This window comes from Microcaecilia unicolor, chromosome 3, assembly GCF_901765095.1.
Source record: "Microcaecilia unicolor chromosome 3, aMicUni1.1, whole genome shotgun sequence".
In the NCBI taxonomy this organism is placed as follows: Eukaryota; Metazoa; Chordata; class Amphibia; order Gymnophiona; family Siphonopidae; genus Microcaecilia; species Microcaecilia unicolor.
This window is the reverse complement of record NC_044033.1, coordinates 332,355,871-332,427,959: the sequence shown is the minus strand read 5'-3', so window position 1 is coordinate 332,427,959 and position 72,089 is coordinate 332,355,871. Positions and strand designations below refer to the sequence as shown.

Sequence of the window (72,089 nt, the reverse complement as noted above, 5' to 3'; positions counted from 1 at the left end):
TCTTTTTACTTTACAGCTGCCTATCAGATCGTCCTCTTCTTCTCTCACCCACTACCTCTCCCATTACCCAACTCACTCCTTCTCCAGCCATTCCCTTTCATCTTTAATCTACTCCCCATTACTATATTTCCATCCTCTGTAATCACTATCCTCTCATCCATTTTCTTGCCACCCTCTTCCACATGGTTCCACCATTCCCAGCATCTTCCTCCATCCACCCTTCTAGCTCAGTATCTACTCCCTCTTTCTTCCCTCCCTGCTCTCATAGCCCAACATCTCCCTGTCCTTTCTCTTCTCTCCTCCCCTGTCCCCCATGGTCCAGCATTTCTCCCTCTCTCTTCCTTCACTCCCATTGTCTGGCATCTCTCCCTCATTCTCATTTGCTCCTGGATCCAATATCTCCCTCTCTCCCCTCTCCTATGTATCTCCCCTGCCTCTCATCCAACCCCATGTCCTACATCTCCTCCATTGTCCACATCCTTCTTTCCCCTTCCCTTGTACCCCAGATCCAATATCTGTCTTCCCCCTCCATCCCATGCAGCATTCTCTTCCTTCCTCCACCATGTCCAACATTTCTGCCTCTCTCCCACTGTCCACCATCTTTATCTCCCCCCTCCCTTGTGCCCCAGAGGTCAATATCTCTTTCTCCTCCTCCCATACAGCATCTCTCCCTTCCTCCCATCCACTGTCATGCCCATCATTACTCCCTCTCTTCTCTGGGCACCATCTCTCCCTCCCCTCTACCCCCATATACAAGATTTCTCCCTTTATTGCCCCCCTCTACCCCTTTGTCTCTCTCTCTCTTCCTCCCCTCCACCCTCATGCACCATCTATCCCTCCCCTTCACCTCTGTGTCCAACATTTCTCCCTGTGTTCTCCCTCCCCCTCCGTGCAACATTTCTCCTTCTCCATCCACCCCATGATCTCTTGTCCCTATCCCCCTCTCCCTCCAGGCAGCATTTCTCCCTCTCCTCCACTATATACAACTGATTTCTCCCTCTGCTCCGCTGCCTGCCCGGTACCTTGGCTGAGCCCAAACTTTTAGCTATGCGCACTTCTTCCCGGGCTCCGCTTCGCTGCACGATCATCGCTCCCTGCATTCTTCTTCTCGCAAGTCACGCTGCACGCAGCGCTGCCATTCACACAGGCAGCTGCGCTCTCCTTTGCCGCATCCATCCGGTCCTCTGATGCACTTCCTGTTAGGACCGGATAGACGTGGTAGGGGGGAGCGCAGCTGCCTGTGTGAATGGCAGCTCTGCGTGCAGCTTGACAGGCGAGAAGAAGAATGCAGAGCGATGCAGCGAAGCAGAGCTGGGGAGAATTGGCAGCCAGCGAAGAAGAAGGTGGATGGGCGGGCCTGGAGGCAAAGTGGGTGGGCCTGGGCCCATCCAGGCCCACCCATGGCTAAGCCCCTGGTGCCATTGTACCAATGCGATGCAAAGAATCGAAAATACAGAGAAGGGCGCTTAAATACTCTCCCAGGGACGCCCATGTAAGAACGCGATGGGCGTCCCTGGGATGGACGTCCTAATTTCAAAATTCCTAAATGGCCCCAGCTGCTCTGGCGATTTGGGCGTCCTCATTTTGATTCTGGGTGATAATGATAAACGTCCCCAGCTGCTATTCTCATTTGGAAGCTTGCATTCCCTTTATTGGCGCCTCTTTAAAACGACTTTCTCTGTGCTCGCACTTTAGAGGTTTTTCTTTAGATTGTGGGGTGGTATTTCTAAGCGTTTTAGCTTCAGTTATAGTAAACCTTGTTTTTGCCACTGTATTCTTTTGTACACCTGTTTGTTTTTTGTGTTATTTTTTTGGGGGGGGGGGGCTTTTTTGCCAATTCTTGAAAGATAACTGGTGTGTGGGCTTTGTACCTTTTCTTTCCAAAAGTTTCAGACTGGGTGTTAGCTGGTTAGCATATACTCTCCATTCTCTACCCTCCAGGAGCTGTTCCCTCACTGCCCCCCATTCTCTCTCTCCTTTGTTGAAGCAGGCAGCCTCTGGTCCCTTGGAGCCAACAGATTCTTGCACCACAAGTTCAAGGTAAGCTCATACCTCTCAGCCACCTCTTCCCTTTCTGCTATGTAGGTGCTAAACAAACACTTCTTGCATCTTGCAGGACAGCTGGTCAAGAGGATTGCAAGAGACAGCAGTGGACTGTAATACACTGCACTCTGAGAGCCATGATTGTTTCTACCCAATTCATTGTACAGATGTCTTGTTCTCTATTGGACACACTTAGTTGTGGCTGCCTGTGGGGTGGAGGAGGGGGAGGGGGGAAGAGGCCCTGAGAATGGATGTGTGCATCCCTCATGGTCAAGGGCTCCCCATTCTCTGTATGTTCTCTGCATTCAAATCTTACCTCTATTTTCACCAGGTTCACGGGTATCCACAGCTGGTAGTTTTTCTCCCGCTTTGCACCTCATGTGTCTCCCCACTAGGTTCCATCCTTCTTTATGTGGTGAACCCCAATCCCCTTTTATGAAGTGCCCACCCATTCTCAAGGTTGCTGGGGGGGGGGGGGGAGCATATATGCACTGAATTTGTTTTCCACATTATTCAACATAGTCCTCCAATCCTCCATAGTTCTGGAAAAACAACAGTTCTAAATTCTATCCTCCAAACTATTTTCAAGGTGGCCACAAGTGCATGCCTACCACAGCCTTGAGCCCTTAAGTCATGGTGAGGGAGAGGGGTTCTGGTTACAGTTCCTATTCTAAATTACCTGCAGGTGGCTACAGCCCGGTGCCTATATAATTCCCCTAGCCTGTGCCTTTCTGTACCTGATGTATTATATTGCAATTGTGATGAAGTAAACATCCATCTAATGCTTTTACCGTTGTTTTCCTTTTTCTAATCAGCACTATATACCATTGGTGATACACTGAATGTGAAAAGATGACCCAGATGTTTGTAGCTCCTTCCTTGTCCTCACCAATGTGGTTTGGTTGTGGGTAAGGGTGTCTGGTGATCAGAGAGCAAACATCATCTATGCGCTATCTATGGTTATCTGCAAGTTTCTACTTGGCAGATCACTAGTGCTAGACAACATACCTATTATTTACACAACTCTGTGTTGTGGGGCTCTGTGGTAAGGGGGGGAGAGGCTGGATGGGCAAAATGCCCACCCAGCCTCCCCCCCCCCCCCCCTTACCATACAGCCATGCAGTTTGGAACAGGTGGCCTTCTGTATGGCCACACATATGACACGTATGTACCAAAGTTTCTCTGTCATGCAACCCAGATTGCTGCCTCCTCTCACATCAACCCCAGCATTTGATAATACCACATATGTAGTGCACAAAGTAGAGACGCAGACCCTGGTTGGTGAAAAAGTTTAACATTGTAATATAATATTAAAAAATAAACTATTTACAATACATTTTTTGGGTCTCATCAATGAGGCCTCTCCTGTCCCTCCACGACCCTTCTTAAAATGTCTATTATCAGCAGCAGGAGACATCTGTGTGTTTCCTGCCGCTGCTGTACAGAGTGCCGCAGTGCTGCAACCTCCAGCAGCAACTGGTTTACTACAGCAACCAGTTGCTGCAGGAGTTGCAGCGTTGTGGCACTGTTGTCCAGTGGTGCTGCTGGGGCTGGTGGTGGTAGTGTTGCTAGGGCTGGGGCTGGTGGTGTTGCTGGGGCTGGTGGGTGCTCCTCCTCCTGCTCCTCCCCCTTCAGAGGAGGCATATTTGCCCATTCACCACCCACAACCACCATTTGCTGTTCTTCCTCCTCCTCCTCTCGGCCACTGGTGATGGCGCCGCCTCCTCCTCCTCCTCCAGCTGCTCCTGCTGCTGCCCTGTGTATGTAAAAGGATTGTCCTTGAGATCAGCACATCCAACATGGCTTGCATAGTGCAGGAGCTGGCTGGTCTGAGGTGGGGGATGGGGAAAGGTGTGGTGAGCCCTGGGCTATACCCATGGGGTGTGAGATGCATGAGATGACATAACAAGGAACCCTGGAAGCTGGTCTGACTCAGAGTACACAGGATATGTTGGCAAACCACACTCATTGGTCAGCAGCATGTTTGCATTATGATTTGTGACTATGGTTGGCTGACCAGTTTTGTTTTTTTTGGGGGGGGGGGGGGGCTAGTAAGATGGACATCCTTCAGCAGTGCTGCAAGAAACATGTCTTTGTTATTGTATTTTGCAAATTAATATTCTTCATATTTCCTGTACCTGGATGTCCACAACTACATGCACTGTACTTGCGGAACAACCAGATACATCAGAGAAGTCTATAGTAATAAGGACGTCTTTCTCGTAAAACCGCCGAAGAACCATATGACAAATGTTGGCAAGAGTGAATGTTGGGGGCGTCCTTTGGCGGTTCTGGAAGATGGGCGTCCTTTTTTACTATACTTTGGGCGTCCCTGATTTTCGCACTGCGATAATGGAATGTCTAAGGATGTCCATACTATTTTTCGATTATACCTACCTGATTTTGGCCGACTTCACGAGGGTGTCCTAATTCATACTTGGACAACCTTTCGAAAATGCCCCTCTATGGGACTTTCATGATTAAAAATGCATATATCACTGTTCTTCAAAAACAAAGATGCTCTAAAAATATATCTTTCAAATAACAAAGTCCCTGATCATCTCACTATATTTATTTAGTAATTCTTCCAGATTGGTTTCAACTGATCTCAGACCAGTAGAATCCATCTAATTGTAAATGCACAGATGACGAGTGGGAGTTTAGAACTAGAATGCAATATTATCATCTTTTTTACTCATCTCCTGTTGGAGCCACGATTATCTCAGTTGGCAAGACATTCTTTGACTGAATGATTCCGTCCTCTGAGACAATTAAAATGTATTTTCCCTTAGCCTCTGGAGATACCCCCTTGTTTGATTTCTTGTGCATACAATGCATGTAATCTTATTATATCCTGTACCACACATTATTACTAGACCAGGGGCGGACAACATTTTTACACAGAGGGCCGCATGAACATCAACACTATCCCTAGGGGCCACACACATAAAACTTCCTCCCCCACCCACAAAAATCACTCCCACATAAAATTTCCTCTCCCCCCACAAAATAATTCTATCCTTCCATATAAATTCCCAACCTCCACCCACATAAAATCCTTTTCCCCACATATGGTCTTCTTTCTTTCTCTTCTTCCCTATCTCCCTTCCCTACCCCCATGATCCCCAAAATCTCCCTCCTTCCTTCCCTCCCAATGGTCTCATAGTAGCATAGCAGTAACATAGTAAATGACGGCAGATAAAGACCTGTACGGTCCATCCAGTCTGCTCAACAAGATAAACTCATTTACACGGTATGTATTACTTTATATGTATACCCGAGTTTGATTTGTCCTTGCCTTTCTCAAGGCACAGACCATAGAAGTCTACCCAGCACTGTTCTTGTACTAAGTTCTGGAGCTAACGTCGAAGCCCCTTATAATTTACATTCCAGCCCATCCCTATCTATTCAGTCACAGTCAGGGCACAGACCGTAGAAGTCTACCCAGCTCCCATTTTGTTTCCCAATTACCGGCGTCGCCACCCAATCTCCGCTAAGATTCCGCAGAACTATTCCTTCTAAACAGGATTCCTTTGTGTTTATCCCACACACGCTTGAATTCCATTACTGTTTTCATCTCCACCACCTCCCACAGGAGGGCATTCCACATATCCACCACCTTCTCTGTGAAAAAATACTTCCTGACATTAGTCCTGAGTCTGCCCCCCTTCAACCTCAATTCATGTCCTCTAGTTCTACTGCCTTCCCATCTCTGGAAAAGGTTCATTTGCGGATTAATACCTTTCAAATATTTGAACGTCTGTATCATGTCACCTGTTTCTCATTTCCTCTAAGGTATACATGTTCAGGTCAGCAAGTCTCTCCTTGTACGGTTTGCAACGCAAATCCCATACCATTTTTGTAGCTTTTCTTTGCACCGTTTCCAGTCTTTTTACATCTTTAGCAAGATACAGCCTCAAAAACTGAACACAATACTCCAAGTGGGGCCTCACCAACGACTTGTAGAGGGGCATCAACACCTCCTTTCTTCTGCTGGGTATGCCCCTCTCTACACAGCATAGCATCCTTCTGGCCATGGCCGTCGCCTTGTCGCAATTGTTTCTTCACCTTTAGATCCTCAGATACCAACACCCCAAGGTCTCTCTCCTGAGTTGAGCTTACTAATCTCTCCCCTCCTATTCGGTATCTCTTTTTCGGGTTTCTGCACCCCAAGTGCCTCACTCTACACTTATTGGCATTAAATTTTAACTCCACATTATATATAGAAACCGTTGTACTCTGGCTTAAACTAGATATTTTTGAACATTTTTTTATATGCTGTGAAACGTAAAATCAAAAACCCTTGTGTTATAATTTATAAAGTGCTCAGTGAAACACATATTACTCTGGCACGTCTACTGGTCAGTAATATGCCAGTACGTCTGAAATCTAGTACTTTGAGTTTTGTGCATCCACACTCCGCCTTTGCCCTTATTTCAAACCATACGGTGTGATGATCATTATTACATAGGTAGGCACCCACCCGGATATTGGAAACACTACCCCCATTCGTGAGCACTAGATCCAGCATCGACCATTCCCTCATGGGTTCTGTCACCATTTGTTTGAGCAAGGCACTTTGACAGGCATCCACAATCTCTCTACATCTTTCCAATTCCGCAGACGGGACGTTCCAATCCATGTCAGACAAATTGAAATCTCCCAACAGTAGCACCTCCCCTTTCATATCAATCTTTTGACTATCTTCTATCAGATCCTTGTCTAACTTCTCCATTTGTGCAGGAGGTCTGTAGATAACCCCCATGTGGATACAGGTTCCGTCTTCTCTTTCCAGGATGATCCATAAAACTTCTTCCTTTCCCCAGGTTCCCCACATTTCAGCCGCTCTAATATAGCCTCTCACATATAGAGCCACTCCTCCACCTCTTCGGCCCTCTCTATCCTTCCTAAAAAGATTATAGGCCGGTACGGTCACATCCCATTCATGGGAATCATTGAACCACGTCTCTGTAATAGCAACAATATCCAAGTTTTCTTCAAACATCAGGGCTTGCAAGTCTTGAACCTTTTTACTTAGACTACGAGCATTTGTGCACATCGCTTTCCATGTGCTTAGTGAGTTTAGGTGGTTTAATATATTTATATGACCTTTCCCTCTGCCATCATGTTTATTCTGGGGGTGACTTTCTGAAATCCCTTGTTTCCTTTGGTCACCCCCACCCTCTAGTTTAAATGTCTAGAAACATATTGTCTGAATTTCTCCCCAAGTTTCCTTTTTCCCATCATAGAAAGATGTAGCCCATCATTACAGTACAGCCTGTTATTTTCCCACGTATTACCCCATGCTCCTATGTATCTAAACCTTCTTGTTTACACCAAGACTCAAGCCACTTATTGAATTCCTCTGTTTTGCATAGTCTTTCCTCTCCACTTCCTCACGTAGGAATTACTTCAGAAAAGCCACAGTCCGAACCAAAGATTTCAGTCCCACCCCAAGCTTCTGGAATGCTCTCTGTGCTGTGAACTTGCTATTGTTGGCCAGGTCATTTGTCCCCAGGTGAATTACAACATCAGCATTTGAAGCCTCGCTCTCTTCTCGTACCACTTTCAGTATTTGGTCTGTACATCTTGTAGCTGAAGATCCTGGAAGGCATTTCACTAGGTTGGAACCCCTGAACTGTGTTCCTAAATTAATGCCTCTGATAATGTAGACTCCAAACAGTAAAAAGTTTCTGCTTTTCACCATTCTGTCATTATTTGGGGGATGTTTCTTGGATTGTGCTACTTTCATTGCCTCTGGTTCCTCCATAGTACTTCTTTTTTCACCATCGTAATGATGCAACGCTGCAAAAGAATTTGACAGGGGCAAGGCTTGGGACGGCAAGTGTTTCTGTGTCATAGATCTTAGTCTACCAGAGCCTACTGTGACCCATCTGTTCCTCTGATGTTTCATTCTCTGAGGCAGTGGTGGTGGTGGTAAATTAGCTGGGAAATGAGTAAACCTGGATGCTTCTTTAATTGTAGCTAATTCCTTCTTGAGTTTGTTGATCTCTTCTTTCAAGGCTGACATATAGAGACAGATAGGACAAGCTCTAAGGTTCCAGATAGTTTGCCTTAGGATTAAAGCAGAAAATGTATTGCACTGAATGAAGGTCATAATGATGTGATTCACAAGTGAGAATAATGATGTGATTCACAAGTGAGAAAAGGTGAAGTATGACAGGGAGTAACAAGAATTCGGATTTACCAACTAAGTGTAATGAAGATACTTGTCCCTTGATTGCTGTATATAAAGGGACTTTACCTAAGGGTGGGACACAGTTAACCTCAGTTACCAATCGAACCAAGTCTGAAAATGCCCAGCATAGCTCACAAGGTAAACTTAAGTTCTGTTTTTTTTCTTTTACCAATACAGATCTATACAAACTGCCCCTCCTCCAGAGCTATGAGTCACCAGATGCTATGTAACCAAATTGATTGAATTAAGTCTCTGGCAATGTAGATTCAATGCACAATTCTAAAGAATGCAACTTTAAAACAGACACATAGGTAGTCGGTGACCCAACTGTTTGGGGAGGCTAAAGGGGGTGGGGTTAGGGATGGGGCCAGGGGCGTAGCGTACATCCATCACCCACTTCCCCGTGTGGGGTTCACTCTTACAGCAATTCCCCTTTTCTTTCTCGGTCGGTACTCACATGAGGTCGGGGCAGTGGCAGTGCAGCAGGGCGCAGAAGGCCAGCCCGTCGCAGAAGGAGGCACTCAAGTTGCGGATCTGGACGCCGGGTGCGAGCCGGTTGTTCTTGAGGGCGCCCCGAGCACCTGAAGAAGGCAACCACCCGGTCCCTGGTTGTCCAGTAAATTATTCGGGGCAGGCAGGAAAGATTCCCAGTCTTGCCTGCTCGCTGCCAGCACTGATCCTCCCCCACTGAGCAACCCTCCTCTCCTCCTACCCCCCTTCATCCACCCATGTCCAGCGACCCTCCTCTCTCCCCTGCCCCCCTCCAGCCACCCATGTCCAGTGACCCTCCTCTCCCCCTGCCCCCCTCCAGCCACCCATGTCCAGTGACTCTCTTCTCTCCCCTGACCCCCTCCATCCACTCATGCCCAACAATTCTCTTCTCTCCCCTGACCCCCCTCCATCCACCCATGCCCAGCGACTCTCTTCTCTCCCCTGACCCCCCTCCATCCACCCACCCATGCCCAGCGACTCTCCTCTCCCCTGCACCCCCTCCATCCACCCACGTCCAGTGACCCTCCTCTCTCCCCTGCGCCCTCTCCATCCACCCATGTCCAGTGACCCTCCTCTCTCCCCTGCCCCCCTCCAGCCACCCAGGTCCAGCGACTCTCCTCTCTCCCCTGCCCCCCCCTCCAGCCACCCAGGTTGTCCAGCAAATTCTTCAGGGTAGGCAGGAAAGATCCCCAGTCTTGCATGCCTGCTGCCGGCACTGACCCTCCCCCACTGCCGGATCGCTCTTCAAAATGGCCGCCAAGACTTCCAGCAGCGGCCTCACGAGACTTCTACTGAAGTCTCGGTGGCCATTTTGAAGAGCGATCTGGCAGCAGGGGAGGGTCAGCGCCGGCAGCGGGCAGGCAAGACTGGGGATATTTCCTGCCTGCCCCAAAGAATTCACTGGACAACCTGGGTGGCTGGAGGGGGGGCAGGGGAGAGGAGAGTCACTGGACATGGGTGGCTGGGGGGGGCAGGGGAGAGAGGAGAGTCGCTGGACATGAGTGGCTGGAGGGGGGCAGAGGGAAAGGAGGGTCGCTGGACATGGGTGGCTGGAGGAGGGCCAGGGGAGAGAGGAGAGTCACTGGACATGGGCGGCTGGAGGGAGGGGGCAGGGGAGAGAGGAGAGTCGCTGGACATGGATGGCTGGAAGGGGGCAGGGGAGAGAGGAGGTGTGTCTCTGAGGGGGGTTACCCAGCGGTACCAGCAGTCTTGAGGCCGGTTGTCTTTCTGCTTTGGTGAAGTTCTCTGTATGAATCTGTGTCCGGGCACACGGGTTCCGCTATTCTTTGAGTCCGTTGGTGTGCCTCGTGCTGCTATCATGTGGTTGATCAGTGCTGCATGTGACAAACCAGGAAGCACGCTAACGTCAGGACAGGAGATGGATACAGCGTTACAGGTAGCACAAACCCTACAAACCCTTCACTGCCACGGAGTCAGCTTCAGAACGTTGGAGGTGCTTTTTATTAAAGTAGATGTCCAATAAAAAAGGTATCATCTTATTTTGTTTTCCATGTTTTATTTTGTTTTATTTCTATTGATTACCTTTAAAAGTGGACTAACACGGCTACCACACCTCTCTAATGAAAACAGAAAAGCTGGCTAAGACCCAGGCCACATGAGACTGAGAGCAGTTTAAGACTTTATGTTATTATTATTTATTGCACTTGTATCCCACATTTTCCCACCTATTTGCAGGCTCAATGTGGCTTACAAAGACCATATTCCTAGATATTCCCCAAGCAATGTTAGTCAGGTTTTCAGCTTCAGCTACAACAAGAATGACTAGCACCAGCCTAACAAAACTAATTAATACCAATTTTCATAAGTGCTCCTCATAGGCGTAGCCACGGGTGGGCCTGGGTGGGCCCAGGCCCACCCACTTTCCGTCCAGGCCCGCCCGCCCACGTCGCTCGCAGAAATTCGTTCTCCTCCCCGCCAGCGCTGCATTCTTTCTTCGATCGTCGCCGGCAGCGCTGCCATTCACACAGGCAGCTCCGCCCCCCTTTGCCGCGTCCCTCTGGCCCTACGTACACAGGAAGTGCATCAGAGTGGGCCGGATGGACGCAGCAGAAGGGAGCGAAGCTGCCTGTGTGAATGGCAGCGCTGCCGGCGACGATCGAAGAAACAAAATGCAGGGACCAAAGCTGCCTTCTCTTCTGTTGCGCCGGTTCAAAGGGTTGCTGGCAGCATGTAAGAATCACTGCTGCTGGCTGAGTCTGACCTGAAATCCTTCCCTCTGCCATGTCTTCCCCCCAACTATGATGTAATTTCCTGGGAGGAACGCGCAGCAGAGGGAAGGCTTCTGGGTCATCAGCAGTAGTGCAGCAATTCTCTCTTACATGCTGCCAGCAACCCTTTGAAACGTGCTGCGGTGCCGTGATGCTCCTGATGCTGCATGGAGGGGGGGTTGGAGAGGATAAAATTGTTGGGCTGCTTGGGCAAGGGAGGGGAGGGAAAGAAAAGAGATGCTATACAGGGGGTGTAGGAGTGAGGGAAATTGTTAGGGAGGGGAGGGAGAGATGCGGGGGGGGTGTAGGAGAGGGAGACATGCATGGGAGAGTAGAAGAAAGGGGATCATTATTGGGATATGGGGGGAGAGAGAAGGATAATTGCTGGATGTAGGGTAGGGTGGGGAGGGAAGGAGGGGTGAATGACAAAGAAGGAGAAATGTTGGACCTGGGAGGGAGGGGAGGAAATGGTACTGCACAGGGGAGAGAGGGATGAAGGAGAAATGTTACATGGTGGTGGAAGAGATGCTGCAAGGGGGGAAACAGATGTTAGACTTGGGATGCAAGGGTGAGAGAGAAGAGGAAAAGAGGGAACAATGTTGAACATGAGGGCGGAGGAGGGGGAAGAAGGAGGGAGATGTAGGATCCAGGGGTAGAAGACAGTGAGGGAGAAATGCTGGAATGTGGGTGGGAGGGAAGAGGGGGAGAAATGCTAAATAGTAGTAGTAGTAGTAGTAAATGCTGGCCCCTGGGGGGAAGGGGCAAGAGGAAAGAGAGAAAGGACAGCAAGATGCTAGGAGGGGTTAGAGGGTGGAGAGAGGAGAAAGAGGGAGCAGATGCTGGGCTAGAAGGGTTGGAAGGAGGCAAACACTGGGATGGTGGAACCATGTGGAAGGCCAAGGGGGTGGTAAGGAAATGAACGAGAGGATGATAGTGATTACGGGGAGTAGATTGAAGATGGAAGGCTGGAGAAGGAGTGAGATGGGGAATAGGAGAGCTAGTGGGTGAAAGAAGGAGATGGAAATCAGATAGGTATCTGAAAAGTAAAAAGGAAAAGGATTAGAAGATGAAATTTGAGTGGACAGAGAGCAGGAAAGAAAGAAAAAAGATAGGAAAGAGCTAAAATGAAACAAACATCAATATGTCAGTGTAGTGAGGGAATGGAATGAGAGTGGAGAAAAGACAAATGAATAGAAGCTGCTTGAAGGAGAATTAACAGAAAGACAGGAAAGTGGAAAAGAGAAACTTGAACCAACATAATGAAAAAATAAAATGACCAGACAACAAAGGTAGGAAAGACATTTTATTTTGAATTTATTAACTGAAATTTGTTAGCTTGAGAAATGTGCACAGCGGATATCATTTTATTGTGTTTAGTAGAAAAAAAGAAATATATTTCTGATTTTATTTCTCCACTGTAACATGCCGAGGTTCCGAGTTCAATTTTTGTCTACATATTTTTATTTCTAATTTGTGATCCCTCGTTCTGTATTTGGTGAGAGTCTGGGCCCTAGCATGTCTAACACTAGTCCCGACCCTTGCTGTAGCTGGTGGGGATCCCCAACTTACATCAGCTGAGGACCTCCTCTAAAAGCAGCTAAAACTCCCTTCTACTAAGCTTGGCAGATGGCGGCAACATCCTTGAGTCACCGATAACTAAGCATGCATGGGGTGCCAGCATCGGTGACTCAAGGCATTGTTGCTATTGCTGCCTGCCAAGCTTGTTAAAAGGGATTTGTGGCAGTCTTCGAAGGAAGTTTTCAGCTGACAGAGCTTGGGGATCTTTATGAACTAAAGTATATTTTGAATTGGGAGGTGCCAGGGGAGATGAGGAGAGTGCGGGGAGGAAGGGGGCAGAGACAGAGAGAAAATTTTGTGCCCACCCACTTTGGGCTCAGGCCCACCCAAAATTGGCCGTCTGGCTACACCACTACCTTATAAATATCAGTCATATTGCAGTTGCAGATATCTTATTGTCTGCATTGGAAATCATCTTTGCATGCCTACTGTCAGACCTCCTGTGGTGTGATACCCGACTAACCTAACTGTGAACTTACACCTCAGCAGCACTGACTCTCATGAGACTGATCACATGATGAAATGTTGACTTGTGCTGCTCCTTGTAGTTCCTCAGAGGGCACAATATCACCGTTAGGCAGTCTGACCCAAAAGTTCCTCTTTCACACCAGTCTGAAGGAAAGCACTGTTTCATTTTCCTTACTATAATTCTCAAGTGCATAAGTACGTGCATACATATGCATCATCATACTAGGACAGACCAAAGGTCCGCCAAGCTCAATATCCTGCTTCCAACAGTGGCCAAGAACCCAAAAGAGTACAATGAATATATGCTCAGAATATATATATAGTAGGTAAACTCTGTTAGATTGAGTCTGTTGTATGGTCATTACATTACTATGAAGAGATGCAAGCAAATGCCTGATACTTAGGCTTGTACAGTTTTATTCTCTCTAGTGAGAATGAAATGATTCTTCCCAACTCTGACAATTCATGGTAGCTGGGTAATATCAAAGATACACATCACAAAGACCTCAGTAATCTCCTGTGCTAGAGCTTTTTCGAGAGTGATGTTGCAGTGATCACATCTGCTTAATTAATTATTGAATTTTCTGGGGCTGCAAGATTGAAGGTTTACCTAAAACACCCAATACTCTTGCCCCAGTCCTGGCTATCTAGAAAACATCACATAGTTCATCAAACAGCAAAAATAACTGAAGGAGGCTGGAAAAGATTAGAATAAAATACACATTTATTGGTCCCTCCCCAAATGCATACAAACATATAAAGATATCATTGTGAAAGCAATGAGGCATATAGTCCATAAAACAAAGTAATGTAATGGTTAAAAGTATCAATTGTGTTTCAAAGTATTTACATTCCTTGATCTCTGTGGTGTGCTGTCTCCTCTATTCCGGTGGAGGATCTTTGAACCCATTCCACTCCTTGGTAAGCACCTTTTAATTCTCAGGACTTTTAGCAGCCCCAATCTCCTCCTTCTAGATACTCTCAGGTGTAGTTAGTTTTTAGGGCATGGGATATATACCCTGATCTTCATTTTTTTCACTCCTTTCACACTCTTCATAGACTATTAGGTCTCTCAGTGCTTAGGAAAGTCCCTTCTCTCCTCTCAAGGACCAAATTCTCCTCAATCCTTATAACATGCTCCCCATGCTTAACCTCTCTGGAGTAAGCAAGTCGAATACGCACAGGTTTTCACATGTAGTCATATGGCTTCTGGGTTCCAATCCTTTTCCTTAATTGTACATAAGTACTGCCATACTGGGAAAAGACCAAGGGTCCATCGAGCCCAGCATCTTGTCCACGACAGCGGCCAATCCAGGCCAAGGGCACCTGGCAAGCTTCCCAAATGTACAAACATTCTATACATGTTATTCCTGGGATTTTGGATTTTTCTAAGTCTGTTTAGTAGCGGTTTATGGACTTGTCCTTTAGGAAACCGTCCAACCCCTTTTTAAACTCTGCTAAGCTAACCGCCTTCACCACATTTTCCGGCAATGAATTCCAGAGTTTAATTACACGTTGGGTAAAGAAAAATTTTCTCCGATTTGTTTTAAATTTACTACACTGTAGTTTCATCGCATGCCCCCTAGTCCTAGTATTTTTGGAAAGCGTGAACAGACGCTTCACATCCACCTGTTCCACTCCACTCATTATTTTATATACCTCTATCATGTCTCCCCTCAGCCATCTCTTCTCCAAGCTGAAAAGCCCTAGCCTCCTTAGTCTTTCTTCATAGGGAAGTCGTCCCATCCCCGCTATCATTTTAGTCGCCCTTCACTGCACCTTTTCCAATTCTACTATGTCATTCTTGAGATGCGGCGACCAGAATTGAACACAATACTCAAGGTGCGGTCTCACCATGGAGCGACACAATGGCATTATAACATCCTCACACCTGTTTTCCATACCTTTCCTAATAATACCCAACATTCTATTCGCTTTCCTAGCCGCAGCAGCACACTGAGCAGAAGGTTTCAGTGTGTTATCGACGACGACACCCAGATCCCTTTCTTGGTCCGTAACTCCTAACGTGGAACCTTGCATGACGTAGCTATAATTCGGGTTCTTTTTTCCCACATGCATCACCTTGCACTTGCTCACATTAAACGTCATCTGCCATTTAGCCGCCCAGTCTCACAGTCTCGTAAGGTCCTCTTGTAATTTTTCACAATCCTGTCGCGAGTTAACGACTTTGAATAACTTTGTGTCATCAGCAAATGTAATTACCTCGCTAGTTACTCCCATCTCTAAATCATTTATAAATATATTAAAAAGCAGCGGTCCTAGCACAGACCCCTGAGGAACCCCACTAACTACCCTTCTCCATTGTGAATACTGCCCATTTAACCCCACTCTCTGTCTCCTATCCTTCAACCAGTTTTTAATCCACAATAGGACATTTCCTCCTATCCCATGACCCTCCAATTTCCTCTGTAGCCTTTCATGAGGTACCTTGTCAAACGCCTTTTGAAAATCCAGATACACAATATCAACCGGCTCCCCTTTGTCCACATGTTTGTTTACTCCTTCAAAGAATTGATGTAAATTGGTCAGGCAAGATTTCCCCACACAAAAGCCGTGCTGACTCGGTCTCAGTAATCCATGTCCTCGGATGTGCTCTGTAATTTTGTTTTTAATAATAGCCTCTACCATTTTCCCCGGCACCGACGTCAGACTCACCGGTCTATAATTTCCCGGATCTCCCCTGGAGCCTTTTTTAAAAATGGGCGTTACATTGGCCACCCTCCAATCTTCCGGTACCACGCTCGATTTTAAGGATAAGTTGCATATCACTAGCAGTAGCTCCGCAAGCTCATTTTTCAGTTCTATCAGTACTCTAGGATGAATACCATCCAGTCCAGGAGATTTGCTACTCTTCAGTTTGCCGAACTGCCCCATTACGTCCTCCAGGTTTACCGTGAAGTCAGTAAGTTTCTCCGACTCGTCCGCTTGAAATACCATTTCCGACACCGGTATCCCACCCAAATCTTCCTCGGTGAAGACCGAACAAAGAATTCATTCAGTCTCTCCGCTACGTCTTTGTCTTCCTTGATTGCCCCTTTTACCCCTCGGTCATCCAGCGGCCCAACCGATTCTTTTGCCGGCTTCCTGCTTTTAATATACCGAAAAAAAATTTTACTATGTTTTTTTGCCTCTAATGCTATCTTTTTTTTGTAATCCCTCTTGGCCTTCTTTATCTGCGCCTTGCATTTGCTTTGACACTCCTTATGCTGCTTCTTGTTATTTTCAGACGGTTCCTTCTTCCATTTTCTGAAGGCGTTTCTTTTAGCCCTAATAGCTTCCTTCACCTCACTTTCAACCAGGCCGGCTGTCTTTTGGAGTTCCGTCTTTCTTTTCTAATTCGCGGAATATGTATGGCCTGGGCCTCCAGGATGGTATTTTTGAACAGCGTCCACGCCTGTTGTACAGTTTTTACTCTCTCAGTTGCCCCCCTAAGTTTTTTTTTACCGTTCTCATTTTATCATAGTCTCCTTTTTTAAAGTTAAACACTAACGTATTTGACTTTCTGTGTACAGTTACTTCAAGGTCGATATCAAAACTGATCATATTATGGTCACTGTTATCAAGCGGCCCCAGTACCATAACGTCCCTCACCAGATCATGCGCTCCACTAAGGACCAAGTCTAGAATTTTTCCTTCTCTCGTCGGCTCCTGCACCAGTTGCTCCATAAAGCTGTCCTTGATTTCATCAAGGAATTGTATCTCTGTAGCGTGTCCCGATGTTACATTTACCCAGTCTATATTTGGATAATTGAAGTCACCCATTATTATCACATTGCCCATTTTGTTCGCGTCTCTGATTTCTTTTATCATTTCTGTGTCTACCTGCTCATCCTGGCGAGACGGACGGTAGTACACTCCTATCACCGTTTTTTTCCCTTTTATACATGGAATTTCAACCCACAATGATTCAAAGGTGTGATTTGTGTCCTGCTGAATTTGTAATCTATCTGAGTCAAGGCTCATTGGATATGGAACGGATTGCAGTTTCTTTCTCTTTACTTCTCCCTGAGAGTAGAATGAGATTGCCCCAATTATCCTTCCTTTCACCTCCGTAAGGCACTTTGCACCCTGGGTTTCAGTCTTACAATCCCTCTCCACTCTTCACTTATGGGAACAGGCCCTATTCCTAGCTTTTCCCTTCTCCTCATTGCTCCTTTAGTTTCTTGGGGAAAAGGCTGAGTTTCTGATAGGCCACAGAGCAGGAAGCATATCACTCTGTGGACTACATCTTCCCTCTTGGGAACAAAGACAAAGCCTCCTCCCTACACTCCTGTTTTTATACCTCTTTCCAATTCTTTAGGTTCTACTGCTATGGGATCCTGATACCCTGCCACATGCAACACAGCTGTCCCCCACAATTAACGATAACTAAGAATAACTAGTAAGAATAAGTAATAAAAAGCCCACCCCACCCTCTTACACCTCCCCATCCCTCCCTTCCTCCATCCCGGATCCTAGGTTGTACCCTTCCAACTGGAGATACCTTCCTCACATTTCTTGATAATATTTCCATTTGTCAGTTTGCAAAGCAGTCAGTCTATGGCGTTCACAGAGAATACCCAATCTCTCCTTAATCCCAGTGCATATTTTCCAGCGAAAAAGGTACCGGTACTCAAATGCCAGACCACCCTTCAGGGGTGGGGTGATCACTGAGGGACCCATCCTACAATAGCCAGGCCCCCTACAACCAGTCACAGAATCTATGACAAGGCAGAATTGGTGTGTAGAGTTTGAGCTCTTTCATTAAACCTTGGGGTCCGTGGGTCAATTTTAGCAGACAATGGAAAAGGTGCCGGTACTCAGTACCCCCAAGTACCCCCTCAAAAAAAGCCCTGCTTAATCCTATCCAGAGAACGCCAGTGAGAGGCAATAAGTCTACATGCTGCAGTAAAAACTAGGCACATTATTTTATCCATGGCTCCCATTATCCCTCCCATGTTCTTATTTTAGCAAAACAGTTTCCATAGTACTTGGTACAGGTGCCTCAAATAGCTGTTGCACATACACAAATACCTCCATCCAAAATTCCTGAACCTTGGGACAGTCCCACCAAATATGGCTATGCATTCCTGGCTGCCCACACCCTCTCCAACACAGATCACCCCCTCTCCCCAGAATGGCCTGCAACCTGAGGGGGGGAATGCCATCTAACCATAGACCGTTCTAAATAATCTGAGGTGCATAAGACAGTTTATGAGTGCACAATAAGATATCAGTCCATTCCTCTTCAGAGAGCTCCCTATCTAGATCTCTCTCCCATGCCCTCCTATAACTAGTCTTACATTTATCTGGGATATTAACTACTACTACTACTACTTATCATTTCTATAGTGCTACTAGATGTACATAGCGCTGTACACTTAAACATGAAGAGCCAGTCCCTGTTCAGCAGAGCTTACAATCTAATCAGAACAAATAAACAGGACAAATAAGGGATAGGGATATTATTTAAGGTGGGAATGATAAAACAGACATGGGTACTGAACAAGTGAATAGGGGTTAGGAGTTAAAAGCTGCCTGGAAAAGGTGGGCTTTTAGCCTAGATTTGAAGATGGCCAGAGATGGAGCTTGACATACTGACTCGGGAAGTCTATTCCAGGCGTATGGTGCAGCAAGATAAAAGGAACGGAGTCTGGAGTTTGCAGTGCAGGAGAAGCGTTCAGATAAGAGAGATTTACCCAATGAACAGAGTTCCCAGGGAGAAGTGTAGGGAGAGATAAGAGTGGAGAGGTACTGAGGAGCTGCAGAGTGAATACACTTGTAAGTCAATAAGAGATATTTGACCTGTATGCGGAAATGGAGAGGGAGCCAATGAAATGACTTGAGAGAGCCAATATGAGTATAGTGACACTTGTGGAATATAAGTTGTGAGGAATATTATACATTAAAGATATGCTGCCCCTACTAACTCGCTGTCCCACTATTTATTTATTTATTTATTGCATTTGTATCCCACATTTTCCTACCTATTTGCGGGTTCAGTGTGACTAGCCTCTCAAAATCAGATTTAATGCCCCCGCCCCTGATATAAACCTTTGCACTTGAATGAAGTGTTTAACCTGAAGGTAAGGAAAATGCATCACTAGCCCCCAGCTGGTAGTGGTCGTGCAGGGTTCCAAAGTCCAAGATTTGCTCTTTCTTTATACACTGGCCAAAGCATATAAATCCCTGCCTTTTTATCTATGTGGAACAGACATTTTAAAAAGAAAAGAAATAAATAAAAGAAAAGGGATCATAAGGGTCATACATATTATTATGAAGTCAATAATTTTTCACATGAATAGGAAAAGGGGGGGGCAACCCTCCAAGTTGTGTTATTTAAAAGTAAGTTATAATTATTTTTATTCAACAGTCAATGAATCTTTCTGCTAGAAATTTCTCTGTGATCCCTAATGTGTAGTGGTTGGAAATGCAGGAGGTGTTTTTGTTTTGTTTTTGTTACTTCTTCTCTTGTCTTTGAGTTTATATCATGAGGTAAGCATATTCAGTGGGTTTCCTTCACCAAACTCCAGATATTGGTGAGGCCAGGAGAAAGACTGCATACCAGGAAAAGAGATAATGAGGGTCATGCATATTATTATGAAGCTAATGATTTGTCACATGAATAGGAATAAGGCCCAGCCCTCCAATCTGTATTATTTAAAAGTAATGTATAGTTATTTTTATTTGTTAGTCAATGAATATCTTTCTGCTGAAAATTTTAGTTCAGGATTTGGTTGAACTGAGGCTTGCGTTATTAACTCATCCTAGTTTGTCTTAGACATAGTGGTGCCTCACACTGCACGGGAGAAGGCAATGGCAAACCACGCCTGTATCATGCCAAGAAAGCCACTTGGGGTGGGGCCCTCATTGTGTGTGGTAGCCAGAAGTCAGTTCAACTTGAGGACACATCTGGATCTGGAGTTTGCCTCAGAACAGATCATTGACCAGTCTCTGAATCTTCCACATGGGGTTTTCTGTGAAATAATGCCGTTAAAGAAAAGAAGAACTATATTACTTGTATTTAGGAAGCTGAAACTGGAAGTTTAGGGCGTATACAACAGAATACAAAACAAGTGGGAAGATAAGAAACCTTGCCAGAACTGCAATTTCCTGTGAAGAGTTGAAAAACAGGAGCTTGAGCAACTATTGCAGTTCACTTAAGAGTCGGAGATAGTCGGGCATCCTAACAATTCCAGTGCAACCAACTTGCTCAGTTTCTTTCTAATATCATTCCTGATAATTCAAACTAGATCCAGACCTATCTTTTCTAAGCATATACACATGCACACACACACACACACACACACACACACACCTATTTGTCTTATCATGGCGGCATTGAGCTACTACTGAAAAAGGTGTGAGCAAAATCTACATAAAATGAAAATTTGGGAGGGAGGGGGGGCAGCAGTATCATACTGCTCCTTTGGGCTTTCAGCTCAATTGGAACTTGGGCCCGATATTCAGACCGCGGGTGTTAGCCAGGCCAATTCCCACGGTGGGCACCAAGCCTGAATATTCAATGCCGGGCCGTTTCATGTTAACTGGCCAAGCCAATATTCAGCGCTCTGGTTAAGTTGAAACTGGCCAAATATAGGCGTGCTATTTCAGTTGCTGAATTTGGTCACCAAACGTAGCTGGCAATGCGCTGAATATTAGCGGATAGCCAGCTATATCGTGCAATATAGCCAGTTATTCACTAACCTCCAGATTCTATATAGCGTGCCTAGAGATCCGCGCTGAAATCCAAGTGTATTCTGTAACAACGTGCATAACTTAATTGGCTTGACAAGTCAATCAGCATTGTTAACAGTACTTAATCAATAATAAGCACTAATTGGCATTAATTCTAATTTATGTGCACAACTCCCTCCCTAAGTGTATTCTGTAATGCACTGCACCTAAATTTAATGTGCACAGGCAAAAATGGGCATGGTTATGGGTAGGGAAATGGGAGACTCGTGGGTGTTTTAAAATTTATGTGCATTATTATAGAAGATGGCCCTCTGCACCTAAATCTACGAACTGGGATTTATGCCACAGTTTCATTGAGGAGTGGCCTAGTGGTTAGAGTGGTGGACTTTGGTCCTGGGGAACTGGGTTCGATTCCCACTGCAGGCACAGGCAGCTCCTTGTGACTCTGGGCAAGTCACGTAACCCTCCATTGCCCCAGGTACAAATAAGTACCTAAGCCGCATTGAGCCTGCCATGAGTGGGAAAGCACAGGGTACAAATTTTTAAAAAATGGATGCACGTAGTTATAGGTGCTAGGATATCAACTAAGTGTATTCTATATACCACGACTAAATCTAGGCACCGCTTATAGAATACGCTTAGGCAGAAATGTTTTCCGCATGGATTTTCTAGGCGCCATTTATAGAATCCCCCCTAAGTGCTAACTGGTAATATTCAGCAGGAGATAACCGGCGTTCTCCTGCTGAATATTGCTAGATAGCTGGTTAAGTGCCACCCTGCCAGGAGCCATTCCTGGCTGGTTAAATGGTTTTAAATATCTGGAGGAGCTTCATTCACAATGACCTGATGAGAGGGAGGGGTTCCTCTATTCTTATAATCCTTCCCTAGTCCAGCCATTGCAGTGATGACTTTTAGTTGAGAGCCAGAGACTGCATCTCCTTCAGGAACCCAGTAAACATGCACCCTACAATGGGGGTAATTATATGAGAAAGGCACCAACAATTAGGCATTAGAATGTGCGTAAATGACTAGAATATTTATTAATTTACTAGTAAAAAAGGCCCGTTTCTGAGACCAATGAAACGGGCGCTAGCAAGGTTTTCAGCGGAGTGTGTATGTTTGAGAGAGTGTGTGTGAGAGTGTCTGTGTGAGAGAGAGAGAGACGGAGTGAATGTGTGAGTGTGGGTGTGTGTGACATAGTTTGAGGCTGAGTGTGTGAGTGAGAGAGAGAGAATGAGTGTGCGGCAGGGGCCCCCCCTCCGTCAAGGTGTTTTTGAAAAGAAGCAGGAGATCCCAAGGGGTCACGTTGTGACGCGAGGGCAGGGCAGACACTCATGGAGAAAAAGCGATCTACACCATGACACATTTAGAATGTTGGGAAAATTGAGGCTTCATTAGAATGTTGGAGGTGCGTTTTATATAGAGAGATATCACATGCTTGATATACCGCATGTGCACGGGGGGGTGGGGGAATTGTATGCCCGTCCAGTTTGGGCTATAAGTGTTGGGGGGTGAGAAATGGCAGCTCAGGTTGGAGGGGGCACTGGGCATTACAGTATACCCAGCAGCAGAATGCCTGTTCACCCTGCTCACTGAATAACTCCTAGTTCTGGCTCTGTCTTCCTCTTACTTGCACACTGTGGTTTGCATTTTTTAAATCTGCAGATGGCATTACCCAAGCCTGCCAACTTGAAAAATGCAAACCGCAGAGTATCAGCCTGAACAGAGCAGATTCAGAAGAGAGGACAATCCATTACACTCCATCTCCTTCCAAGGCTCTCTAGCATTCCACCACTCTTGTACTAGATTGGAAAGTCATGATAAACTCTCATGATTTAGTAATTATATTTTAGAGAGCTACATTATGTTTATTATATCCACTATCTGATCATTAATTTACTTGATCATCTGTACATTTGATGCCCTGCTAGACCACCAGGAACCATTAAGGTGGACCCAGGGGACAGTGGGAGGCTTTTGATATTCCATTTATTAAGAACATGTACAATATATATATATACTAGCCGTTAAGCCCGTTAAAACGGGCGCGTATTGGAATGTTTTTTTTCCCAAGGCCCCCCTCCCGTTGCAGCTGCAAGGCCCCCTGCCATCCTCCTTCCCTGCCAGCTCCAAGGACCCCTCTGTCCCTCCATCCCAGCTCCAAGGCTCCAGTCCTCCCCCCTTCCCAGCTGCAAGGCCCCCTGCCCGCCCTCCCTCCCTCCCTCCCAGTTCCAAGGCCCCAGGCCCTCCCCCCCAGCTCCCAAGGCCCCCTTCCCTCCCTCCCAGTTCCAAGGCCCCCTGCTCTCCCTCACAACTGTAAGGGGCCCCATTCCCTCACAACTGTAAGGGGCCCCCTGCCTGCCTGCCTGCCCGCCCGCCCCCCCCCCCAGTTCCAAGGCCCCCCCCCCCCCCGTGCCTTCTTCCCAGCCAGCTGGAAGGCCCCCTTCAGTCCAGCCCTCCCAGCTCCAAGGCCCCTCCTCCTTCTGAGACCTCCCATGCCCCCCCCCAAGGTAGCCGCTACCGCCCCCCCACCCCGGAGTCGCCCCCGCCCCCCCTTCACCCGGCCCGGGCCCTCTCTTCGTTATTCAACTTACAGCAGCGCCAAAACAGCAGCAAGCAGCAGCTCCCGTTGGCCTTCCTTCACTGCCTGTGCCTCGCCCTCGTGTGACGACACGTCGGCGAGGGCGGGGCACAGGCAGGGAAGGAAGGCCGACGGGAGCTGAAGCTGAGCTGCTTGCTGCTGTTTTCGGCGCTGCTGTAAGTTGAATAACGAAGAGAGGGCCCGGGCCGGGTGAAGGGGGGGTGGTGGCGACTCCGGGGGGGGGTGGGGGCGGTAGCGGCTACCTTGGGGGGGGGGAGCGGTAGCGACGTCAGCGGTTCCCTCCCTCCACTTCCGCGCAGTTTCCCTCTCTGTCCCGCCCCCCTCCCCTCGTCATCATGTCTTGAAGCGGGGGCGGGACAGAGAGGGAAGTCTCTACTGCGCATTTGCAAGTGAGTACGGTCACTTGCCTTTTATATGTTTGATACTCATCTTAATATTATTTTATTTGTATTCTCATTGTTTTATTTTCACATTGATTGATATTTGATTACATAATGTTTTTATATTTTTTTATATATGTATGACACATTTATATGTCTTTTTTAGAACACTATTTGTGACCCATGAAGCAGGCATTTTATCACACCAAACACGGACCGTGTCGGGTCCTTTGTACAAGCAATCGATAAAACGTTTTTAAGCATCATCTCCCGAGTTGGCTTTCTCTGTTGGTCAGCCTCTGCTCCTGTTGGCCTCTGGGGAATGTCAGAGCTTGCAGTCTGTATCCCTCTGCTAAACCCATAGTATCCAAACCAGCATATAATACTTTAAATAATGAAAGACCGTATTTTACCACCAAGCAAAATAGCCTGTATATAATAAATGTAAATCACTTTGGTTGTATCAGAGAAAGGTGGTATATTAAATGCTTTAAATGGACTGCAACTAATGAAAACAAACTAAAAACCATGGTGCTTTTACAGTGGTTGACTTTGCACTCTGAGTGACAGCTGACATAACTCCACAGAGAAGCTAAAGAGCTCATGATCCCACATTTACAGATTTAAATTCCTGTGAAAATTTTGTATCAAAAGCATTTATTTGGAGCATTCTATGTACCATATCAACTATTGTGCAAGATCATAACTGCATTACTTGCAACTGCAGTACAAAAAAAAAAGAGTACCCCCCCCCCCCCCCAGGACTACCTTACATTCCCTGGTGGTCTAGTGGTATAGTCAGGGCAGGAGCACTGCCCCCAGTCACAGCAGGCAATAGCAGTTTGAAAGCAAAGCCAGAATGCACACTGGGTATCGCTCCTGCCCCAACTGCACCCCTAGACCACCAGAGATTATAAACTGAGCTCAGGGTGATCTATGGGTTGAGGGAGAGGCATTCGAAGGGGATCCAGGAGGGGGGACGTCCTATTCAGGAGGGAGATAAATGGAGCAAAGCACAAATTTCTGGCTTCCACTGAAAACACATGGTTATTTTCGGCCAAAACTGAAAACATGGCTGAAATTTTAAATAAACGTTCTGCCAAAACCAAAACTAGGCAGAAAATAGATTTTGGGCTGTAACCAAAACTGAAATCTGGTCATCCTCTAGAAATAAATGTATAAAGGTGTAACGCACTAGCAGTGCCAGATGCAAAGGTAAATCAGCCCCTTCTCATTATGCATCTGATATTTTTGTGACCCAGGTGTCACTGAGCTTAGTGTTAACCCCAAGTTCTGAGGGTGTTGTGTCCTGGAATTAGCATGAGACTATCTGGTAGTTTTCCACACAGCATCTAAACTCAACCCCAGAGGAGGACTGGGAGGTTGTGTGGTGAGACTACATATATTCATGTTTTGGAAGGAAAATGTAAATGTTGTTTTTCTGAGCCCTGAAAGCCAAAAGGGACCAGCTTGCCCTGGAAGTGCAAACCAAATTATCTTGTCTTGATTACTCAGGTAGCATGGCATAGAATCAGGGCCACCAAAAGAGGGGTATGGGGGGGGGGGGGCAAGATTCCTTGGTCCTGGTATCCAAGGAGGGGGTCTGATGCCTGCAAGGATTTTATCTTCCTGCCTGCCTGCCTGCTTCTAGGTTTGTCTTTCTCCTGCACCTGGGTGCCAGGACCCGGATGATTGCGTTAACTCGATAACCTGGGTCCCAGCACACAGGAGCAGAAGACGACAGATCGAGGGAGGAGCAGACACAGGAAGATAAGGGGTGGAGCAGTGGCCTGTGTGGGAAGGGGTGGCCCAGGTGGGAGGGGAGCAGTTAGGGTTACCATATGGCGCTAGAAAAAGGAGGACAGATTGAGCCAGTCTGGGTTTTACTTCCATTGCTTTCAATGGAAGCAAATCCCGGACTGGATCAATGTGTCCTCCTTTTTCTGGAGCGGTTCTGTCCTGGGCCCAGCTATGTCTCTCGGTGGCCCTGCATAGAATACAGAAACACTCTGCTCCCATAAGACAGGGGCTCTTAACCAGTGGTGCCTTAACCACCAAGGGGTGCGGGAAGAGGTCACAAAAGGTGCAGAGAAGGGTCTTCAGATCTGAGGCAATTTGTTAAAACTATCTAGACAGAGTGAAGGCAGTTATTAGCATAGTTACCGGTAGTATAACTGTATACTACTATAATTTCAGCAATATGTTAGCCATTAACGCTTTTAGTGGCTAACAGCAACATATGTAACTGTCAGTAGTTACTAGTGGACACATGGTTTAGGGAGTGAAGGTTTCACTGATCAGTAAAAGGGGTGCAGGAACCAGAAAATGTTAAGAACCCCTGTAATAAAAGAATGAAGAGCAGTGGCTGCTTACTTGTGTAAGCTGACCTGGCTGCTCTGACTTGACTTGGCTTTCACACTCAACTCAGTATTACCCCAGGTACAGCGTGGAAGCAGGCTATGTGGTTGGGTTCCTTTTGCTATAAGCCTGGTCTGAACGCTAGGACTGTCCCAAGCCAGTGGGGTCTCTGAGCTTACACAGAGTTGAAAGCAAAGGAAAAAAAACAGGAAGGGATGCCTGGAGGTCCCCATGTATCTGAACAGAGGAGTAATAGAGCCTCAGGTGGACTTAATTTTCCATGAGAAATTCCTGCTATCATAAAGGGGAAGACAATCCATTAAATGTTAACTCAGCAAGGGTCCCGGTCCCGGCAAGCCTATAAGGAGCAGGCCCGCTGAGAGGGAAGGCGGGGGGCAAGATTCTCCTGGGCCCAGCGTCATGGTCTGTCTCTCTCCAGCTCCTGACAGGACCCAGGTGATCATATCCTGACAGGAACAGGAGAGAGAAAACTCCAGCACCGGGCCCTCCTTAGAAGCTGGGGAGGAGCAGACACAGGGCTTTGGGGCCTTTGGTTTGGTTGGTGGGGTCCCAAAGCCCCAGCAGCAGAAGCCTTCTTCCTGCACTGTTCTCCACTGCATTGCCTACCCTGCAGCTGCTTTCCCCCTCACGTTGTGCATGCTCGGTTTTATTGAAATTGAGCATGCACAACGTGAGGGGAAAAGCAGCCGCAGGCCAGGTAATGTGGCGGAGAACAGCGCTGGAGGAAGGCTTCTGTTGGCGGAGCTTGGGGTTGCAGTGGGAGGCAGGGAGATGGGGCAAAATATGTCTCCCCACACACACTTTGGGCTAGGCCCCCACCAATTTTTTAAGCCTAGCTATGAGGTGGTCCTGGATGGGGGTAGCAGAGGTCCGAGGGGGACCCGGTAGCAGCAGCCACGCCCCGGGCTTAGCTCAGTCTCTGGGCGGCCCTGATGAGGAGTGAGTGGAATGCAAGGAAGCTCCAACTCTTCAGGTCAGTGGAAACAGAAGAGTAATGGCATTGTAAATAATTACAAAAAAGTGTAGACAAAAGAAAAAGTAGGGGGTAGGCCAAATGTGTATCTAAACAGTGCAGAGCTGCCAAGTTACCCATTCCAGGAGGGAGACTTTTTGGCCAGTCCTGGCTTTAAACTTACATCCCAAAGCAGTGTAGTATTTGTAGTCCATGATTCTACCCATTGAAATCAGTGCTTCAAGTCCCATAATGCACAAGGATGAGGTTGGCAGAAATCCAGGACTGGCCAAAATGTCTCCCTCCTGGCTGGAATGGGTAACTTGGCAGCTTTTACAGTGGGTTTGTTAAAAATACACAAAATCTAAAACAGACTTAACACAGTTCAGTGTTTCGTTGTCGAGTCCGTTTTAGTTTTTATAATTATTTTAATAAACCCATTGTTTGGATGCACAAGTCTACCCCCTACTTTTTCTTTTGGTTCCCAAACCTGGTCCTGGAGGCACCCCAGCCAGTCAGGCAGTGCCGTAGCAAGGGCGGCTGACAGCCGGGGCGGGTCACTGCTGCGCACCCCCCCCCCCCCGGGTGCAGCACGGAAGTAACCTGTTCCGGGGCAGAGAGAGCAGGGAACCAGCGGAGCCGACACCCCCCCAGCGGCATGCACCCGGGGCGGACCGCCCCTCCGCCCCCCCCTTCCTACGCCACTGCAGTCAGGTTTTCAAGATATCCACAATGAATATTCATGAGATAGATTTGCATGCACTGCCTCCACTGCATGCAAATCTATCTCATGAATATTCATTGTGGAAAACCTGACTGGCTGGGGTGCCTCCAGGACCAGGTTTGGGAACCACTGCTCTATAGCCAGTGAAGAAACTGTAACTATCGCAGGTGTTCGTGTGGCTGCTATTCATTTTGATCGATGTCTGTTCCTTAAGTTTGGCCCCTGTTAAGTTACTATACAATTGGAGTTTGTGTTAAAGCAGTATTCACTGGACTCCTCAAGAAATAAAATAAATTAAGGCTCTGACAGTTAAGAGGAATGGAAGTGAAAGGAAGAACTGGTGTGAAAAGGGGATTTCCACTGTCCAGTGCACTGCAGGGGACTTTTCCCCTGCCCCTGAAACATTTTTGTGTACAAATAAGGAATCCAGACATAAGTCCTTGATTTTATATTTCAGTTTTATTACTTCTATTCCATATATTGAGTTTTCCATAAACTGTTTATCCTCATTGGAAATAAGGTAATCAGCTTCAACTTCTGCTTCTGTTACAAGAAGCACCATACCAAAATTCTGTAATAAAACTAAACTAAACCTTTGACAAACACCCCCTTATTTGGGCCAGTATATTTTGTACTGATCCAGGGGAAGATGAAAAATACTGCAGCTAAGTATATTCCTTGCATAAAATAAAAATCAATTCCTTCATAGAATTTCGGAACAATTTCCTAGATCAGTACTTGTCATTTGTAGGCAGAGGTGGTCGTAGATTTCCTGGAGCAGTGTTTCTCAAGTACCCCCAAACTTCAGCGAATTTTCATAGGCACCTCCAGCAGAAGTGATGACCCAGGTGCAGTGGGCCAAGTTTCTTTTTACAATCATTTTTAAAGAGGTAAACCATGCAAGACAGAAAGAAAAAGACAGGGAGGGGGACAAGAAGAAAGGGAAGAAAAAGGGCTAGGTCACCTCCTAGAATTACAGGGGCTCAACTGTCCCAATATAATATCTGTTGCTGACTCAGGAACAATGTCAGAAAGTATTTTTCACAGGGCGTAACCAGACTTCAGCGAGAGGGGGGTCCACAGCCTGAGGTGAGGGGGACATTTTAGCCTCCAGGCACCGCCGACCCCCCGCCACTTTTGACTCCCTGTCCCTTTTGACTCTTCCTCCCGCCACCACCAACCCTCCCCAACCACCACCAGGTACTTTTGCTGGCAGGGGTTCCCAACCCCCGCCAGCCGAAGTCCTCTTCAGCACCAGTCTCCGAGTCCGGCACGTTTGCTGATCTGGATTCTGTTTCTGCGAGTCCTGATGTCCTGCACGTTCCAATGTGCAGGATGTCAGGACTCACAGAAACAGGATCCAGATCAGCAACGCGCCGGAGACTGGCGCTGAAGAGGACTTCGACTGGCAGGGGTTGGGGACCCCCACCAGCAAAGTACCTGGCGGAGGCAGGGGAGGGGGGTCGAATGTGACGGGAAGGGTCAGTGGTGGGGGGGGTGAAAGCAGGGGGGCCAGGGCTTAATCTGCAGGGGCCCATGCCCCCATGGCCCCACCTAGCTATGTCCCTGCCTCCCATGGCTGGTGGTGGAGATGAAAACTGCAATGGAATTCAAAAATGCGTGGGACAAACAGAAAGGAATCCTGTTTAGAAGGAATGGATCCAAAGAAGCTTAGCAGAGGTTAGGTAAAAAAGCCAGTGATGGGCAGACTTCTATGGTCTGTGCCTTGATTGAGGCTGAATAGATTGGATGGGCTGGAGTGGAGCTTTCAGGGGCTTTGACAACAACTTCAGAAATTTTAGAACAAGGCCAGTGCCAGGCAGACTTCTACAGTCTATGCCCTAAAAGAGGCAAGGATAAATCAAGATCACATAAACATATGATGCATAACTTGTGACATACAGAGCCTGTCAGCTCTCCTGGATAGGAAGAAAATTCAAGAGAGTGCCAGTTTAAACCTGCTGAAAAGAAAGATAAAAAGAAGGCAGGAACCCTATACATGTCCCTACTGTAATACAGACCATGGTAGTGTTTGTACATGCTGGAACAAGGGGGGAAAGACAGGAATCTTCAGCACTTACATCATAAGAAGAAGGCAGGAGAAATCCCTGCACAAGTTGAGCTGGGGGAGGGGAATTCCTTCAGGCAGGTCAGGTTTGTAATCAAGGTAGCCTGAGTGTGTGGTTTCCCCCAACAACCTGAGAGAGAGAGGGTGTGGCTAGAAAGCACACTCTGGTTAAAATGAACAATCATGCAAACAAGAGGGGTCCAGGTGAAGGAAGGGTTTAATTCCCTAAATACTAGAGAAAAGGCAGGAGCCCAGTGAAGGGCCAGTTTCCAGAGGCAAGAGAGGGTTTCCCTGGGAGGAAACCACAACCTGCTAACAGGAAAAGGGATTTCCCCTAGAGTGCTGTGAAGGTCAGGGAAGCCTGAAGGCTAGTATGAGAGCGAGAAAGGACTAGTAATCCTTGTTAGCTGGCTGGAGTGTGGACCCATAGCTTTCCCTGGGAGCCTGGTAAGACAGTGTGGAGCGGGAGCTGTGCAGCTAGCTACTGTGTGTGTGTGGGTGTAGGGTAGAGAAAGGTGGTAGCCCTTACTCAAGACAAATCAGGCAGTTGGGAATAGGGAAGGTGTTTGGGACTGAAATCTGGTTAATTGGCAGTAGGGTACCCAGCTCCTAGGTGGTAAAAGGAACTGATAGAGAGGTTTGGGGGCTAGAAAGTTAAGAGCCCTGCTTGGTAAAGTGAAGTATTTTGCACTATATGCAGAGTGGGTTGGCTGGAAGTAAAAGAACAGGGGTGAACAGTGAGGATGCCTGTCTAATTTGCTTGTCCACCTGGGAAGCCCTCAGCTGGGTGTTAGTTTGGAAGGGGGGACAGAAAAAACCCTGTGTATGGGTGTAATTGAAAATAGCGAGATAAGCCAAGGTACTGTAATAGAGGTGCTCTTATGTTAAAAGTTGTTTTCTTTCAATTTGGTCTTGTTGTGGGAAATAGAGTGTTAATTGGCTTGAAATGTGGACTGTCAGGTCTGTGGGAAACTTGAGTCTGGAATACAGAGGTTTTTAGCACCAAAGCTGTACCCCTGCCATAAATTGGGGGGGGGGGGGGGGGGGGGGGGTTGAAGTATTACTGGAGGAGCACCGTGGTCTGGAGGCTGAAAGGTTCATCACGAACTTCATACCATATGTAATTAGTTTCCTTTGTCACCCCTGGAGTGGAGGAGTGGCCTAGTGGTTAGAGCACCAGTCTTGACATCCAGAGGTGGCCAGTTCAAATCCCACGGCTGCTCCTTGTGATCTTGGGCAAGTCACTTAATTCTCCATTGCCTCAGGTACAAAATTAGATTGTGAGCCCTCCAGGGACAGAGAAATACCCAGTGTATCTGAATGTAACTCACTGTGAGTTACTATTGAAAAAAGGTGTGAGCAAAATCCAAAATAAATAAATATCTTGTTGGGCAGACTGGATGGACCATGTACAACTTTATCTGCCATCATCTACTATGTATGTTACGATATGTTGCTCCTGACAAAATAACAGGGAATCAGCAGCCCCAACATCTCCCACCTCCCTCAGTGGGCTCAGTGGTCTGACATAACATCTCCCAAACCCCATATAAACATCACCACTAGATCTTCCCCTATTTCATTCTGCAGTCCCAAGTAGCTTTACCCTTTCCTTCCTTCCTTCCTCCCTCCCCCCCTTGCCTTCCACACAGTAGCAATGTCTCACCAATTGTCATTTCCCCTACCCTCAGGCTCACCAGTGTTCCTTCACCCTTCCTTATTCAACAGCCAGCCTCCTACTTCTGTCCTCCCTGCCACTCCCTTATCCCACACTCTCAACTCTTTCTCATCACCCCCCGAGCATGACTATTCCTTCTGCCCCATTTATCCACTTTCCCTTTGCACACTGAGCCCAAAAGCTTCCTTCCCCACTCACACTGCTTACCACTCAGTCTCTTCCTCCTACCCCCATTCCTCTTATGCCCATTGTCTTCTATTCAGCACCAGTATCCTCTGCCAATCTCTCTGTTTCCTCCACACTAGCCCCTCACAGCTCATTCACACCCTCACTTCCTCCTACTTCACTTCCTTTGTATGTCACCCCTCTACCAGCTGCTGCCTAACTACACAAAAAAAAGTCTACTACCTGCCCCCTGTCTTTTTCTCTAATCCAGAGGTTCCCAACACACAGAAAAGAGTTACAGGGACTCAGTAGCCCCAATAAAAGACCACCTACTCCATTCTCCCATCACTGCACCTTCCTCTCAGCAGCCAGGTTGAATCCCTTCCTTCTTTTCCTAGGGACCCAACATCAGCCCTTGGAGAAGAGAAGAGACCTTCTCCCTGGGCCCCTGTGGAAAGAGAGACGGAATTCAGCATGCCTGGTAGGAAGAGGGGTCCCAACAGTAGCCAGATAGATGCTAGACTTCATAGAAAGACGTATAACCGGCAGAAGAAAAGAGGTGTGATATAGTGAAACATAATACATGTTCTTGCTTTTTATGTGGTGCTAACCTGTCTCCCAAAATCATTAAATTAATGCACAGTATTCAGTAATATGTGGTAAAGCTATACTGGAAATGACCTGGTAGGAGCAAGAACAAACTTCCTTTCCGGTCCAAGTGTGACTGAGATAAGAAGTATTTCTGCCTAATTCTGTATTTTTTCAATTTGAGATGGATGGAAATAAGCGAAAGTGCTGCTACTTAGTTGAGGAAAATTATTGGCTGTGGCTAGAGTACACAAAGGAGAGTCGCAAGCTAAAATTTCGAAAGAACTCAATTTCTGAATCAATGCTCAAGAGGTTGGCTTGGAAATTAAAGTAAACTATGTGACGTCATTAAAAACATTGAAACTTCACAAGGACTCGAACGAAAGTGTGGGCGTTATATGGACAAACCCAAGCTTGATATAGCATTGCGCATGTGAGTTGCACAAGAGTGAGATAAAGGAATACCTCTTAGTGGCCCTTTATTCCAAGCACAAGCTGAAAAATTTGGACATTTGATTGGGCATGAATTTTCTGTTAGTAGATGGTACATAAATACCAGCAATCCACAACGCTTCAGTCACCTCAATAAATCAAAATTGCCTGTAATTTATAAAAGCTGCAAAAATGCATCGATGACCAGTGCCTTGTTTGACGAATGGTTTCACCAGTCATTTGTTCCATCTGTTCGGAAGCACTTTCATTTAAAGAAGCTTAAGGAAAGGGCACACCTTTTGTTCAATAACTGCCCCGCACACCCTCCAGTGGAGCCTTTGATCTCTAGAGGTGGGAAAATTCGAGTTCTTTGCCTTCCTATGAACACCACATCCAAAACCCAACCACTAGACCAAGGCATAATCAATTACCTTACAGCCAAAAGGTCATTTCTGCCCTTGTTTCATTAGAAAATCCTAACATTCCTGAATTTCTGAAAAACATTGAATCTGAATGAAATTATATCTTTAAGAAGGCATAGGATGATGGAGGGTTAAGTGACTTGCCCAGAGTCACAAGGAGCTGCCTGTGCCTGAAGTGGGACTTGAACTCAGTTCCTGAGGATCAAAGTCCACCACCCTAACCACTAGGCCACTCCAGTCCTCCACTCCATATCTACAATATAGTAAAAGACTTTGATATAGAAACTTCTCCAGAAATGATTAGCGACTGCTTAGAATGGGAAGAAAATAATGATGCATTTGTTCCTAATATGGAATTTATATCGGAGGAGGACATTATACAGTTTGTTCAACCACAGCATGATATCCTCGAGAACAACACCAGTGGCAAGGATAACAGCGACGATGATGTACCAACTATGAAAATTTCACCTGTTGAAGCAATTGCTGCTCTTGATAAAGTTATCAGATTTATGGAAGAACAAGGGATAGAACCTTTAGAAATCATGCACCTAAGGTGAATGACAGATTTTGAATGACAAAAACGTATCGCTAACCTAAAACAGCGAAAGATAAACAATGGTCTACATTTAGTTTAGTTTTGAACTCAGACTTTATAATACTGTACTGTACAGTTCTTTTGTGTTTTGTTAACGATAGCTGCAGAATATTGTATATCGTCTCTGTCAATGCCGACAAAGCCTATTTAATTTGAATGGGCTTCGTTGGCATTGCAGTACGGGAACCACTAGGATAGCTTGATAAAAGAGGCCTATAGTGCAGTTTTGGTTTTGTTCCATTATGGCCAGGTGGAGCGGTATATCAAATATTAATAAACATAAACATAAAAGTTCAAGTGTTAGGCACGCTCTACTAATGCCTTTAAAATGCCCTTGACATGCTCCCTTGTGATTTGGACACACTGCAGACAAATTGCATAGATAAACATCTGCAAAATAGGTTTTGAAAATACCAATTAGGACGATTTGATAAGAAATTTGTCCAAGTGCTGCTTTATGACACTTTTTGGCCGTTATTCTCTTTCAAAACTGAGCCCCGTGGACGTGTATTTTCAAAGCACTTGGACTTAAAAAGTTACATGGAGGGGCATGTTCGATATGACGTCTAAGTCCAACTTTGGACATTTTGCTAAAAACGACCAAAATTCAAGTATGGAACATAGCTTTTTTTTTTTTTTTTTAAATGGCTATTTGCTAAGTGTTTTTGTGCTCTCTACATTTATCTTTTTGGTACATTTAAAAAGAAAATCTTCAAGTGAAAAATGCAAAAACTTGAGCCATTGAGATGTAGGAGGAGCAAGCATTTTTAGTAGACTGGCCACACAGATATCCCAGGAGAGCAATGGGGCACCCTAGGGGGCACTACTTCAAATAAATGCTCCCAGGTACACATCTCACCACTGCTCCTTTATCTTGTCTGCTGAGCCCCCCAAAACCCACTACACCCAACTGTGCACCACTATAATAGCCAGTATGTGTGAAGGGGGCACCTATATGTGGGTACATTGGGTTTCTGGTGAGGTTTGGAGGGCTCATAGTTTCCCCCACAAGTGTAACAGGTAGGGGGAGGTATTGGCCTGAGTCCACTTGTCTGCAGTGTACTGCACCCACCACTACACTACTCCAGGGACCTGAATATTGCTCTAATGGACCAGGCTATAACATCTGAGTCTGGTGAGTACTATTTGTTTTCTCATTTTTGGGGGATGGGAGGAGGGTCAGTGACCACTGGGGAAGTAAGGGGGTCATCCCTGAATCCCTCCGGTGATTGTCTTGGTCATTTAGGGCACTTTTTGTGGCTTATTCATTAATAAAACTGGTCTAGATCAAAATGTCCAACTTATAGCCCTGGATGTTTTTGCTTTGTTCTATTATGCACAAAAATGTCCAAGTGTTAGGAACACCCAAATCCCACCCTTAACGTGTCCCTGGTACACCCCCTTGTGATTTGAATGGGTTTCATAGAAAAACATCTAAAAGTTGTTTTTGAAAATACCAATTTGGACGTTTTTGTCAGAAAAACATCCAAATCAGATTTATGCCACTTTTTGGACGTTTTTCTCTTTTGAAAATGAGCCCCATAATAACCTATAGAACTTTGTAAGTCTAAGTGCTTTAAAAATGAGCCCCCTTGTGTATCTGTGTGCTCCAAAATACTTTAACACACCTTCTCCTCCTGCTAAAAACATACTAGGGCTTTATTAATATCTAGGTTTAAATGAGCTGCACAATTTAATATTTTTCACCCCACAAATTTATTCTGGGTCTTTCAATTCAGAGTAGTAAAACAACAGTGAAAGCCCTAAGGTAAAAATGGCTTGTACAGAGCTATAAGGATAGTACAAAGCTGTCTACAGTGTGGTGTTTTCACCTTGTCCCAGACTACCCACCTGATGATGTCAGAGGAACATTTACCTACAAGACTCAGAGTTTCCACAGGGTGAAGCTAAGTTGTATAGCAAAAGAAAAGCTACTCTAACAGGGAAGAGGAAGTGTGGACTTTTGAGAACTTGCTATTATTGCTGCAGTGAGCCGTGATGCTTCTTCCTTTCTCCGTGACCCTCTTTCTGACTTTCCACCTACCCCTACGCACAGTATATAAAGCAGCACGTGTGCTACTAGGACTGTTTAGTCTGTCTCAGTCTTTCCTGTGGATTATTACCAGAGTGTTATGCTCTTTCACCGTCCACCTACAGCTCACTGGAAGTGAAGGCACTTTAGCTGGCTGGATTCTCTCACCTGGTGAGTCTGATGAAACAAGAATGGCACATCAATCTTTCTGCTACCTTGAAAGGTGCTGAGTTGCAGCAGCTGCCTCAGCCCCAGAGAAAATAGGAATCTTGATAGGTTGCAATGCCTTTTATTGGCTCAACATAGAAAGATGTTGTGTAGGAGCATTTTTTGTCTTCAACCGATCCTCTCTTTGGATGTCTTTTTAAGCTAAATGGGTGCTAAGAGGAGACTGGGAATTAGTGAGGGGTCAGAAAATTGAGTAAAGGAAGGCAGAATTTTGTTCGTGATTCAGATTTGGTTTCAATATTTTCACAGCATTTAGCATTTGCATGGTCCATCTCAATTATATCTTTTTGTTGTCATGGTCATAATATGGTTAGTAATTAGACAGTACCTTTATGGTAATGACATTGAAGGCTGCACAAACCGGAGTATGCTACATGGCCATCTGTGTTCTGCCTGCCCTACTATGCATCAGCATTTAAGTAACAGCTATTGAATGAGTTGCAATGGGGCTGCATGCCAGAAATATGTAGGGATTGATCAGGGATATAAAAAAAACCTAACAGTTTGACATATATTGAGCATGGCAGCATGAATTTGTAACACTGAAGGTTAAGCAGAAAGTGATTCATTTGAAGTTACCTAAATTACTCTCATGCTAATAATTTACACTGAATTCAGAGTATATAAGAGCAGTAACAACAGAAAGAATCAGCTGTATATTATCACAGCTCATAGATACATGTCAAATGTGCATAAATCAGACAAGAGATTAACTATAAATCCTGGTTTCTGCACAATTCAATATCTGTAATTTACTTTTCACCCCATTTCATAATTAACAAAATACTAAGATTCTCGTAAATATATACTGTAAGTTAGGTGTTTAGAGATTAGAGGCACCTTAAATACTTTCAGAATAGAGGCGCCTTAGCTTTTACCATTTTAAACTGAGGCACCTCGAGTTAGATCTGTTATGTGCTCATCCCCATCGAAGCACCCAGCACTGAGAATCAGTGCTAAGCACCTAACTTCTTTCCATTATCCTTGCCATCCTCCCTTTAAAAGCACCTAAATTTAGGCCCTCCAAGCCATCAAATTTCTGTAATTGAAACATCTGGGTCATTGAAACATCTGGGTACCCAGATCTTTTGAAAATTGACAGCGAAGAGCTTCAACACTACTAATAGAAATTTCCAGTGGTTTCATGAAAACACTTTTCACCTCAAGAAGATTCCGAAATGCTTTACAATGGTGCCCAAAATGTTCATGCAGCCACTTCTAGGATAGATAATGCCCCAGCGTTTCAGGGGAGATGGAAAGGCTGAAATCATACTCCACATACCCTGGCTTAAGAGTGAGGTCCATTCCTGTCATGGTATGTGCAAAACTAACCCATTTGGAGAAATCACCCCCAAGATGGAACAATGAGATTTTACATTCCATTTGCAGCCAGTAAGTGGAGGCAGGGGAAGTCGAGAGATGCCCAAAATCAAGCAGAGAGCTAGAAAGCCTCTTCTTCAGTTCTCTGTACTGGAATAGGTTTTTAGCCAAGAATTACTGCATAAAAATTTCTTCAGAGGAAAGAGCTGTACAAACTGTTCCCAGGAACATGCTAGTGTTTGACAGTAGGTTGCTATGGCTCCATCTCGTATGAATTAGTATCACTACTGAATTATTATCTCCACCTCCCAGCACATCCTGAAAGGGACAGTAGAAAGAGAGGGGAGTGAAGCTAAAGACACGAAAGGGATCACAAGAAGTAACTTCTTCATTAATGCTTTCTTCACAGGGAAATAGAAGAGACCAGGGAGGTTACAAACATACCAGCAACAGAAGCCCCTATGAAGGTTATAACCACCTGCAATGCTGTGAGTTCAATGAGTCTATGTAAATTACACTCTTCTTTCTTAAAACTGTCACCCTCTAGATTTCTGATGCACCTATTTTTCCCCTCAGCCTAAAGCACAGAATGCCGTTAGCATGGAGGCTTTGATTCAGTGCCAACTGGAGGTAAGTAGTTTGCAAGAGATGGAATATATTTTATATGTAGCATAGAGAGACAGTTCTCTGGAAAATCATTCTTGCTATATATTTTAGGAATACGTCTGATTTCTGATCAAAATGGTCTTCTCATTTTTTTTTTTTTTAGGATGGTACCAGGAAGAGCCACTTGCTGGTCTCCTCATGCTTGGAAGATGTCTCTCGCCATCTTATTGGTGAGTTTAAAGCCAAACTCATGACTTGCACAGTGTATTGCAATAACTCAGAGCAGCTGCAGCATCTACAGAGTTGCTCTGTGGCTTCCCCTCTAGGACACTTCCTTTTTACCTACAATTATCTAAGAGGCCCGATTGTAAAATATAGTTCTTGAGTTTCTGTTTAAATTCCTACCCCAATTTCATGTTTTGGTCATGTTTATTATGATCCCAATGTTTTCTGCTTTTCTTCTTATGAAATTTTCACCAGTGCATCTTGCTTCTGGATAGGAGTCTTTTAGGAAAGCAGATAGTGAAAGTTGCTGCAGGGGCCACGCTGGCCTTTTCTTTCCCATGATGATGTCACTAACACCGGGCACTTTCATTTTGAGCCCAAGTCTCTTGCAAAAGAGTATATTAAAGTTTCCATTAAGTTCTAGCCTGGGTTCCACCTTTAATTACAGTCACCAGCACCCCCAAGTGACTGGTTCACAGCAGCTCTGCAGGTCCCAGCCTGACACACTGTCATGTGAGAAATTAACCTGTTGCAAAGTCGAGGAACTGTCGAAGTAGATCAAAAACAGCAGAGGCTACTTGCTTTTCAGCTGCACGGCTAGCAGACTATGGAGTCCTTTTACAAAGCAGCACTAGAGTGACCTTAGCTCGCCTTTCCCACGTGCTAAGGCCATTTTTAGTGCAGCAGTCAAATGGCCAAATTCTGGATTTTTGTATTAGTGACCACAGTCTAATGTTGCCATTAGCGCGTGGCCATTAAAAAAATGATTAGCTCATGAGCCCTCACCACTACCTATTTTGTAGGCAATAAGGGCTCACACACTAATTACATGCTAATCAGTTAGTCCGTGGCAGTGTAGCTGCACTAAGGGGCCCTTTTACTACAATGTTTAGGCTTGCCGTGAACCAATCCAGGAGCCCGGCAGTTGTTCCCACCCCAGCACACGCCATTTCCAGCGCTACAAAAAGTTTCTCTTTTTGTAATGCCGGTGCTTACCTGGCAGTACTCGGGCAGCGGTTACCACCGGGTTAGCGCAGGAGCCCTTACCGCCACCTCAGTGGTTGACAGTAAGTGCTCCCCCCCCCCCTGAAATGGCCACACAGCAAGTGGTTCACTTTACTGCACAGCCATTTCTTTTCCAGAAAAGGATCCCTAACATTCCCACACAGAAATGCCCACTCTCTGCCCCCCCCCCTCCCAGACACACCCCCTCCATGGTAAAAATAAAACTAATTTTTTTTTGTGCATGGTGTGCATGTGCTAACCCAGAACTTACTGCAGAACACCTGAGCGCTCTCTGCAGTATGTAAGCCCTTTCGAGCTGTGGTAAGCATGCGCTAATGCTTATTGCAACTTGGTAAAAGGACCCTATGTACAAAGGAAAAAAAAATAAAAATCGAGTGGAATGTGTAAACCAGCAAGGAACCAGAGCTTCTCTTTGAGAAGTAAACTTTGTGAGGAAGGGGGTTCTTCAGAACCAGGGGACACAAGATGAAGTTAGAATATGGTAGATTTAAAACAAATAGGAGAAAGTTTTTCTTTACTCAGCGTGTAGTTGTACTCTGGAACTCGTTGCCGGAAAATGTAGTGACAGCAGCTGGCCTTACGGCGTTTAAGGGGGGGTTGGGCAGATTCCTGATGGAAAAGTCCATTGAATATTATTAAAAATATATTTTTTTGGGGGGGGGGGGGGGTGCCTGGCTCTTGAAGCCTGGATTGGCCACTGTCGGAGACAGGATGCTGGGCTTGATGGACCCTTGGTCTTTTCCCAGTATGGCGGTGCTTATGTGCTAAGGTCTTAATATGTTGGCACACTTCAGGGTCATTCTGGTATTCCAGTTTAGAATTGTAGTCATCTGCTTAAGAAAGTGTTTCTGCTTTGGTAAACTGGCAAGATCAGGAGGACCCGTGATGAGGCTGTAGCAATGTGGTTCTTAAACCTTCCATGCTAACCCTACAGCTGTTCTAGTTTTCAGGATATCCACAATGAAATATATACTGTATCAAATGCATTTCATATACTGGATATACAGTGTATGCAAATATGTCTGATACACGATCACTGCGGTTATACCAAAAACATGACTGGTTGTGGGGTCATGTTTAGGAATCTCTGCTGTAACTGTTAGGGGGTCCCACAAATATGACAATTAATTATTTGCAAATTAAAACAGCAGAGAAAACTATCTGTGCTTTTACTGGCCACAAAAGGGAAAGCGTGGCTTCAGTATAAAAACAGGAAAGGCAGCACCGGTAACTTTGGCAAACCAGACTCTACTTCCTTCTTCCTTAGTACAAACTTACCCCGCTGTTTACAAAAGCCACGACACAGCCCATTCAAAGTGAATGGGCTGTGTCGGCATAAGCACACCAGCAGCCACTAGTGCAGCTTTGTAAACGGGAAGTTTATACTTTTGACTCAGTTTACTTTTGGTTTGCTCTTGTTGTTTTAAAAAAAACATTCCTGTGTACCTTTGTTTTGCTTTTTCTTCTCAGTAACTTTTATTTGGGGGCCCTTTTAGAAAGTGGTGGTAGGGCTAGCGTGTGTGTAGTGTGCGCAAAATCAACACTACTGCCTGGTTAGCGCACCCACCCAGCGGTAATTTTGAAGTCGGTGCACGCTGTTGCCCGCAGTAGAAAATATTTTTATATTTTCTACCACGGGGGCGTTCCCGGTGGTAATCGGCAGTGTGGCCACCTTGACTTGATCTGCATTAGTATCGTGCGTGTAGCATATGAGCACTTACCGCTAGGCCAATGGGTAGCGGTAAGGGCTCAAGCAGTATATAACCGCCCACTACTATTAATTCTAGCGCACGGCCATTTACTGCCCCCCCCCCCCCCCATTTTAAAAAAGCCCTCTTGTCCCAGCTGTGGTAAAAAAATGGCCCAGTGCGCACCAAAAATACACATCCATACTACTGCAGGCCACATTTTACCATAGCTTAGTAAAAGGACCCTTTAATTTGTTAAAACCCAGAAATGTGTTTCAGGCTGAGTGTTTAAAATCATCTTTTAAAAAAAAAAAGGTTTTAGTTCTTGCTTTGTATTTGAAGACCTAGGTTACACCTTTCTGAAAATCATTTTATGCTTACCTTGATTTTTCCTTCTTTTTTTGTGGAATGCAACAGACAAGAAGAGGAAAAATGTGCTATCCTGGCCGTTTGCACTGAGAAGGAGCTCATCTGACCCCCTGGAGGCCAAACCCACATTATTTAAACAGCCTCTGGCCATTATTTGTGGAGAAGACACACTCCCAAAACCCATTCTGGTGAGCACTTGCATGCCTACTCAGATTAGATTAGAAATTGGGATTTAGCTCCTGCCTTCAGTAGTAATTCAAAGTAAGATACATTCAGGTACATTTGATATTTCCTTGTTCACAGACAGTTTACAATCTAAGGTACGGCTTCCTAAATTATAGATTGCAACCCCAAATGGTTTTGTGAAGCTTGCTTTTGGGGCTGTGACCTGAGCAGGCTGAAAACAAAAAGGCATTGGCCTGCATTTCCTGTCAAGCCTGTGCTATAATTAGGCCTGTGCAGGCTGCATGGAAAGCAGGGAATGACAGCAGCATCAGTTGCGACCACTGTTCCCTTTAAGCTGGGCAGGAGTCTTCCAACTTCGTTACTTCCAGTGGTGGTGGGGGGGGGGGGGCAGTGCTTCAATATTGTGTCTTCCATCATTAGGGACATGCAGGTTCCCTAGAGTCCTGCAGAGCTTGCCTGTTCCTCACTATTGAAAATGTGATGGTGAAACAGCCAGGGGCGTAGGGCCTAGGCAAGAAGTGGGTGGGCACCAAGTGCTCTCCCCCCCCCCCCCCCCCCAAACCACCACCACCAAAAATATCTCAGCTGGCAGGGAAATGCTTCTTTCCACCATGGCAGTCTGCAGTACGCATGCACTGAAAACCGAGCATGTGCAGGTGCTGGTATCGTGAACAGTAGTGTTTTCGTTACCATTATGGGGGAAGTCTTCAGCTGGCTAAGCTTGGGATTCCCCACCAGCTACCACTAAACATGTGGTACTGTTGGGTGGGCCTGAGCCCTAAGTGGGTGGGCCCTGGCCCACCTGTGGCTACGCCACTGGAAATAGCACCCTCCACTGGCAGGACTATAGGTGGGGGATTCCTGCTCAGCTTAGAGAGGAACAGTGGTTGTGACACTGCAGAAGGGCTGGAAGCAGCAGCATGGAGGACAAGGCAGGCCTCTGGGGGTCGCATGATTTCTGTGCCCAAGGATATGGGGTCATGGGCTCAAAGTTTGATATGTGCTGATCTAAGACCTTCATGCAGTAAGCACTGTGGAGACAAGTTTGTTTATAATCTTGTGTTTAAAAAAAAAAGCAATAGTGACATAAGTTTGAATGTGTTCTAAAATACATGGGGATCCTTTTACTAAGGTGTGCTAATTGATTTAGTGCATGCCAAATGATAAGACGCCCATTATATTCCTATAGGTGTTCTATCATTTAGCACATGCTAATCATTAGCATGTGCTAAATCTGTTAGCACACATTAGTAAAAGGACCCCATGGACTTAATTTCATGTCAGACATTTTCTCCTTTTAAAAAGTACCATGGATATGCAAAAGGCAAAAATGTTTGGTTTATTTAGGGGCCCTTTTACTAAAACACGTAGGTGCCTATGCACGCACAACGGGTATCAATCTGGAGCTACCGTCCAGCTACCGCATGACCTGGGTGGTAATTCCAATTTTTATGTGCCTCCGAAAATATTTTGGTAGAAGTAAATGATGCAGTGCAGAAAAAAACTCAGAGTCGGAGAATGGTCAGTGGACGACAACTGAGTTCTGCTGTGACAGCAAAACTCAGTTTGTCATCTACCAATCACTAGTCTTTTTAAAGACTCCTGAGGATGGCGTTGTTGCCAAAAAAGCAGTGCCCTGTCGAGTCCAACCTTATTCACAATAAAAGAGTATTTCTCTTCACTCCTTCTCCTTGGCTTTTTGGAAGAGTCTTGTTGATCACGCTACTCCCCTGTTGTTGTATCACACATGCTGGCAGACATTCATAAAAGCTAATGCAGGACCTGCTGAGTAATGAGTTATTCTGATGCCATGTATTTGTCTCTTCCAGGACGTCCTCACCCTCCTGTGCTTGAAAGGTACTACTACTGAGGGAATATTTCGAAAACCAGCCAATCAAAAGGCTCTGAAAGAACTGAAGGATGATCTCAACTTGGGAAAAGCAGTTGACTTGCAAAGCAAATCTGTACATTTACTGGCTGCCATCCTAAAGGTAAAAATCATTATGGATCTGATGTTCCATCAAAAGCTAAAGCCACAGATAGGTGATGATTGCATGATAAGACAGAGAGAGAGAGAGATGCAGCAATAAATTTGTATCTGAGCAATAGAAAGTCACTATCTCAGATAGTTTAGTCTGTCCATAGTCTTGATATAACCTGTCATTTCGTCCCATGTCATTATGTAAGTTTCCCATCCAGATCCTTAATATTAAACTAAAGATCTGGTTTATTCTAGGGATGCACACCCCAAAAAAATTTGCGTTCATGGTCGGGGAGGGGGGGTCTTTTTTATCCATTGTCAAACACATGTTACAGGTGTCACTATGTATGCATAGGATGTGTCTTTCTTAAAGAGGGTACACTGTTTGCATATAGTGCACCCTTCTTCCCTAGATAGCGTGCATGAGTGTTAGTTCACACACGCATACTAGTCTGCGCATGCGTACCCCTCAAGAAAGAGTGTGCACTAAGTACAAATAGCGCACCCTCTTTAAGAAAAGTGCACATTCTTAATCTTGAACGACAATTTAAACAACTGCCCATCCCTAGTTTATTCACTGCCTCAGTTATTTTCTGCACTGTGAACACCCTGTTTGCACATAACATATATCAACAATATTTAAGCTCTTGCTAATATATATCACAGTATATCCTAGAATATGGGAAACAAGACACTATGTTTGCACCTGTGCCTAGCAGCAGTGAATGCATACAGTGTACACATGTGCACCACTGAAGTTAATTAGCCCATGACATACAGACACTTTTGTGCTTAGGGTCACTGTGACAGAATACCGCAGTCTGTCTTTATGCTTGCAAACAGCTAATGCTTCTGTCCATATGCTAAACATAGCTTTCTTGCACATGGCAGGAGTTCCTCCGAGAAATTCCACACAAGCTGCTCTCCTGTGACCTCTGTCACGAATGGATGGCTGCATTGGAGAAGATGAATATTCATGACAGAATTGAAGACATGAAACAGTAAGTTTTATGCCCAGTTCATTGAAACAATGTATTCATTTAAAGTTGATGGTCTGAAGCGGCTGGGAACGGGCCAAGTGGATGCCAACCTGAGGGGGGCACTTGAGCAGCAACTGGTGGCACTGAAAATAAAAGTAAACAAAGGTCCTTTGGGGCTTTCATGTGCTCAAGACCCTGCTGGTTCCCCACTCTTTGGAAACAGGAAGCTTGTGTTGGAAGGGGCGGGAATACAACAGGGCCCTGAGCACACAAAAGAGCTCAGGGGCCTCAGGCTTGCTGTTGTTGACTGTGCCCCTGCTCCCAGCAGTACTCTACAGGTAGGGGTCAGAAGATGCTGTGCTCCTGGATCAGACCACTTGGGGAGAGGGCAGGGGGGGGCAGAGGTGATGTGTGTGGGAAGGGGGAGACCAAATGTAACAATGGCTCTCAAGCCCCTACCTGTCTTTATAAAATATCAGCATATAGTATGTGGTAGAAAGCATTCCTTAAATATAGGCAGGACCAAAGAGAGACTGAACCAGACCCAGGGCTCCCTACCCTAAGTCGCATATCACTGCCGCCCCTCCCCCCCCCCCCCCCCCCCCCCCCGATCACTGCCGCCGCTGAAATACCATGGCTGGCGGGGATCCCAGGCCACCAGCAGAAGACGTCTTCTTCCTCCAGCGCTGACTGCCTGCCCCTGTGGCTGCTTTTCCTCTCAGGGATGCTTGGTTTCAAAGTCGAGCATGTGCGCCTGAGAGGAAAAGCAGCCGCTCAGCAATGGCCAGAAGAGCAGCGCTGGATGAAGCTCCGGGCCTTCCCCAGCCTCCAAGGGGGGCCCGGTGCCAGAGTTTTCTCTCTCCTGCTCCTGTCGGGACAAGATCACTCGGGTCCCATCAGGAGCAGGAAAAAGAGAGAGACCCCGGCGCCAGGCCCCCCTTGGAGGCCAGGGCCTGGGGAATTTTGCCCCCCCCTGCTCCCCCTCTCAGCAGCCCTGAATGTAGGCATGATTAATTACACCTGCTCCAAAGCTGATGTAAGTGAAGTTGCAGTCCTTACACACACACATATGTAGATCAAGTTACTTCATAATCTGCGTGTGTATGTGCAAATTCTGCCCATACTCTCCCCTGTGATTGGTTACCAGCCAGTTACATGCCATCATAACCCCGTGCATACTTTTATGCCAGTCTTTTATAAGAGGTCATTTTCGTGTGTATGTGGCCACAAACACATGGGAATGAATTTATAAAATGACCTCCAAAAAGTTTATGTTGCAGCTGGCACTGTGACTTAACGGCCCAGTAGGTAGCATTCAACCTGGTCAGTTACAGGAGCTAGGATAGCTGTTGTACACAGGCTATTCTTTGGGTTGGCTAGTGCAGGGAGTGCAGCCCTACTGGGGAATACTGAGCAACAGCAGTCTGCATTCATTTGCAATGTACTTGAAATCATTTTTTTGAAATGTTTCAATGCATTCCAGTGTGGCTGCAAGCCAATTCCGGGGGAGGTTTTAAACTAATGTGAAATTGGTTTCCAAACACCATACCTTATCAGTTATCCCACACTGTCTATCTATCGATTTTATTTGGCTCAAATCTTTTTCCAGTTGTAGCTCAAGGTGAGTTACTTACAGGTAGAATAGGTATTTCCCTAACCCCAGGGAGCTCACAATCTGCTGTAAGTGAAAGAAAAAGTAAAAACAATATAGCCTTTGAAGGCAAGGCAATTCAACTCTTCAAAGCACATACAACAAGCTTTGCAAGAACAGTAAGGCTACAAAATTGAGAACAGGATTCACAGCCTCAAGTGGTTTTTGTGACTCCTGTTTCATTTACAGTGACCATGAATGAATGCACCTGTGGCTAACCTAACACTTGTTTTTTTTATGGTGAAACCCCCAGGGGGGTTTCTGAATGGAAGTTTTATAAAATACCACTTCTCTCTTTTTCCTCTTTTTAACGAAGTTCTGGCCTGCATTGGGTGGAAGTTGAAACTTTGCTGTTGTAATGACTTGGAGCCACTGTCATCTGATTTTTCTTTTTTCTTTGTCATTATTTATCTAGGGTTGCAGACAAGTTACCAGGACCAAACCTGCTTTTACTCAGATACTTGGTCTGTGTTCTTCACCACATCAGCAAAAACTCAGATGTGAACAAAATGGACTCAAGTAACCTTGCTGTCTGCATTGGGCCGAATTTGTTGACCCTAGATCAGGACACTAGCCTGTCTCTTGAAGCTCAGAAAGAACTAAGTGACAAAGTAAGTTTGCAGATCTGGCCTTATGCCTCTGACTGTGCAGTCTGTGCAGGGCCCTTTTTATAATGCTTAGCTAGAGGGAACCCAGTTCACTCCTCATTAACTTTCCCCTTCCCCCCCCCCCCCCCCCAAAAAAAAAAAAAAGTCTTAGGGTACAACATAAGCACTCACTTTAATTTTTATTTACAGTTTTAGAACCTCCTGACATGAATTATTTTAGCAACAAAAGGTTCAGAATTCATTGCAAATTTACTACATGTTTACTTAAAAGATAGGAAGGTAGGTTGGTTCCATGGCTCAGCAGTAGGGTTGTGCACTGCCTTGTGGATGTCTTAGACAGTATTCCTGAGTCCGCTTTTGCTCCTTGGTCCCAGCTTGGGATGCTGTGGAGGCGGTATATGTCAGAGATGTGGCCAGCATTCCATTTTGGGAGGGCCACACATTTCTTTTCTGCTATTTTTCTTCCCCCCTCCCTCCACCTTGTTAAAAATCATACTTTTGCTGGTGGGAATACCAATGCCCTGCCAGCTAAAGAGATCTGATGCCCGAACCTCACCCCCTTGCGCAGACTCATTGCTGAAGCAGCACAGGTGGGAGAGGGGTAGGGGGTTCAGGCAGCACATCTGTTCGACTGGTGGGACTTAGGCATCCCCGCCATCTATTCAACAGGTGCTACAGTTTTGAAGGGGGCCTGAGCCCAGTGGAAGGGAGGCAGGACTCCAAGCCCCCCCCCCCCCCATGGCTACTCTACTGGTATATATAATCCCTGGGGGAGGGGGAGTAAGTCTCAGTCATTGGACATGAACAATAGCTAGCAGTCAGACTCAGGGTGCCTATGTATCACCTCCAGAGAGAGTTTCAGTCTGTGGCCCCTGGCCAAGCACTATTGCTGGAATGGCAGGACTGAGTCAGGAAGGCAGAAAGAGTTAAACATGGGGGAAAGATTCTGATATCATATCTCAGGAGAGCCTGAGCCAGAGTGAGCAGGGACATGAAAGAGCAATAGGCAACTGCTGGCCAAAAAAACACTCTCTAAATGTAATGATGTTTTCTGTTACACAGGTAAATGCACTGGTGGCGTTCTTCATTGAGAACTGCTTTGAACTGTTTGGTGAAGATGTCTCTGCGTTACTAAGTGGAACCAGTGAGGATTCATTTGAGCAGCTGGATAGTGCCGGTATGTGCTCTTTACACCACTCTCTGATGTGCGGTCTCATTGTTCATACCATTTAATTAAACATTACAAAATTCTATTAGCACACGGGGAGCTATTTCATTAGCTAAATGCACCTACATGAGTAAGCTTTACATATTCATTATTAACAATAAAAGGAGGAATGGCCTAGCTGTTGGAGCAATGAGTAAGAACCACAGAAACCTGTTCAAATCCCATTAACACACACTGAACAAGTCACTCAGAATCCCATGTGCTCAGGTACTCGTTTAAACTGCCAACTGTTGGAGGCAGGGAATTACCATTCATGAATTCTACAAATGTTGTAAGCCACTTTTGAGCATTGTTGTAGCTCGGTAGATTCTAAAATTTACCTTGACATACTGGGATTTTGAAGTTTTTTTTATCTTCCAGGCTTTTTCCTTTGTTTACCCATAATTCTCAAGAAAAATATGCTTTTGAAACAGTATTTTATAGTAAAGAGTTTCAGGAATGTATTTTACTAATCATTTAAGTTGTGTCTTTATGTCCCACAGAACTGTCATCTGTTCAACACAGTGGCTCTGCCTATGTCAGCACTGACCCGGAGGCTAAGAGCAGCTCCATCAGCTTTCCAGATTGGCAGCTCCAGCCAGAGATGCCATGGGGATGTGACAAGTGTGGCAGTGAGAAGACAAGGGGACACTTTGACAAAGATTCTGATCCCTCCAACCCCTCCAGAACCAACAAATGCAAAGTCAAGATCAATAGAAGATGTTCTGAGCCCAACTTTTTCCCTCAGCCCTCACAAGTCAGCCTCAGGAAAGAGGTAAAGAGCAAGAAGCTAACAAGGAGTCATGATGACATCAGTGTATGGCAGAAGAGCATTCCCTTTGAGAATCAGGAACCAGCAAAGCGCCTATCAGGGGACTATTTCCCTACATGCCTGTACAAGAAGAAAAAGCCATTAAGCCTAATGGTGAACACCAAATTGCAACCACAGCTTTCATCTGAATCTCTAGGTAAAACCTCTTCTAGCTGCTCTCTGGACTCAAACTCGGACAGTTCTGTCTTTACTAACTCACCACGAATTTCCCCTTCCAGCCCCAAGAAAATGGTCTTCCCCAGGCACCAGTCTTTCTGCATAAGAAAAGCCAAGGATGCAAACGAAGCCCATCCCATTAAGGAACTCAAAAAACATTCCATGTCATTTTCATTTGTAAGCAAGAAAGTGCTGACAAAAACTCAAAGCTGGGAGCCAGAAAGGAGCAACAGCTTCAGGAGAGAAAGGTCTAAAAAAGAACTTAGGAAAGAAAGCCAGCTTGTTTGCAAAACTGTGCAGGAAAAGTCTACGAATGAGCCCCAACCCACCATGCCAAGAAAGGTACTATCCCGCATCATGTCAGCTGATGAAGTGTTCCGACTGGTAGACCAGAAGAACCCAGGCAAACCTCCATCCTATGAGGAAGCTATTCATAGAAACCTGCCTGCCCAAACCCCTTCATACCAGAACATGACGGTACAAAGAATGAGAGACACTTTAACACATGAAGACCGGTTTTTACCTCATTCCCAAGCTACAAATCATACATATAGAACTGATGTATCCAGCACTCAGAACAGTTTTCCCTTGGACGTTGAAAGCCCAACCAATGGTACAGTTCAAACAAATCTACAGGTTCATGGGAGACCTACAGTCTATCGTACAAGGACCATGTCAGAGTCTTTGCAAAAGTACAAACATGAATATCTTAGCCGACGATGCAGTCAACCTCTTTTCAACGTCTGTGACCAGATTCAATATACTAAGGAATCTTACGTCTGAAAAGAAAATAACCCTGTCAGCACAAAGATAGGGCAACTAGTGTAAAAAATGGACAGGACGTGCACAACCTCTTCGCAACAGGAAGTATCAGAGAATAAGCTGTGTCTGTAAAATTCTCTTGAAAATGGATATCACCACAGAACAATATCTTCGGCATAGGGATGACAGTGGATGTATGCGTGCATTTTGTGTAACTGTGAACGTGTAATAAAGATGATATAGTCATGGTACTATAGATGTGCATTTATGTAACTGTTTACTTTTGCTTCAAAAATGCAAGAATGACTTCAAATTTGAGATCTTTTTAATAATGTGGGACAGCATTTGTCACTACCTTTTACCAAAGTTTGGTGCGCGAATTCCGTTAGCATGTGCTATGAGTGAAAGGGCCCCTAAGTTATTGTCCAGATTTCCGTACACAAATTGAGACTACATTTGTGTCTTTCTTTTTTACTATAAATGTACCTTCACTACATTAAAGCACTTTTCAACATGATGTAGGCTTGTTTTAATGCTTATTTGTTTTTCTTGAAAATTTGTGAAGACTTAGATTCCTTATACTAAGATTTCATAAAGAAACATACCCACAGCTGTTATCAGTGGGTATTTGGTGGTAATGAGTAGCAGTACCTTTTTGCATCACCTGCTAAAACTGACCCATGGTCCCCAAGTATTAATGAAAAAGTCCAGGCTCTGCACACCCAGTGGTGTGCTGAAGCCGGCTTGCACCAGCTCACGAGAGCCGTTTGTTAAGTTTTAATGAATTTTGGGAGCTGGTTGTTAAGTAGGCCCTCCATGGCTACTTTAACAACTGCCTCACAAAATTTGGGTTCGGGCCCCCTCCTGAACTGCCTTTTATTGTGCTGGCAAGGAGGCCGAACCCCACCAGCCAAATAAATAGACTGTCACTGCTCCCCTCTGCTTGTTTCTAGCTTTGAGCAGCATGCCGGGACTTCTCCTGCATCCAGAAGTATCTGCAGGAGGATTTATTGCAGCTCATGGTTCAATCTTTAATTATGGTAATAATGTTTACTTGGGTCTATGGAAACAACTGCTAAGAAGGATTCAAACAATTCAAAATGTGGCTGTGCGCCTGATTTTCTCTCTGAAGAAGTCAGATAGGATTACACCCTATTTCATTAAGCTACACTGGCTTCCAATTGAGGCTAGAGTACTGTTTAAATTGCGATGTTTGACCTTCAAGATCTTGTATGGTATGGTCCCCAATTTCATGATTTCTCTTGTTTGTAGACCAATGGCAAGTCAGTTCTATAGCATCAGGAATATATTATCTTTATCTTTGTATTTTCCTAGTCCTAAAGGAGTGACTTCAAAGAAAATGTTCACTTGTTTATTTGAATATCAAGCAGCCAGCTTATGGTCATCTTTCTCTTAGGAATTAAAATGTGGGTCTATTATTGATACCTTCAAGAAGGGATTAAAACAATTCTATTTTGTAAATATGTTTTAAGGAAGTAATATATTGTATAGTTTTTTTTCTTCTTCAGGATGTTATGTTATTAATTGATAATTGAGGGGTTAAAGATAATAATAACCTTGGGTATAGTTATTTTTATTTCATTTTAACTTTTGAATTATTATGTAACATCCTTCATTTTCTTGATCTAACATCTTGAATTGTAATCTGCTATGAACTACATAGTTGGCTTTAGCGGGCTATAAATTAACTTTAACTGTATGTGTTGCCCCCCAGTCCACCTCTGCCCCCCCCCCCCAAAAAAAAAAAATTACAGGGCTGGCTATGCCTGGAGAGCCCGTTGTTAAAAATTTACCAGGCCACTACTGTTCACAGCCCAAATGAATGCATAGAAAGTGTCCCAAGGAAGAGACAGTGTCTTCAGCCAATCACCGCAGGCTCATGTGGAAGTGAATACTGCAACCAGTCCTCAACACTACAAAATGTAAGAGAGATGAATAATGGAAATACATGATAAGATAGATTTGTAGTATTACAGACAGATCTTGGGTGACATGATTATGATAAGACAAGATAGCAGTCTAACAAGCAGATATGCTAATTCTTTTCTGGATGCTTGTGGAGATGTTTACATTTGTTGGTCTATCCGTATATTATATGTACGGCCAAGATGGGGGTATGTGAGCATGTACTTTCTGTTTATGGATTTGTAGAGGTGTGTTCTAAAGACCTGAATAAAATTTGCAGTTCTGCCTTTTCATAGACACTTGCCAGTTGTAGAGGGCCTGGCTATTTTGAGGGTGAGTCCTTCAGTGGTTACCCAACCCCTTATGGACAGCCCTACATGTGAGTAACAACACCTTTTTTTGCTAGAACCCCCCCCCCCCACACACACACACACACACACTGATTATACCATTCCAAAACTTCATGCACTGAATAACAGCATAATAGGGAGATGCTCAAATGAACTGTAAAATCCAATTCCTTGTCAATGAGCTATCCAGAATAAAAACCTATTTTCACAGCTCACCCTGCAAGTATGACATGCATGCTTCAGTGTATTATGGGATATTATATCTAAGAGAGATGGAAAAATGTTCCATGATATATCAGGGCTGGTTCTACTTCTGATAATGAAAGCCCTATCAACAGGGAGAAGTTCACACAAAGGGAAGGGGATGGAATTTGATACACTGCCTTTCTGCCATTGCAATCAAAGCAGTTTACATATTATATACAGGTACTTCTTTTGTACCTGAGGCAGTGGAGGGTTGAGTGACTTGCCCAGAGTCACAAGGAGCTGCAGTGGGAGCTAAGCCTGGTTCCCCTGGTTCTCAGGCTGCTGAACTAACCATTAGGCTACTCCTCTACTCCTTTAAGAAAAGGTATTAATATCAATATCCATTTATTGTTTATATACCGCTGTATCCCCAAAAAGATGGCAGAGATTTTACACCACTGTATTTACTTATTTACTTGCTGTATTTGATATAGTGCTGTTCACAATAGTACAGCAGTTTACAAAAAAACAAATGTGCAAGGCACATTATTAAAAAATATTGCACACATGTAGGAGACCACACAAAAGTAAGGAAGGAAGAAAGCGATAGCTCAGCGTTAAAAACCAAAAGACAGAAAAGCAGAGAAAGGATACAGAAGGAAAATGTGTGACAGAGAGAGAGCTTACCATTCAATTGAATTTAGCTCATGCCTTTCTCAGTAGTTCAAGGTGAGTTATGTGTATTGGTTTGCTTAATATACCGCCACTTCTAAAAGAAAGATTGCAGCGGTTTACAAAACAAATAATAATAGGACAGACTCAATCATCCAAGAGCACCATGCAACTACAAAACTGAGACATTGTTTCTGCACAGGAAAGCTGGCCGTCTACTGTTGCCAGAGGCGAAAAGCCGAAAGCCAGAGTATAAAAGTGGGTTTTAAGGAGGGACTTAAAAAGCAAAAAATGAGAGTTCTAAACAGAGAGTGGGGGGAAGGTCATTCCATAATTTGGGAGCCAGAAAGTAAAAAGCTAGATGACGCGTTGATTCATAATGTGCCTGCTTGGGGGGAGGGAAGAATTAGGTGGTTGGAGTCAAGGGAGCGAAGGGTGCGAGTGGGGGTATAGGGAATAACGAGTGAGGAAAGATAGGGTGGAGAATCAGAATGAAAAACTTTGTGTGTGATGCAAAGTATTTTGAACCATGAGTGAAATTTCACAGGGAGCCAATGGAGAGAAGACAAAAGTGGAGTGGAAAAGCAGCGACAGGGCAGGCAATGCGGTGGAGAACAGCGCTGGAGGAAGGTTTCTGCTGGTGGGGCTTGGGGACCCCCTCCAGCCAAACCAGAGGCCACGAAGCCCTGTATCTACTCCTTCCCAGCCTTTAAGGGGGGCCCGGCACCAGAGTTTTCTCTCTCCTGTTCCTGTCGGGACGCAATCACCCGGGTCCCATCAGGAGCAGGAGAGACAGACCCTGGTGCCGGGCCCCCCCTTGGAGGCCTGGCCCAGGGGAATCTTGCCCTCCCCACCCCCCTCTCAGCAGCCCTGCTTAACCAAGTCCACTCCTGAAACACCCACGAGTTAGCCGCCTTTGAATTCAGGACTAACTGGTCATTTTCAGCAGAGATAACTGCAGTGGCGTTCCTAGGGTGGCTGACACCCGGGGCGGATCGGCGATGTGCCCCGCCCCCCGGGTGCAGCACCACCTCGGATGCAGCGCGACCCCCCCTCCGGTGAAAGGACACCCCCCCCGTGCGAAAGACGCCCCCAGGTGCACGCCGCTGGGGGGTGCCGCGCGCGCCTGTCCTTTGTTTGTTCCATGCTCCCTCTGCAACCTGTTCCGGGGCAGAGGGAGCATGGAACGAACGAAGGACAGGTGCGCGCGGCACCCCCCCAGCGGCGTGCACCAGGGGCGGACCGCACCCACCGCACCCCCCTAGGAACGCCACTAGATAACTGGTTAAGTGCCACTAAAAATGACCAGATAGCCGCAAACAAGCGATTTATTCAGTCGGCGGCCATTTCCAGCCGGTTACATCGTTTTGAAAATCGACCGGATTATTATTCTTTTTTGACTGACACAGCTTAATTATGCAAGCTTCTCTTGTGACCGCTCAGGGATTCTTGTACGTTAAATCTCATGGCCCATGTACAAAATATGAATAATTGTTATCTGTTCGATCCACAGATGGACACAGTCAGTGATGCCATCAGCAAGAAGTTTGCATTATGGAAAATGACATTTGAAAAGACATTTAAATCTTCCAGTCACGGTCCTCACACCACATCTCTCTACTCAGCTAAAAGACTGATTACTTTACCCCCAGAAATAGGCTTTAATAAAATTGTGTGCCCTATATCCAGGGAAAGTTACACATGAACAGACAGCATACTTGTAAGTGTACCTGCTGTTTGTGGAAGGTGAGCTGGGGAGAGGTTTGCACTAATGTGCATACTTTTGAAAATTCAAATACCTTACCCCAAATAACAGGTGTAAATGCCCATAGTTTTGCTGGTAAATTGCCTTAGGAAAGCTGTGTGTATACTTTTACTTTGAAAATCCAGCAGAGTCCGCTTTTTGCTAATGTGGGCAGCTGCAAAATTATCAACACCCTGTTCACCCTCTGTTTTCTTAGCACAGAAAACATACAGACATGTCTTAATTCACAATATCACATACAAATATTCTTTTTTTCTACATCCAGAGTTTGGCAACCCTCTTGGGTCTGGAGAAAATCTGGATTTGTTGCAAGCTGTGAAACTTTCAACTAGACCAATATTAGAATTATCCAAAGACAGTGATGCCCAGGAGCTTCCAAGGCCACAGAAATCCTTCCTTCAGGTGGAATAAGTAAGATCCAAAGAATGACCTATAATGGTCACATGAGTAGGGTTACCATATGGCTCCAGAAAAAAAGAGGACAGATTGAGCCAGTCCAGATTATATTTCCATCATGAGCTATTGTTCCTTTATCATTGTGGATAATGTTTTATGTTAATCCCAAACATGGTATTAAACCCATGACTACAGATTCACTTTTTGTGGGGACTAAACAAGGCAGTTGTGCACCTGTCTAACAAGGATGAGACATTCTGACTGCAGGAAGAAAGAAACCCATATTGGTAGACCATCTTATGTGTGTGTGTGGGGGGGGGGGGGGTTCTCTTCAGTTTTTGGTGAATGTTGTTGCTGTCAGTGTTAATCTCACAGTCAGATCTGAGCAGTATAAGAATTAAAAAAATATTTATCATGGCAGCCTGCAGTATAGCAGGAACCGGCTATAGCTTCCTTTTTTTTTTTTTTTTTGTTACCTGGTTAAACAAAATGTTCTCTGATGTTTACGGCATGCTAGCCTGGATGAAGCACAGCAAGCTCGCTGGCTGTTCTGTTGGCCTAGAGGCACAGAAATCAACTTGAGGTTTGGCCTTACACGGGAAAGAGGTGATCTGCATGGCACAAATGTGGCGAGAGACTACTACCAGCACTGTCCAGTATCAGTTTAGCAGTTGGCATTTCTGGCTCTGCACATTTTACTTGTACATCAGTGCTCTGCTCTCTGAAATTGCAGTGTGCATGCTTCAATGAGAGAAAGTGTGGTGTGCAACTGTAGTGTTACTGTTTATCCAAACTGAGTATAGTAAAGAGAATTGACTTTAAGCCAATGGTTCACAAGTATTTTACAACTTATTTTCTTAGATTCTTCTTTGCTAGTGTAACACTCCTTTGTCTGGGCACTTCTGGGTCCAGGGTCTGAGTGGGCTGGAGCCCCCACAAAGGGCAGACTCCGTTGGACCCTCGCTCATTCACTCACTTCCTGGGGAAAGAAGTGCTAGCGGATGGGATGACCCCCTTCTCCTCCAGGAAACTCAAAGTCAAGGTCCAAATCCCTATGGGAAACAAGGCTGGCAGTGAAGATAGGCTGCCTGTGGGGAGAAAGTTGTTCACCTTTTACTCCAAATGACCACTCCGCAGGCAGCAGCTTAAAACTCAAAACAGTTTATTCTTCAACTTTTACGCACAGGAACATCCAACTGTATGAACTATTCATCAAAATAGTACAGTCTTAAATAAATCTTCCTCTGGTATTCCCCCAGCGGAACTCCTGTATTCTCTTCCCTTAGGGTATATCTTACAAGGCACTCTCAAACAGGGATATTTACACTTTGTCCAGCTCTAGTCTGTGCCTATCCCCAAAGATAGTATTTCAAAGGCTGTGCTCCTCTGTTTCAGGTCCAGACTCCTGATCTGACCTCCACCTAGGGTGACCTTTGCATTGGCTCACCCTGACTACGGGATGGACACTCCCTGGTTCCAATCCCACGCTCCTTGGGTGGGTCTCTCTGCTGCCCACCCAGAGCTCTCCTTCACAGATACTGTTTGTCTTAGCAGCAACTCTCCTTGTACTTAGCCAATGGATTCACTTCTTTTCAATGGGGTCCCCCATCTCCTTTTTTGGGTCACCAAAGACCCACAGCTACAACTGGAAACCAAAACCACCACCCCCAAAAGGGCAACTAACTCTTTTATTAACAGCTAACTTCACCTCCCCTGTCACTCTTCCTTTCAGTGCATGTTCACTCTGCATTTTACTTCAAAGCTACTTTCCTTGGGCTGGGCTTCCTCCCATCCGGGGACCTCCCAGTCACTTCCCCAAGTGACTCTCCACAGGGACCTACTCTTCTCAGTAATCCCAACCTAATAGGGGATTACACTAGCATTTTGGAATATGCATAACCCTTTCTATAGGAACAGGGCCATCTATCCTACCCCTACTCAGGGTTTTGTTCTGTTTTCTGGAGACCTGATTCCAGGGAGATGTGGAAACTGAAGAAGCTAGGAATCAGAATAACTCTGATTGGCTGGAGTCAGACAATATCAGTTTTTTTTTTTAAAGGGGGATCTTTCTGTACCAGGAGACATCAGGTAGTGGGGGCTCTTGAAAGAGGACTAGATTGAAGAAAGGTTGCCTTAGTGAAAAAACACTTGGATATTTTGCTGCCGTGCTTACCAAATTAAGTTTACATTTGTAGAATATCTTTTTTTTTTAACTTTATTGGCACATCAAACCAGCAGTACAACAAGAAAAGTTGTACAGTTCACTTCCGATTGTGAATAAAAATCTAGTTTCATCATATAAACCAATACAGCCACATAACAAACCATTTTTAGAATATCTGATAGGCAGTAAAATACCTTTAAAATAGGCTGAGTCTGTGCCAGTGTTTTCAGACTGGTCTATTACATGCTCAAGGGCCCTTTTACAAAGGTGCGTAAAGGCCTACACGTGTCCAGCATGTGCTAAATCGGCATTACTGCCTGGCTACCACGTGCCCTGGGTGGTAATTCTGAATTTAGAAAATATTTTCTATTTTCTACCATGTGGCGCTTACTGCATGCCTACCGCCCGGGTAGCACATGAAACCTTACCGCTAAGTCAATAAGGTCTCAGGCCAAAAATGGATGCTGTTTTTATTTTGCCACATGTCCATTTTCCAGCCCCTTAAAAAAGGCCCTTTTTCCAGGATGCAGCAAAAACTGGCCCAGTGTGTGCCCAAAAGATGCGCTCATACTGACGCAGGCCACTTTTTTGCTGCAGCTTAGTAAAAGGGCCTCTCAGTTTCCTAAACCTAGATGTTAACCAGAACATGCGTAAAATGATAGAATTCTATAATTTTTTGCACTCGTGTGCTCTGCCCAAACTCCGCCCATCCACAAGCCTATTGGCAAAGAACACAGCATCAGAACAGGTGTGTACTTTTCTGCTAATCGGTATTATAAGATCCCTTACTCATGTATGTAACTAAAATACCACCATTTACACAAGTTCCTACTGCCTAAAACTAGGCCGCTCCTTACCCTATAGCCCTATACGTATACATGTTCTGTACATATAGGGGTAAATTCTTATCCCCCGTAATTCTACCACACTCATACCTTCATTCACAGAAAAAATGTATACTGAATATTCTCTTGCAAATGTTTGTTGCCCTATCAGTTTCCCGTTGTCTCTCTCCACTGTTCCACTGTTCTTTTCCTCTGTTCTTACTCCCTTAACGATATTTTGACTTTGTCTTGCATAACTCCTCACAATGTAACCAATAACCGAATTGTAACAAATCGTATTCCATCATTTACAATGTATTGTAAGCCACACTGAACCCGCAAATAGGTGGGAAAATGTGGGATACAAATGCAATAAATAAATAAAGGGCACAAAAATGTAGGTGCCAGGAAGATGCACACTGAATGCAAATTCTACAATGGAAATTCTGCATACAATGACCGCTATAGAATATTAGTGGAAATTCACAGTTTTTGGTATATGTGCTTGTGTCTAACTGTTGGCAGTTAGGTGCATAGGGTTGGATTTTATATATGGCCACTAAAGTCTAGGTGCATCCAATTTACGTGCCTAGTGGTATTCTATAAGCTATGTCTACATTCAGACATGGTTTATAGCATAGCACATAGGCTGGGTGGATGCACCTACTACTACTACTTAACACCTCTATAGCGCTACAAGGCATACGCAGTGCTGTACACCATTTACGCCACTGGTGTAATATGCCTGCGCCTAAATCTAGGCGCGCTCCCCTGAATTCTATAACCACTCGTATAGATTTGATTGATGGCCCTGACATGCCCACATTCCTCCCGTTGTCACACCCCTTTTTTGGCTACGCGCGCTGGAATTTACATGCACCTCTTTTTAGAATACGCCTAAAAAGCTGCACACGCAAATTCCAATTATTGACAATTAGCGTTGATAATTGGTTGTTATTGGCCAATTATCAACGCTAATAGGCTCGTTAACTGAGTAGCGTGCATAAATTGGCTATGTTTACAATTTAACTAACGCTACTCAGCGTGCTATATATAGAATCCAGGGAATTCTATAACCACTAGTATTCTTTAACCTGTGTAACACATAAGCCACTCATGCCCCTCCCATGAACACTCCCCCTAGAAGTTATGCGCAACAGAAATTGTACACGCAGCTTCTAGAATAGCAACTACGGTCAGTTGGTGCCAATTGGCACTATTTTCAGCACCAATTTAAGCCAATAATTGCCTGTTAGTTCCAATGAACAGTCAATTATTAAATTAAGTTGTGCAAGCAACAGATCTGTCAGGACTAACTACATTTCTACCAAATCCAAAATGGAGTTGTCAGTGAGTGAGAGGAATAACGTATGTGTAGCACTCTGGAAATAAACCTAACTTACCTCTCCCCGTAAACCGAACCCACAGTCCACAATTATTATGCACACATATACTTACACTTTATGCTTATACTGAGAGTAAAACACAAGGCTCAAATGTTATTATAAAAAGGTAAGCTGTTTATTGTACCATAGGCAGCAAATAATAGATGTAATCAGAAACAATGAATTATGCTAATCCAAAATGATGGTAAATGGTCTGGGGGTAACCAAGATAGCGCACACTCACCTAACCTTCAAGTTGTTTTGCTTTTATCAAACTGGATGGCTCCATATTGTAATAACTGTATCCCGGTAGCAATCCCTCTGGGGTGGTGGTAGGCTCCCTTCAGCAACAAAGTCCTTCCAGACAACACAGTTTTTAGTTCAAACCAGTTTATTCCCCCTCCTCCACAAAACTCAGTTCAAATGGTTTAATGTCCCATTCAGTTCCAAAACATAGCAAAAAGAAAAACTCTCTATTTAAATCCAAGTTCTCCCAGTTCCAACCTCCTGGGTTTCAGTTTTAAAAGTCTCTCCTCTTGAGTGGTTGCAGAATGGCAGTACACCTCCCACAACACAGCTACTTGACTCCTGTGACCACCCACTGCATTCAATCCTTGCAACTCTGCCCCAGAGTGCAATTACAGTCCATGTCAATCGGTTCCTCCAAACCTGGTGTGCTGGGCCCTCCTGACTCTCCTTCCTCCAAGCACTCCATTAACTGCTTCTCTGCTAATTTGTTGGTTAGAGCCTTCCAGTGTTGCCAGGTGGAAAATTTTTTTCCCACCCAATCCAGCGTAAAAACAGCCCAAAACCCGCCCAAACTCAAACCCCGCCCCTGACACCCCACCCCCACCGTCATCAACCCCGCCCCCGCCGTCACCGGCCCCGCCTCCCCCGTCACCGGCCCCGCCTCCCCCGTCATCGGCCCCACCTCCCCCGTCATCAGCCCTGCCCAAAACGTCACTAACCCCGCCCAAAACGTCATCAAACCCCGCCCCCCGCGGCCGAAAAAACCGCCCGAAAAACCGCGGAAAAGAAAAAAAAGAAGCCCAAAAAACCGCGACCCGCCGCGGGCAAAAATTTCCCACGGCGGGTCACGGAAAACCGCCCAATTGGGCAGTAAAACCGCCCACCTGGCAACACTGGAGCCTTCCCCTTCCTCCCAGGTGGGAGGAATCTTGTACTGATTTCTGACCCAAGGGAATTGAGCTTTGTCATCCCAGCTCCCCCTTCTGGCCCTTGTCTGCCATAACAGCTGCTTTTCCCAGTCCTTACCTCCCTCCCTTCCACGTGGTGTCCCTAACGGGTTTTGGAACCTACCACCCCAATTCCTTCTCTCAGGGTCTTGTGGGGAATGTAGTCTGGCCCCATACCTCCTCCTAACCTGCTTACACCCTCCAACCTCCTTACAATATGCACCTTGAGGCCTTTACACAGTACCATGCCTCTGCATTAAGTAAAAAAAAATGGTCAGGTCTGTAAAAAGTTCATATTGCAAGCCAGTGCTGAATTGTAGTGCCTTATGCAGGGTTTTAGCCCTACAGATCTTATTCTTTAAATTGGGTGCCCAACTTTATAGAATTAGGGGGATAGTGGTGAAAAGGGGAATAGCATTCCGTAAGGGGGGTAGTGGCATACATATTATAGGTATAGATGTGGATATTTGGCCTCTATCCCCCCAATCATAGGAGCCAACTTTTCAAAATTATTGTGGGCACTAAGTCCAATGGAAATAACCCCTCCATGTTGAACTTCCCCTGCTTAGCGCTTTCCTTGGAGCCAGGGATTATCTATGACTCTGCTTTCCAAACTGTAAAAATGTTGTCTACAAATCAGTTCTTTCAGCACACTTCACTTATCAGGGCACTAAATGTTAGAACTCTCTCCCAAAATCTACTAATTACACGCAGTTTTGTAAAATGTTAAAAAACATTTTTCTTTACAGTTTCTTATCAATGGTTTATGCATTCCAGGATTAAATAACTTGCATGCTATCTTATGAACTTGCATATCACTTATGAACTTATGTCCTTACTTCTCCGAATAGTGTACACTCTATCTTCTCTTATCTGCCTGTACCTCAGTTATTAAATGCATGTTAAAATGATTTGTTGTGCACTTATTGTCTACTTAATGTCAATTTTAGCCACATAAAACTCGAGTATAACTTGGAATAATGTGGGGTATAAATGTCTTAAATAAATAAATAAAATTAGAAGCTTATTCAATACAATACAATAAGGCTTATAACCTGCAAAATAATTCAGGAGTTCTATATGGCTTACAAATTTAAGAGGGCTGGACAGTGTCCAGGAATATACAAAAATTAACAGAAATCATTCAATTTAAAAGAGTTGGATAGTCTCCAAAGACTATAAAAACATTAACAGAAATCTCTTAGCCATTAGTAAACAATTTGAAAAGATAGATCTTCAAAGAGTTTCTGAAAGTTTTATAGTTATCTATTTTCCTCAAATTTAATGGCAAAGCATTCCATCATTTGGTGGCATGAGACAAAAATAACCCACTGAACATAGTTTTATAATGCACATTTTTTGGGCAAGGATTTGATAGCAATGGAAGTCTATCAGAGCAATCCCTGTTTCTGTAAACTAAATTAACCAGTTTAGACAAATAGTCAGAAAGTATACCATGTAGAATAAGAAAAGCCATAGTACAGAGCTTAAAGATAATCCAAGCTCTGACTGGGAGCCAGTGCAGGTTTCTCAAAAGAAGAGAGACTGATCCATATCTTGAGGAGCCGTAAATTAGATGAGCAGCCATATTCTGTAGAGTTTGTAGGGGGTTTTTAAACAAAACCTCAGACAACCCCTCAAAAGTAGCATTGCAATAATCCAGGATTAATGATTGTACAATGATCCTAAATGGATTGCAATTAAAATTAGCTTAATTCTTCTAAATATTTTCATGGTGTAAAATACCTTCTTAACTACTCCATTCATTTGCCTAGATTTATGACCTAATTTATGATCCTAGTGCTAAAAACCAGTGCTAAGCTTCTAACTTTTTCCCCTGCCCTAAATCCAACCCTGCTGACATCTACTTTTTATGTTCCTAAATTTAAGGAGTTTAATGAAAATTTGAATATAAATTCTCAGCCCTTGTAAATTTTCAAAGAAGTCAAATTACGATGAGCATAACTCTCAAAATTAGGAGCATAAATCCGCTGAATATCAGGGTCATGATTTGTAGGTGTATTTCTGTGACTGCTGTGTGGTCTTGGTAATAAGTAACTGTCAATGGGTTTTTTATTAATAATATCAATAAACACAGAACAACAACAACAAAAAACTCCTGCTCCCTAATCCAGCTCCCCCCCCCCCCATACTGTCATTTTACAAAGGAATCCTGTTTAGAAGGAATGGTTCCGTGGAATCTTAGCGGAGATTGGGTGGCGACGCCGGTAACTGGAAACAAAAAGGGAGCTGGGCAGACTTCTACGGTCTACGCCCTGATCGTGACTGAATAGATAGGGATGGGCTGGAGTGTAAATTTTAAGTGGCTTCGATGTTAGCTTCAGAACTTAGTACAAGAACAGTACTGGGCACACTTCTACGGTCTGTGCCCTGAGAATGGCAAGGACAAATCAAACTCGGGTATACATATAAAGTATCACATACCATGTAAAATGAGTTTATCTTGTTGGGCAGACTGGATGGACCGTACAGGTCTTTATCTGCCGACATTTACTATGTTACTATGGAGCTCATTTCCAGAGCACTTAGACTTACAAAGTTCCGTAGTAACCTATATAACTTTGTAAGTCTAAGTGCTTTGAAAATATGCCTCTATATTTCCAGGGGCTTACAGGGGAAAATGTTGTGTGTATTAGGTAGTAGCACAAAAAAGTTCCAAGCTTCCTGTTCACACAACTTTCTCTCTGTCTGTATGCTATGTACTGCTACTGATCTTAGCTGAACACAGTTGGGCAGCACTTATGGTCTTTTTCTCACCTCAAGCAGCATTTAGTGGTTTTCCAGGGGACCACATACTGCTGCTGTAGCTTGAAGACATGCGTCACTAAAGCCATGATTCTGTAGACGAGGGGAAATAATGTACAGTCCTATGATGCAAACCCAGCAAACTCAGCAGCACTTTAAAACAGAAAGCAAATCAATGCGAATTCCCCAATTTCTAAATACACAAATGTGGAACTTATTTGGATCAGATATTGCACATACTGAGTTGAATTCATTTTCAACAGTATAAAAACCTATCCAGGGACTCAAGGTAATCACCATGCTTCAGATCAGGAAGAAGTAGAATTGGCTGCACTACAAAAGGTTTAGTTATTTTATGGTTGTTGTTGTTGTTGTTGTTGTTGTTGTTGTTGTTATTGTTATTGTTTTTTCTCTCCTTACTCATTGCCACTTAAGAGCTATTGAACAATTTATAGAAGCTCAACTTCACTGACTAATTAGCTAAGCTAACCGCCTTTACCACATTCTCTGGCAACGAATTCCAGAGTTTAATTTTTCTTCACTCAACGTGTAATTAAACTCTGGAATTTGATGCCAGAGAATATTGTAAAGGCGGTTAGCATAGCGGAGTTTTAAAAAGGTTTGGACAGCTTCCTAAAAGAAAAGTCCATAGACCATTATTAAATGGACTTGGGAAAATCCACTATTTCTGGGATAAGCAGTATAAAATGTTTTGTACTGTTTTGGGATCTTGCCAGGTATTTGTGACCTGGATTGGCCACTGTTGGAGACAGGATGCTGGGCTTGATGGACCTTTGGTCTTTCCCAGTATGGCAATACTTATGTACTTATGTAGCTATGCAGTGCAAGGACTAGGGCCCAGAAGGAAAAGAGGAGGATACAAGACAAGGAGACTAGGGAGGGAGGAGAAAAAAAAATCAGAAATGGCTAAAAAGTCAAGATCTGTAAGATCTTCTTTCTAATTCTACTACTACTACTATAAATCATTTCTATAGCGCTACCATTTTCCACCTAAAAGTAGGTAGGTTTCAAAATATAGAAATTCTTGTAAAATATGCTGAAGCACTACCTGGGTCTAGGGCTGACATGACAGCAGTCCACTACTGACAGACTCTGTCAGCCCTCTATAAATTTAGTGCCTTGATTCTGCCACCAAAAATGAGAGGGTGTGATGGAAGGTATTGTCCTCTCCCTTCTCTAGGAAACCCCCACCCCCAAACAGTCTGTTCTGCTACATGAATCCTGGATGTCAATCTACACAGCTCCTCCTGCTCCTCGGTCATTGGGGGCCCTTTGCCCCTTAGTCAGAACCATTTCCTGACTCAGAGACAGGATCCATGGTTCCTTGATCACTGAAGGAAACTACCAGGTCTATGGTTTCTTGCCTGTTGGTTCTTCCACCCTTTGACTGTTAGAGCCACCCTCTAACTGGGAAAAACAAGATTCATATTCCTTGGTCATTGAATCCACTCCCAGGTTGAGAGGACCAAGCGCCATCCTGTCAAAGAAGTGGAATATTATTCTTCAACTGCTTATAGCTCTGTCTGGTCAACTGGTCTTGCTTCTTTCCTTAACTTCTCTACCCTAGGTCTTTCTTCTGCTTCTTGATGCAAATTGGGCAGCTAAAGAGAAGTAGTTGAGAAATCCTGCTTAGTTATTAGTAACACTCAGGAAGTATATGCTCTCCCAGGATGAGAAAATGTCAGATTCATTAGCCATTCCAAATATTTTCTTTCTCTTCTTACAACACACACCTATTTGCTTAATATTCATTCTTATACTTATCTCTATGGGGCCCATGTACTAACAAAGTTACTACCCATTTCTGTGAAGTGTAGCTGTAAGATGCAGTAAAAGGGGGCCTCAGCATGCATCAAAAACATGCACCGATGCCAATGCAGGCCCCCTTTGCCGCAGCTTGGTAAAAGGTGCCCTAAGCCATGCTAAGGTTGCACTAGCATTTTTAGCACAGACTATTGATTAGGGTGTGCTAAACGCTAAGAGGGGCATAATCGAACGCGGTGCAACAGCTGGCCGGAACCGTATTTTCGAAAAAGATGGCCGGCCATCTTTTCTTTTGATAATACGGTTTAGCCCGGCCAAATGCCAGAGTTCACCGGGTTTAAGATCGCCGGTTTTGTTTTTCAGCGATAATGGAAAAAAATGCCAGCGATCTCAAACCCGGTGAAATCCAAGGCATTTGGTCATGGGAGGAGCCAGCATTTGTAGTGCACTGGTCCCCCTGACATGCCAGGACACCAACCGAGCACCCTAGGGGGCACTTCTAAAAATTTTTAAAAAATACACAAATAGCTCCCAGGTGCATAGCTCCCTTACCTTGGGTGCTGAGCCCCCCAAAATCGCCCCCCAAACCCACTCCCCACAACTCTACACCATTACCATAGCCCTTATGGGTGAAGGGGGCACCTACATGTGGGTACAGTGGGTTTTGGGGGGGTTTGGAGGGCTCAACACTTAGCACCACAAGTGTAACAGGTAGGGGGGATGGGCCTGGGTGTGCCTGCCTGAAGTGCACTGCACCCATTAAAACCTGCTCCAGGGACTTGCATACTGCTGTCAGGGAGCTGGGTATGACATTTGAGGCTGGCAAAAAAAGGTTTTTATTTTTATTTTTTTAGTATGGGAGGGGGTTGGTGACCACTGGGGGAGTATGGGGAGGTCATCCCCCATTCCCTCCGGTGGTCATCTGGTGAGTTGGGGCACCTCTTTGAGGCTTGGTCGTGAAAATAAAAGGACCAAGTAAACCCGGCGAAATATTGATTAACGCCGCTTTTTTTTCCATTATCTGCAAAAGCCAGCCATCTGGTAGCCACGCCCATGCCTGCCCATGGCCCGCCTTCGCTACGCCGCCAACATGCCCCCTTGAACTTTCGCCGGCTCGGCGACAGGAAAGCGGCGATGGTGTCAAAAAAGCAGCTTTCGATTATACCGATTTTGCTGCTTTTGAGAGATCGCCAGCCATCTCCCAATTTATGTCGGAAGATCGCCAGCGATCACTTTCGAAAATAAACCTGCTTGTGATATTAATATGTATATTTCTCAAATGTTTTTTATATGTAATTTATCTTCCCTATTATGCTTTTATATTTTTTCTGTACTTATATACATTTATTATGTAATTTTAATACTGAGTGTATATATATATATTTCTTTTTAAATTATTCATTTTTTCATAGACTCCTGAGGCAGGCCTTTGGCTGAAACACAGGCCCTTGTTGAGTCATTAGATGCAATGAGGAATTGGACTTTACAGTGTCATCTGTCAACTTTTTGGTAGCTTTGCTGTGTTTGTGTGCTTGTGCTATTTGTGAGGGTTATTTCCTCTGTGCTTCCAGCCTCCATTCTGCAGACATGGCTAAATCAACAGAGGTGTGAGTGTCTTATCTTTTCTTCCAATGTAGATTGGTTGTTGTGAATTTCTCAAATGATTTGTTATTTGTTAATTTAATATGTATTTAAGTTCATTCAGGTCTTTTAGGGGCAATTGTACCAGTGATCGAACAGTGAGATGCTGAGAATCATGTGCAAGCATTTCATCTGGAACATTTCCAGCTTGCAGAAGTCCTCAGTTAGCAAGGTCCATGTTTCTGATGCATAAAGAAGGATTGGCATGACTGTGGCATTAAAAACTCTTATTTTGGTCTTCAGTGTAACACTGTGCGTCCTCCACAGGTATGATTTTTGACTAGTGAAGGCTGCTTGGATGCTACCAATTCTAGCTGCAGTATCAGTAGTTGTCACAACTTTCAACACTGAGATCACTAATGCTAGATATTTACATTCCTCTATTTGGTCTATTGGCTCACCATATACTAGCAGACATGCAGGTATAATTTGACTGTAAGAAATATTACGGAATTATCTTAATTTAAGAAGCAGCTAAAAACACTTATTCAAGCTTTTTCTTATCCTGAGATACCTTCCTTTTTTTTTTTTTTTTTTTGAGGGCGGAAAGGGCCCGGCGACGCGAGCCGCACCCCGTCGGAGGGCTCGCCCTGAGATACATTCCTTGTATAGAGCATTTCAAAACTATTTGAGTTTTGTTTTGTTATTCTGATTTTATGTTTGTTTTATTGTAACCTGCCTAGAAATAGGTGGGCTACAATTGCTGGTTTTCTTTGCATTGATTTGTAACCCTAGATTTTCTGCCCTTTCTACAATTATATCTTGGAACTCTTAGGTCTTGGATTCTGGTTAACAGTATCATTGGCAAATCCCGAATCAGTAAATGTCAGGCTATCTGCGTCATGTTCCACACCCAGCCAAACTTTGCTTCATGACCTGATCAATAATCACATTGAATAGCTGTGGTAACAACACTCATCCTTAACTTACACCCATTTGGACAATAAAGTTGTCAGATTTTTCATTATACACCTGTACTGAGCAGGGTGTACTATCTTAGAAGGCAGAACTAATTAAGACATATTTCTGTGGAATTCCAGTTACCTGAAGTGCTTTCCACATCAGTTCCCTTTGGACGCTGTTGAAGGCACTTTTGAAGTCGACAATCCCCTCATTTACTCTTCGCAGACCTTCTGGTCTGCTCATGCAATCCATTGCTCCTCTGATCCTCTTACCCACTCTCATTGGATAGTTCCTCAGATCCTCTCACTTCTCCTATCCTCTTACCCACTCTGATCTCCTATTTCCTCCTCTCACTCACTCGCTCTGACCTTGACCCTCATCCGCTCACTCACTCTCACCTTGCCACTATCACTTGTCACCATCCTCTCACTCACTTTCTATCCTCTTGCCCCCTCCTCATCCTCCTCAACACACTCCCTGCACCTCTCCCTAAACTCTGGTTTCTAAAGGACTGCATCACCCCGAGTCATCTGCTGTACAGTAGCTCACTGTGCCCTCAATAGAAATAAATCCCTGGACTTCTAATCTTAGCTAGTCATATCATGAGTTCTGAGCTCAAATTTAGGCAAGAATTAAAGATACATTTGTCTACTGCTGCTGTAATCCACTGTGAACTATTATTGCAATGATGGAGTAAAAAATGTAATTATAAATAAATAAATATTGACACTGGGTGGTGGATGCCTGGAGTGACCTCCCGAGGGAGGTGGTAGAAAAAAACACTGTGGTGGAATTCAAAAAGGCGTAGGATGAACACAGAGGAACTCTAACTAGAAAACGAATGATATAAAACAACAAAACTTAAAGGGTTACATATGTGTTTGCATGTCATGTGGTGATTAGATGGCAACTCTGGCTGCATCAAATAAGACCAGTGCTGGGCTGGCTTGTACGGTCTGAGTCCCTCATATGGTGATCCAGTTTAGGATGGGCTAGAGAGAATTTCTAGCTCCGGTGGTTTGGAATGTGGGGACAGAGCCGGGCTGACTTCTTTGGTCTATGTCCTGGAAACACCAAAGAAAGACCACAATCAAGTATATAATATCACGTTCACTGTTGATTTAAATCTTGATTTGATAATGAACGTGACTGCTGGGCAGACTGGATGGACCATTCAGGTCTTTATCTGCCATCACTTATTATGTTACTATGACCTACCCTTTTAATTTTTTACCCTACAGTCTTCCTTTGTACCAGATGAATCCCAATACACTTAAGAGTTGTATCGATATTTTACTTTCTCTGCCTCTTAAAATTGTTTTAGGTAACTGGATGTATGGTAAGCTAATTTTGTATTCATCTATGGTGGATGTATATAAAGGAAGTAGCAGCAGCAGCGAAAACCAGAATGTAGTTAGTTCATAACATTGAGGATCCTGTGTATATCCTAACAGGATGCTCTCTGCCTTTCTTTCCTGCCTGCACGTATCCTTTCTATATCCATGTGAACCTATGGGTTTCCTTTGTGTCATTCTTTCAAGGGCAATGTCTCCAAATGGGTCAGTTTTATCCATACCATGACAGTAATGATAATGAACTTGGTTCCTAGGCCAGGATATGTAGAGTATGATCTCAGTTTCACATATTTACTGCTTATACTCATTGTAATACTTGCATCATGCCAAAGAGAGCTTTTTTTATGGAGTTCATAAATATGTCACTCATGTTTTGATATATTTTTTTTAAATATTAGCTAAAATGTTGGAAATACAAAGTGAATTAAAAAGAAAAGAAAGAAGTGCTTTCTAATTCCATCATCACAGAGCTGGACATGGTGGCAGCCAACACCGGTGGTCTGAGCTTTGAGGTATTTCCATTACCCATTTCTGACTGAACTCTGACCTTATCACTCCTACTAAAGTGGTCTTACACTGCCCACATATGGAAGACAGAGAAATAAAACATCTTGTAGCAACTGTCCACCTACAAATAAGAGATGCCAGAGAGACTAAAATTTGGAATGCCTCCCCGAAAGCCCCAAGCCATGCCCCCCAAATTTTACTTGTGTTAGGATTTACACTGGATCACTATAGAATATGATCTGTAGCCAATTCTTGGTGCTGATTGGTTTCTTAAGTAATTAAGTTGTGTTCGCAACTTTAGTTGTCTTTCATAGAATCCAGGGGTACGAGCATTAATTTGAACACTCTAACTGATATTGTACTGGTATGACAGTGCATGATAATTCAGGTGCTAACTGTACTCCGTGTTTGAGGTAGAAAGTAGCGTAGTGCCGTCTTAGCCCACTTTGAAAGGTAATAAATTGAATTAAAACAAAAAAAAAAATGAAAATAAAGGTCATACTTTTTTTTATTGGAATATATACATTTTTGAAAAGCTTTTGAAGGCAGAATCTTCTTCTTCAGGTCAGAAGGAAGCAAAATATATAAATGTAACGTGAAAGCATTCCAACGACAGTGTTCAAGGCAAAAAAAAAAAGGGGTGGGTGGGTTATAGGTGGGGAATGGGCATGGATTTCACCTTTCACTTAGCGCATGGTACTCTACTGTACACTGATTATACCATATTATGAAGGAAATCTCCTTCTCACTCTTCTATTAACACCAACAATCACAATTGTGAAGGAGATTATGGAAATACTTCGTGCTCAATTGACATCTGTTCCAGCAATATGTTATGGTTAAAGAGGTGATGCCTCAAGAAGCCCCCGGCTTTACGTCTTTAAAGCTCACGGGGGCTGGGCTGCTTCATCATCGGCATTTACCTCTCAACTAATGAGCTGTTCAATATCTTATCTGCTCTTTTTTTTCTTTTTTTAAAACTTTTTACTTTCAGTTCAATATATATTCAATTGATGTTTAAACTCAAATCAAAACTGGAAAGCCACTTAGCTTATACGGATCTAATATTTTTCTCAGTATAAACCTCTTCAACGCTTAGCGCGACCACGACCAACGGTGGCCAACGTTTCGTCACCTGCTTCAGGGTCTTGTGGTCTTCATTGATCTATAGCTAAGTGGCTTTCCAGTTTTGATTTGCGTTTAAACATCAATTGTAGGGCTAGGAACAAATGGTACATAAGTATGGTGATACAAACTGAAGAAAAACATTGGCTGTGAATGAAAGTAAAAGCGCCAAATAGAGATGCATATGCTAAAGGTGTCAAAACAATGAAGGAATAGGTGCAAGAAGTATGGCTAGACAAACTGGAAACACATACTAGAGGTGAAAGATGTAGATTGTGAGTAGGAGCTGAAAAATAAAAACAAAAAAGAAGCATACACATACTGGAGGCAGCAGAACTAGTGAAAGACGTGGGCTATGACTGTGAGGGAGAGTTTAAAAAACACCGAATGGAGCTAAACACCTGTTGGAGGTGGCAAACAAACTTGTAAGATAATATAATATTATTATAAAACTAGTAAAAAAAAAGGCCCGTTTCTGTTAGAAATGAAACGGGCACTAGCAAGGTTTTCCTCGAAGTGTATGTTTCAGAAAGAGTGTGTGTGAGAGATGGAGCGTGTGTGTCAGAGAGAGAATGTGAGAGAGAGACAGAGTGTATGTGTTAGTGTCACACAGAAAAACAAACACTGTCTCTCACACACTCTCTCTCTCACACATTCTCTGCCCCCTTGCAGCCAGCCATGTGCAGCGACCCTCCTCTCTCCCTGTCCCCCCTGCAGCCACCCATGTCCATCAACCCTCCTCTCCCCCTGCTGCGTCCTTCCTGTCTCCCCTGCTCCCCCTGCAGCCACCCATGTGGTCTCAGGACCCCCTCCTCACCATCCCTCCTCTCCCCCTGCAGGCACGCATGTGCAGCGTCCCTCCTCTCTCCCCTGTCCCCCCTGCAGCTAGCCATGTCCAGCGACCCTTCTGTCCCCCTGCCCCCCTGCAGCTACCCAGGTCCAGCGACCCTCCTCTCCTGTGCAGCCACCCATGTCTGAGGACGCTCCTCTCCTTTTTCCCTGGCCCACCCGTGGCCACCCATGCCCATTGACCCACCTGGCCCCCCTCATGACCAGCAACCCTTCTGTCCCCCTGCCCGGCCTGCAGTGTCCGTCCTGTAACCCCTGTCCCCCCTGCAGGCACCCATGTGGTGTGTGGAGCCCCATCCCCATCTCCCTCTTCCCTGCCCCCCCTGCAGCCACCCATGTCCAGCGACCCTCCCCTCCCCCTGCTCCCTTCCAGCCACCCATGTCCAGTGAGACCCCCCCTTCGCCCCCCCCCAGCGCTTTACCCAAAGAAATCCCCTTGCCCCCCCTTTGCGCATCACCCGACCCCCCCACCCCGGTGCATCACCAAGCCCCTCCCCCCCGCCATCATCGACCCCCTCGCCACCCGCAACCACTAATACAAACTCTGTCTGGCGGCTGCTGCTTCTCCTATTCAGCAGCAGCAGGCCATACATAAAGAAAACAACAACAAAAAAAATCCTCCTAAAACGCACCTCCCTTGAGAACCATCTCACATTGGCTGATGTGTCTGCATGCGCTCCTCCTCTCCCCTCTGACGTCTCGGCGTTTCTCCGGGGTCTTCCTGCAGGGGCACTGACGTTGAG

General features: G+C 44.9%; 1 protein-coding gene across 3 annotated transcripts; it reads left to right on the top strand.

Annotated features, from left to right (window-relative positions):
* Nucleotides 1–30,106: 30,106 nt before the first annotated feature.
* TAGAP (T cell activation RhoGTPase activating protein) lies at nucleotides 30,107–50,068 on the top strand. 3 transcript variants are annotated; one of them, XM_030198431.1, is made up of 10 exons: nucleotides 30,107–30,258; nucleotides 37,684–37,762; nucleotides 37,851–37,904; nucleotides 38,044–38,110; nucleotides 41,237–41,376; nucleotides 43,204–43,365; nucleotides 44,247–44,356; nucleotides 46,402–46,597; nucleotides 47,657–47,771; nucleotides 48,305–50,068. In XM_030198431.1, the coding sequence occupies exons 2-10, from the start codon at nucleotides 37,736–37,738 to the stop codon at nucleotides 49,570–49,572; spliced, it is 2,139 nt and encodes a 712-aa protein (XP_030054291.1). In that variant the 5' UTR covers nucleotides 30,107–30,258; nucleotides 37,684–37,735; the 3' UTR covers nucleotides 49,573–50,068. The 3 variants fall into 3 exon arrangements, with proteins under 3 accessions (XP_030054291.1, XP_030054289.1, XP_030054290.1); XM_030198429.1 differs by lacking the exon at nucleotides 30,107–30,258 and adding an exon at nucleotides 33,534–33,652; XM_030198430.1 differs by lacking the exon at nucleotides 30,107–30,258 and adding an exon at nucleotides 35,744–35,897.
* The last annotated feature ends 22,021 nt before the right edge of the window (nucleotides 50,069–72,089 follow it).

What these genes read in the sequence shown, in the direction of transcription:
- TAGAP (XM_030198429.1), top strand. Translation starts at nt 33,555, where the DNA reads ATGAAAATTTCACCTGTTGAAGCAATTGCTGCTCTTGATAAAGTTATC. An exon ending in TGTCTCTCGCCATCTTATTG is followed by an intron (nt 38,111 to 41,236) that starts GTGAGTTTAAAG and finishes GGAATGCAACAG; the next exon opens with ACAAGAAGAGGAAAAATGTG. An exon ending in TGAGCAGCTGGATAGTGCCG is followed by an intron (nt 47,772 to 48,304) that starts GTATGTGCTCTT and finishes TATGTCCCACAG; the next exon opens with AACTGTCATCTGTTCAACAC.